This window comes from Meriones unguiculatus, chromosome 1 (assembly GCF_030254825.1).
Source record: "Meriones unguiculatus strain TT.TT164.6M chromosome 1, Bangor_MerUng_6.1, whole genome shotgun sequence".
In the NCBI taxonomy this organism is placed as follows: Eukaryota; Metazoa; Chordata; class Mammalia; order Rodentia; family Muridae; genus Meriones; species Meriones unguiculatus.
This window is the reverse complement of record NC_083349.1, coordinates 45,450,147-45,522,235: the sequence shown is the minus strand read 5'-3', so window position 1 is coordinate 45,522,235 and position 72,089 is coordinate 45,450,147. Positions and strand designations below refer to the sequence as shown.

Sequence of the window (72,089 nt, the reverse complement as noted above, 5' to 3'; positions counted from 1 at the left end):
TGGTGCAAGCCTTTAACCCCAGCACTCGGGAGGCAGAGCCAGGCAGATCTTTGAGTTCAAGGCCAACCTGGTCTACAGAATGTGTTCCAGAATAGCCATGGCTACACAGAATTCTGCCTCAGAAAACAAGCAAAAAAACAAACAAAACAAAACAAAGTAAAGTTGCCTATCATTATACTGGCCACAACCAGTACAAATCTTCAAAGACTTCCTCACATGAGAACTTGAAGGGCAGAACCTGCTCATGAAATGGGAGTTTCCCTCAATATGCTGTTGGCAAATATTTACTGAGTGCCGACCAGGTGCCCAAGAACCGTCTCTATTCTCACAAAGTTTAAAGACCATATTTGCATCTTAAATGTCACTTGGAAGCAAATACGTGGGTTAGAAGGAAATGGAGTTGGAGCTAGAACTCAGCCGCAAGCAGCTACAGACACATGAGAAGGGACTCAGTCCTCACCTGCCGGGCGATTCTGAGTAGAAGGCCATCAGCAAAACTCTAGTCTATTACACTTGTCAACAGAAAAAAATGCTGATTGGTGGGATAACGGGCAGTCTTCGCCTGTGGGATTATAACAGAAAACTGGTGGTTTTGATATTCTATACCAGTGTCTGCCAGTCTGTGGTTGAGGGTAACTCTCTCAGTCAGGATGGCTAGTGAACGTCCCTAAGCAGAATACTCAGGCACCGGGCCCTGGTGGATAACCTCTGTGCTGATGCAATAAAGCAAGAAGATATGGCAAGATTTACATCCTATCTGTGATCGCCACTGACTTCCGTATCCCCCTAGAGAACAGGAAGACGGTGCAAGTAAGGGCACTTAATTGTCTCCAGCCTGCCCAGCAGATCTCCCTGCAAGCCATTTCTGACAACTTACATAAATATCCCCCGTAGCTCTGCTAAGTGTTCCGTGGGGCTCTGGTGATCTACGTTCTGAGAAACAGCGCTACACAGGGCATCCCACGGAGGCTAGCAAAAACCCCATGCTGGCTGGAGGGGAGGCACAGTTTGTGGAGTAAGCATGTGGTAATGTTTTCTGTTGTGTCTTTCTTTGTTCCACAGTTTTAATTTTTTCCTCCTCTGAGAAGTCATGCTTCTGGTGGGAGGGCTCTACTATCTTCCAGCATGTTGTCACTCTAGGCTCTACGCTCACTCTTCAACGTGTTGAGAATTGGCTCAATTTGGCAAGTATTTCCTGAGCGCCTTCTGTAGGTAAAGCCCCCTGAGTGTTGTGGGGCCCAAGCAGATAACTAACTTGGACCCTTCCTTCAAAAAGCATTCCTATAGACCCTTTCTGCATCGCAGCAATTTCCTAAATGATTCCTTCTCTCTACTGCCCCATTTAGAACCTCCTGCATCTGAGACACAAACTTCCTAGTTATGTGGATTGTTACATCAGCGGAGGCTCCAAATGAACCCTAAGGTCGCACTACATCCAAACTTAGCCATGTAGCTTGCTTTGCCAGTCGACGCTGCCAACCTGATACAAGGCAGCCGAGGCTAGATACCCATCACACGCTGTAGCTTTCTCTTATGGAGTGCCACACTGCCATGACAGGCTGCTCTAGAAACCAGAAAGATGCAAACTCATGGACAGAGATATCTCACTGTCGGTCTGGGACACACCCCATGTTAGGTGATCCTGCCTGCTGAATGTGACTGTGATAGGGAGTCAAACCAAAAGAATAATCCATCTGGGTTACAGAATCACCCAATACCTAAGGTCAGTGTTTGACTGTCTTTCTGCACAGAGACAATGAAACATGCATTCGTTTTAAGGTTCTCCGTGGGTCCATTCTGCAAGTGGGGCGCACCTGGGCCCTTTAGTCCACCTTTTGACATTACAGACTTTTTGGCTGTGGAGCTGTGGCACTTCCTTCAGATTCTCTTTGTTTGGAATATTACTTGAAACTTTTCACTTTCAGTCTCTGTGTGTCGTTCAGAATGGTGAGTTTCCTGCAGACAGGAAATAGACCATTGTCTTAGTTAGAGTTTCTTTTGCTGTGAAAAGACACCATGACCACAGCAACTCTTACAAAGAAAAACATTTCCTGGGGCTGGCTTATAGTTCAGAAGTTTATTCTATTATAGCCATAAGGGAAACAGGATGGCACACAGGCAGGCATGGTGCTAGAGAAGTACCTGAAAGTTCTGCATCTGGACCCTCAGGCAGCAGGAAGAGACAGGGAGACACAGGGCCTGGTTTGAGCATCTGAAACCTTAAAGCCGAACCCCACTAGCACACCTCTTCCAATGGCACACATATTCCAAAGAGGCCATACCTCCTAACAGTGACACTCCCTATGAGCCTATGGGGGCCTTTTTTTTTTTTTTTCCAAACCACTACAATCATTTTTTTTAATATAATTTGCCAGTTCGCATCTTTAAACAGAAAATTAAAACCATTTACATTTAGGGTTATTTTTGAAAGATATTTCTAACTTTACCCTACTTCATCCTAGAAATTTGCTGGCTTTCTAGGTTAATAATGTTTCAATCTGTCCCACTTCTCATTTTTAAACCTTTTTTTCTAACTAAAATTTATTCTTTCTCAAGCTCTAACGTACAGATGTATTTATCCTTCTCTCCGTAGTATTATTTGAAGGACCTTCTCCAGCACTGGTTTAGGGGTCATGGGTTGCTTTAGTTTATGCTTATCATGGAATTTCTTTTTCCTTCAATTTTATTTTACTATTGTTTAAGAGAGGGTTTTTATTATGTATCCCCAGCTGACATGGAACTCAACATGTAGACTGGCCTCAAACTCAGAGGATCCATCGGCCTCTACCTCCTGAGGGCTGGGATTAAAGCCCTGTGCTATAACACTCAGTTCCCTTTGACTTTAAAGGACAGTTTTGTGGGGTGTAGTTGTCCTTGTTAGCAGTTATTTGCTCTAGGGCTTGAGATACATCAGGTCAGGCCCAGTTCTCCTGGACGTCAGTGTTTATACTGAAAAGTCTGCTGTTACTCTAACAGATTTGCTTTTGTATATAAATTGGAATTTCTTGCTATCCAATTTCCATATTTGTTCTTTGCCTTGTAGTCTTGGCATTTTGACAATAAGACATAGAGAGGTTCTTTTCTGGTCATGCCTACTTGAGGTCCAAATGCCTCCAGTATTTGAATATATGCTCTTTCCTTTTATTTGGGAAAATTTCTGCCTTAATTTAATCAAAACTTCCCCACACTTTTTATCAGTCTTCTCTCCAAAATCACAAATTCATAGGATTGGTTCCTAGGTTTTGTCTCAGAGCTCTTAGATGTTGTGGCCATGATTACTTACTTTTATTCTTAATTGCTACTTTGTTTTCAGTCTATGATATTCTTTCTTTAACCTGGTCTATCTATTGTTGGAATTTTCCATTGAATTTTAATTTTATTTATTGGCCTTTCTATTTATAAGATTTATATTTGTTTCTTTCCTTTTTTCTTTTTCTGTTTTTTTTTTTTAAATTCACTTTTAGCTGAATTTTTCATTGGAACTGTTAAATTTCTCCCTCCAAATGGCTGAATTACTCACCAAAATCTTGCACTAAATATTTTATTATATTTACCTTTTTATTTGAATTCTCTTTGAGGTCACTGACTATTTTTAAAACCCGACTTTTCAATTATTTGGCATTTCAACCATTTTAGATTTGGTTATTAAAAAGGAAACCTGGGAGGAGTTAGGCTTCCTTTTTCACATTTCCTGGGTGTCTATGTTGCTACTTTCACATCTGTTCTGATAGCTAGTTCTTTTTATTTTATATGGGAGCCTTCTTAGGGATCATTCTTCTCCTGTGGGATCTTCACATCTTCGAATATTAAGGGATGCAAAGAAGAAAAAGAACAACACATTTAAAAAAAATCAAACTACAAAATATAAAGAAAAATATGCAAACCAGATAATAGTAAAAGTAGTTAAAAGATAATAATACTAAAACATATATTTCTAAAAATTCAGGGGCTGGAGAGATAGCCTAGTGGTTAAGACCAAGTGTTGCTCTTATAGGGAACCCAGATTTCATTCTCAGCACCACACGGTGGTTCACAACTACCTGTAACTTCAGTTCTAGGTCCCAATGCCCCCTTCTGGCCCCTGTTGGCCCCTGTCTTCACATGCTACACATAAACTCACGAAGGCATATACATACACATAAAAAATAAATACCTTAAAGTTTTTCTTTTCTTAAGACTTAGAGAAGCATCTTTCTGGGTCCTCTAACGTTCTAATCTACCATATCTGGTATGTAATCAGTCATGGCTAGAGTGTACTGTAGTTCTCTGTATTTCCACTGTACTAGCATGGTCCTTTACATAGGCTAAGGACCGGGTCTATGTCCTCATTTTAGAAGATTGTCTTCCTTACAAACTGGGAGCCACTGCGGACCTTAAGAAGTTTTAGCGCCTGTAGGCCAGGAGGGTGTCTGTTCACTGAGGAGTCCTCCCCACCCCCATCTATGCACTCAGGAGTGGCAAACATCCAAGCCAAAGACTATCTCCTGAGTAGACCAGAACAGGAAAACCAACAGAGCACTGAGTGCTGCAGTGGAAGGAATGACCACAGGAGCTCTGCCTCTGCTCTCCTGCTTTCAGACCCTGGCCAGCAGGACTACTTGCAGGAGGTACAAAACTATGCAAATGGAGTGATCCGTGGATCTGGGTTCCAAGCTCTCAACATCCAACCCACCCAACAGCAAGTCATATTTGACAGGGAGATACCTCCAGAGGCCATGCAATCTGCTTGCCTCAGACTCAGAACTTCCAGTATCAATCCAGGAGCTTCATCCTCCCCATAGCAGGTAAGTCCACAAACTCATTTTCCCTCTGTAGCTGGAATTCTCTGCTGCTAACGTTCTCCGTGGGCCTGCCTCTTAACGCCAACCCCCCGCCCCACCCTCTCTCTACTACTTCCTCTCAGCTGCTTACCACATAGACACTATGGCAGGGAGCCACTAGGCTCCTTGACTCACGACTTACTTTTGCTTTGGGGCCCCACAGTATCTAAGTCTCAAACGATAGTCTCTCTCTCAAGATGGCATCTGGTTAAAGCACTCTGAGCTGGCCTGCCACACAGGGCGTCACTGCCACCCCAAATCCTCCCATTGGATCTAAGATTTACAAGAGCTGTGAACTTCCTGGAGCTAGCCTGGAAGCCTTTTGTCACAACATCTCACCTGGGAAGCCTTCAGCTTTCCTTCCCTAACAGGAGATCCGAGTTGGAGCTGAGGCCTGTCAATGTTAATGCTCTCTTCCTCTCATCAGAATATAGTGTGCATTTGTTAGCCTGGCTCTTCTCATTCATGGAATCATACAGAGGAGGTTTCTAATCTGCCATCTTACCCTAGAAGTTAGAGTTCAGCCTTTGAACCATGCTGCAACTACTAAGACTGGAACCTTAAAAATAGACTAACTGCATTTTGCATAATACGGTGGCCATGAGGCTGGGGGTGGTGACATGTGCCTGTCGTTTCAATGCTTAGATGGAGGAGATCAGGAGTTCAAGGCCATCCTCAACTACATGGCAAGTTTAGAGGCCAGCCTAGGCTGCACAAGACCCTGTCACAAAAACAAAAGAAATGACCACAGGCCTTTGGGGGCCAGGAGTAGAATTTGTGAAATATCTTCCATAGGCTTATGCACTGGATACTGGGTGCCCAGCTGACACTATAGTAAAAGGTTCTAGGTCAAGTGAGTAATAACTATACAGAGTAGGTTACTGGAAGGGAAGGAGGTACCTCTGAAGGTTCTATCGGTCATCGCTGAGTGGAGGAACCCACCCACCTCTTCACTTCCTGTTCACCATGAGATGAAGAGCCTCCTCTGTCACACTCCTGCCACTGTTGTGTCCTGTACAAGCAACCGTGGCCTGAGCTCCAAAATTAGAAACCCAAATCAGTACTTTCTCCTTGAAGCTGTCCTTTTAGGAATTTTGGTCACAGCTATGCAAGTTTAAAAAAACAAAAACAAAAAAAACCACACCAATTTCTAAAAATAACTTTTGTCTCAGAATCTTTTGTCCTCATCTCTTAGGATTTTTAATTATTTTCATTCTTTTTTAATTTTTTAATATTAATCACAGGTTATTTACTTTGTATCCCAGCTGTAGCCCCCTCTCTCATTCCCTCCCAATTTATCCTCCCTCCCTCATCTTTTTCCTGCCCCTTTCCAAGTCCACTGCTAGGGGAGGTCCTTCTCCCCTTCCATCTGACCCTAGCTTATCAGGTATCTTCAGGACTGGCTGCCAGGTCCTCTTCTGTGGCTTATCAACCACTTTTCTTTTGAAGATAAAAGCTCTTTTTCTTATTGCTTTCTAATGATTCATTCCTTTTGATTTTCCAAGGAGATGTAATGCCAAGGACTGACACCAAGCGCAAAGGGTCATGGTAAACACAGTCTTGGCTGCTGCTTTTATTGTAACCCAGCTACCATAACACAAACTTTCATACTTAATAATCTGAAGAGGAAGAACAGATGGACCATGAAAAGGCAAGACAGCACATTGCCTGCTCTGGTTTGCGGGACCAGGAGGGTTTCCTAGAGCAATTCACAGCTGAGAAACATGTTGAAAAGGGGGTAGGGATCAAGTAGGCATGGCGTGGGTAAGGAGGTGGAAGGACCACTCCAGGCAGACAGAGCGTCAGAAGCAAGACTATGAAGAAATATTCTAGGTTTAGTGTGTTTCATACATGCATATGTGCACATAACTATATTTTTTTCTTTTCTCTATAGATTAGACACAATAATTAACCCTAATTATTGGGGTACGGGACCTGGAATGAATACCCTGAGGCTTGACATCTGGTTCTAGTTAAAACCCTGTCTGGTTTTTTTCTTTTGAATTATTTTGAGATTATAATGTAACTACACCATTTTTCCTTCTTTTCTCCCCTTGCAACCCTTCCATACACTTCTCCTTGTTCTCTTTCAATTTCATGGCCATTTTCATTAACTGGTGTTATGTACATACATTCACATGCATGTGAACGAGCACGTGCACACAGACACATACACACATATATGTATTCCTAAATACACAAATACAACATGCTCAGACTGGATGGTGTTATGTGTCTGTATATATTTTCAGGGCTATTTGGTATTAGATAACCAATTGGTATGTTCTTCCCAGCAGTAGACCGTTTCTTTGGCTCGGTATTCCTTACTTGGCTGTAGCTCTTTGTGGAGGGCTGAGACCACACATATTCCGGTAAGACCACACCTCCCAGTGCTACTTCCTAAGCATTCAAATGCTTGAGTCTATGGAGGCCATTCTTATTCAAATCATCACATTGGTTGACACTCAGAGGAACTACTTAGGAAGGGTTAGGAGGTGTAGCCCTGAAGGAAGTGTGTCACTGGGAGCATGCTTTGGAGTTTCAAACACTCATGCCATTCCTAGGGTCATTCTCTCTGCCTTGTGCCTGTGAACGTAAGTGTCCAGATACTTCTTCAGTGCCATGCCTGCTCCCTACCATGATGGTCATGAACTCTAACCCTTTAAAATGGTAAGCCCAATAAACTCTTTCTTCTTTAGGTTGCCTTCTTGGTCATGGTGTCTTATCACAGCAATAGAAAATTAACTTAAGACTCCCCAAAATTTCAGATTTGTTTTTACCTGATAGAATCCACTACTATAGATGCAATAAGAATAGTTCCATAGTATTTTATTTGTGGGTTGTTGCTTATTTATTTGCTGGCTTATTTATGTATTTGTTTGTGTTTGAGACAGTTTTACTATTGTAATAAAGGTTCCTGCAATACCATCCCTTCTACCTGAGGGTATCTGCCTTGTGCTCTTTTCTTTCTTCTCAGGTAGAAAAGGCAGGACACCCAGTGCTTCAGTTTTTTCTAGCCCAGGTTGGTTGTACAAGGGCTGATTGAATCCTATGTGCACAATAGACAAAACTCAGGATTGAAAATAGCACTCACTTAGGGAAATGAGGGTATAGCTCAGTTGGTAGAGTGCTTGCCTATCATGCACAAGGCCCTGGGTTCCATCCCCCGACACCACAGAAATCTAGTGCAGTACATGCCTAAAATCCTAACACTCAAGAGGTGAAGGCAGGAAAATCAGGAACTGGTGTCACAAATTCAAGGTCAGCATGGCCTACATGAGGCCCTGTCTCAAAACAAACCAAAACAACAAGCAACAGTCAAAACCAAAACCCAAACCAACCAACCAAACAAAAGCACTCACTTAGTCAGGAAAGCACTCCAAGAGTGTTCACACCTACAGGATCAACAGCTTTGGGAACCCCCCCCCCCCCCATTGGACTCTCCATTTTAGAGAAGACAGAGTAGCCAGCCAGGCTCTTTTCTGAAGAGCCCATCCAGAGAACAGGCTAGCAGCATTCATGACAAGAGCTAGCTATTACGTACAAGAGCATCTTTCCAGAAACATACTCACAAGGGCTGAGCCCTCTTCCTATTCCCAGAAACCAGGTTCTCTGCCCCTGAAAAGCCGTTTCTTTGCCAGGCGTGGTACAGACCAAGCTATGTGAGATACTGAGGCAGGTTCAGAGCCTTCCTGGGTTACAAAGACAGCATGGGCAGCATAAGAAACCCTTTCTCAAAATCTAAAAAGGAAAAAGAGGCCTGTGATGTAGTTCAGTGGTAGTGTTGTTGCCCAGCAGGCCCATGTTCCTAGGTTTCAATGCCCAGTACCACTTAGAACCAGGCACAGCTTTGTATTTTGCTGGCCACTGCTAATACTGAGCACCAGAGTCAGATTTCTCTAAAATGGGCACTTGAAGACTCAGACTTGACCTCAGTCAACCACTAAAGTTGCCATTTCTGGAGGGTTTCCCTCTCAAATTATTTCTTGTCAAGTTCTTTTGACCTCATCTTGTCACAGACTCAGAGTGGGCTACCGAGGCACACTGAACTATCTGGACGAGAAGAACAGTCCATGCAACTCTCAGAAGGCTGGAGGCTTTCCAATGACCACAAAAGTGAAAAAAAGAAAGTCCCACCCTACCCACACACCTGAATTCTCTAATTTCTGGCAGTCCAGACAAGAGGATATGGCTTGGGGCCTGATGAGGTGGGCAGCCTTTGGTTTGAAAGTTTGATGTGCAGACTATTGATATGACAGGAAGGTTGGGGGTAAAACCTGGATTTTCCACCTCAAGCCCTCACATTCCTCAGATCCTCAAAAATATTTCAGTCAAGAATGTGAGAGTTAAAGGTCAGTGTGGCGATACATACCTGTAATCCTAGCACTAGGGAGTCTGAAGCATGAAGATTATGAGTTTAAGGTCAGCCTGGGCTGCATAATAAGAACCTGTCTCAAAAACAAAACAAAACAAAACAATAGAATGTAAGATTATGTATTTTTCCTAAAAACTACTACTGTGCTAGGAACCTTCACAATAAAACACTGATATTTTTCCTCGTTGTGGTTTCTAATACTGTGATGAAGCATCATGACCAAAAGGGTTTATTTAGCTTACACTTCCACATTGTAGTCCCTCACTGGTGGAAGTGGGACAGGAACTCAAACTGGGCTGGAACCTGGAGGCAGGAGCTGATATAGAGACCATGGAGAGGTGCTGCTTACTGGCTTGCTCAGCCTGCTTTCTTATAGCACCCAGGACCAACAGCCCAGGGATGGTATCACCCACAATGGATTGGGCCCTTCCCCATCAATCACTAATTTTAAAAATGCCCTACTGCCTGTGGCCCTATCTTACGGAGGTATTTTCTCAAACTGAGGCTCTCTCAAATGACTCTAGTTTGTGTCAGGCTGACAAGACCAGCCAGCACAAACATTAATACTGTTTTCTTTTCAGAAGGGGACAGGTTCCTGGTTCAAGTAGTTTGAAGTGGCATGTTACACAGAGCATTTCAATTGCATAACTGGTAAACTCTCATGCTGTTAATGTGTGGTGTGACTCATTTCCACAGTGGGGGCTGCAAAGAAAGTGTTCCAGGCCACTGTCTAGAAGCCCTTTCCAGGGAAAGCCCAGCATGTGTCCATAGGATACCCTCTTGGAAGTGCTAAGCTGGCTAGAGGCCCAGTCTTCTAGCCTAGAATGCTGCCACCAGCAAAAAAGCAAACCAGCAGTGCCAATCCTTGGCCACCATCATCGCATCAGCCTCCGTGGAGCCTCCCTGCCAGGCTATAGCTCCTTCCCAAGGTGCTCATGCTGTTTTTTGTTTTGTTTCTTTGAGGGTGGGGCAAAGGGAAACTTTAATTCTTAACTGCTGGCTAGTTTTTCTTTCTCTCAACTTGACAGAAGAGTCATCTGAGCAGAGGGAACCTCACTCGAGGAAGTTCCTCCATAATTATGGATTTGGCTTAGGTTAGTCTGTAGGGTGTTTTCTTAATTAGCGATCGATGGGTGAGGGTCCAGCCCATTGTGGGTGGTGCCATCCCTGGGCTGGTGATCCTGGGTGCTGTAAGAAGTCATGCTGAACAAGTCAGTAGGCAGCATCCCTCCCTGGCCCCCCGAATCAGCTCCTGCCACGATTGAGTTCCTATGCACTGCCTTTGGTGATGGCCTGTAATAGAGGAATGTAAGCAAAGTAAATATTTTCCTCCTCAAGTTCCTTTTGGTCATGGTGTTTCATCACAGCAATAGCAAACCTAAGACACTTGTCAAAGAAAAAAAAAATCACAAAAGTTGTACTTTAGATTCTTAATATAAATTAACATGTGTAATATAATTAACTACAAAGCAAAATGGAGCCAATTATTTGGAAATAAGAGCAAGACTTCTCATAGTCCCATCCCAGTGCCCCATTTGATGTCTTCATTGCTTTTCTGTGAGTAGTTCATGGTCATCATTAAAATCCAGGAAATCTTCTGCCCGCCCCCCAGCAGCTTTCCTGAGGTGGAGAAAGGCAGAGCCACCCTGGGGCCCAGCAGCCGACATCTGTGTGGATATGTTCTCTTTCCTCCAGCCAGGTCCTACCTCCTCCTGGTCCACAAACCACATGTTGCTCCCACATCTTGAATTGGTCATGGCCACTTCTCCATGTAGGGCATCATCGTGCTGCAGCTCTGGCTAAAATGGTCACATTTATTCAGTATATGTCTGGGCATTACCTTCTGGCTATCCTCTTTTTGTTCATTATAAACTGTTAAAATGATTTGATTTTGTTCAACCAGTTCCTTACGACAGTGCTGGAAGATGCTGGATGGAGAGCAGGAAGTGTTGTAGAGCAGCTTTCTGAGAATGCTGAGGGAATTTGGTGATACAGCTAACAGCAGCCAGCTTGCTTCTGCCCCCCTGGGATCCACTATCTTTTTGTAAGAAGCACTCCAGTCTTCTCTTGGGAATCATCTCTTCCTTTTTCAATGGTCCACAAAAAGTGGGTGTTTTACTTTTTAAAAAACTCCTTTATTTACATTTCTTATATCTCTTTCTCCATACTTCCACTCCATCCCCTTCCAGCACCCCAACACCAGGTAAGAGAGAAAGGGTTAGGAGAGAGGGCACAGTTTTCTTAGCTGCTTCCTGTTGGTGAGAGTCATCAGATTCCTTGGAGCCAGTCCAATCCTCCTTTCAGGAGATCGCCAACTTCTTGTCTCACTGCATCAACAGTAACAGGAGTCGCAGCGGGGAAGCACAGCAGCCTTCTTCTTTCTCAGAGCTCCTCGACACTCTCTGGGCTCTGGCATTTATTCTCTCTCCAGAATCCTCAGATTTAAACTAAGGTCTTTGCATCAGGCAAAGACCTTCTTAGAGGAAGCATGAGGCAAATAGCATGAGGCTGTGGATTATCCAAATCAGTCCCACATCCCACACCTGAGATCAAACAAAAACATGTTTATATCCACAACATTTTCCCCCTTTCTGTTTAAAAAATCAGCTTTTCTTTTTATATAAATGGAACCTGCTGTTGCTTTCTTAAAAGGAGATAATTAAAAATAAAAAAAAAGTAGACAATCAGGGAACCAAACCCCTTTGGATCAGTAACTTCTTGTATACCCTGATGACTTTCGGCTGCTCTGGTCTGGATCGACTCATGCTTTTGCTGTTGAGCCTCGAGCTAGGTTCCTAAAGGCCAGAAGTTACCCAAATGTTCTTGCAGAGAACCTAGTACTGCCAAAAAATGGCTCATTCACTTCTCTGGCAGAACCTACCGTATTTCTCACAGTTAACGCACTAGCATTTTAATCTCTGAGGCTGCATTGAACATTTCAATATCTAAAAATTTTGGCAGCTACTGGGAAAGCTAATAATAGTGTTACTCTCTTAGCCTGACGCTGCTCCTCTGGCAGCTCAGTTTGCTTAAGATTAACCTTTTTTCTTGAAATAGGGTTTTTGCCTTTAACCTTTTTGGCCTGTACAGCCTTCTGTTCCTCCGGGCTCCTCAGCCTGTCCAGAGGCTGCGGGAACTTGACAACAGAAGCGCTCAGAGCAGGGCCTGGTGGAATTGTGGAGAATTCCAGCTTAGTTACCAGGTGTTCTCCCTTTACCAATGGCACTTTTGCTTTCCAAACATTTCAACCCCTACCCGAAAATTTTCTAGTTGCAATGCCAACTCTGCAATCCTTTCTAATTGTTCAAGCATTCTCCTAACCTTCTTTAAAATGGAATGCAGGAAGGCAATGAGGCAAAACCAGAGAATCCTCTCTGGGAGCAAAGAGGGACTGAAACCAGCAGTAGCAGCCGCAGTAAACCTTATGCTTGTACCCTGAAACGGTATATTCATCTCTCTATACCCAACTGCCTCCTGCATGACATTACCCATTACTTTAAGCCCAACATCTGAATGCCATTTGTTGGCTTAGACTTTTTAACAAACCTACGTTATTAGGGTTCTTAAATGATTTTAGCTCTCTACCAATCCCCCAACACTAGGTAGGACAGAAAGCAGCTTAGTGGAGGCAGGCGGCAGAGTTCTTTTTGCTAATTGCTACTGGGTATGGTTGTAGGATTCTTTTGGGGGCAATACCAATATCAGCCGTCAGGATATCCAGGAGTCCAGGCAGCCAGCAAATGAACAAACAGCAAAAGCAGAAGCAGGACGAACCAGTAGCAAGTGGTCCTCCGAGTGGCCACACCTTCTTCCTCTAGGCCATCAGTACCTCAAAGTCCTCAGAATTCAACTTCCAGTTGGCAAAGACCACACCCCACCCAAGATACTTAACAGGTGTGGACAAACTAAAATTCCCAACTTGGAATTACAACAAAAACATGTTTACATATCATAAACCAAACCATCCACAACAATTGGGTAAGAATAACTTTACCATCCAGGGAGGACAGGCCTCAGAAATAGTCACAAGAATGCTCTAGTTGGCAGTGTAAGATGCAATTGTAAGAGAATTAAAACCAAACAAACCTCAGCTAGAGAACAGAATACAAAGACGATGTCCCCAGAGGAGGGAGACAACCGTGAAGAAAGCAGAGAGAGCTGAGAATGGAGAGAGTGAATTCTGAAGACATCTGACTACTCCTGAAGCCAAACATCCAGGTGAAGTTCTCAGGTAGAATTTGTAAGTCTGTGTTAGTTTGATTTCTCACTTGCAACTGCATTCTATCATACTTCAAAGCTTGACAGTTCAAACTAATTTCCATATTCCTGTCAAGGCATTTCTGCATTGAAGACACTGAATCTTCTACCACTCAGGAAGAAGGTGGCTCAACTTGTCATGACAAGCTGTGTGGCAGGGCTCAAGAAATATGCATGCTTGAACTTCCTTACCTCTTGCAGTAGGCTTATTCATATCCTAATGAGCAAACTGAGGATCAAAAGAACTTGTGACTTGGTCAAATGTAGGCCGCAGCTATTAGAGCCAATCTGACTCTTGGGCTTGACTCTTTTTGTATTGAGTGATGTTCTGCAAGGCACGATTGACACATGGACACTGTTCTTTTTCCCTTGATGGGAATATCTCTTCCTCACAGCTCTAGCTGGTTGAGTGAATAAACAGCTTTAGACCTGGCGGTGCTGAGTCAGCCTGGGCTTTCATTCTGCCCTCACTGGCTGGAACACAGAGAACTTCACTGGGATGGCTGTAGGCCTCCTTTTGAACTGTCACCTTGTTCATGGGGCAGTTTGACCCCAAGCTGCGTGCAGGTGCCATAGCTTGTATCCAGTCTGTTAGCTGAGCACATCCAGGGACTAGATGTAAAGATATGCCCTGTGACTCTTGTTGACATTAACCTGTTAGATGAAAAACTACTTTGAATCTGCACCAAGCATTGAACAGCCAAAAACTATCCCAATCTCAGGATGTTTAAGAAATGCTCTTAAAACTGGCTTGGGGTAAGGGAAATGCTTCATAATTTGAAAAGAAACTAAGGGTCCCAAGGATGGAGAGCCAGCCCAATCCCAAGAATTGGATTTGGTAATAGGCCTAACTCTGAACCCTATTGTTTTCACAAAGATTCTACTGAAATTCAGGAACCAGAGGCTCCCCTCAAGATGACCATTAAACACCCCCACACACAGAAAATATTACAGGACATACCCAGTGCTTGATCCTGTGAGCTAAACAAGGAAAGACAACTAATAGCATGATGAATGTTAAGGGTTGAACTGAAAACAGAGAGCAGAGGGAGGACCTGGAGTCAGGACCTTCCTCCAGGAACTGCTAAAACTGAGGAGGCTCAAAGAGAAAAAGGAGGGTTTGGTTTGAATTTCTAGGCCTTCTAAGTATTATCAAACCACACAGTAAACTCTAAGACTTCCTAATTTTCCCTTTTAAATGGCTTGGTGGCCAGAAATTTAATTCCTTGACAGTTAGTGTCCTTACGAATCTGTGAGCACTCTCAACAATCGCTCTTGAGGTTTTTAACAATTAAGCTGGAAAGCATTTATTTTGCTTTTTGGGTAGCTGAATATTTTTGATCTTTGCAGTTTACAACCACTAAGTCCCCCCACCCCTTTTACTGCAAACATTCTCATAGCTTATAAATCTTAAACACAATGCCTTTAACTGCCTCGTGGGTGGAACACCAGTGACCCACAGAGTACAAGACACAGGGAACCATGTGTCTGGAGAGGAAATTCCAGGAATAGCCTAAAGTTGCTTGTCATAACTTAAGTTGGATCCCTTCACACAGCAAGACAGGCAGCTACTGCAAAACATGGCCTCTTTTAACCTTCTTCCATGAAAACTGGCAAGAGCTTCAGCATGGCCGGGCAGACCTAGACCCAGCAGCAAGAAACAGCGCCGTCCTTACTCCAAGACAGAGACTAGCAGCCACCCTGCCACTCTGTCCAAGCCTTGGTGACCCGGACACACAAGGCAGAGAACACACATGTAAGATCACCTGTGTCATCATTAGGTTGGGTACCTTCATATTTAGCATGGCGTCTACCTTCATCAGTCTTGAGTACATCATTTCCCCAAATCATAGTAGAGAAAACCTAACAAGTCAACCAATCAATACTTTTTGGGTGCAAGATTCTTTAAAGGGCTGGGAATTGTGGGAATCAAGAGAAAGCCAATGTCAGAAATCACCTAGAATGTTTTCAAACAAGTATGATCAGGATCTGTTGGGTCAGGCTGTCTTGACAGATATGACAAGGACCTGGAACAGTCTGACAAAACCAACTTCTGTTTGAGTAAAGGAATTGTGTGCCTTGACATGTTAGAGGTCAAACCCTGATAAATCATTCTTCTCAAATGACTTCTCGGGTGTGGTCAACAAAAGTACACAGAGGCCTGACCTGCTGCTGACACTCCCACTGTTGGTCACTTCTGAAGGACAGGCTAGGGCTGCCTGAATGTGGGGCTCTAAGTCCTGGTTACTTATTACTTGGATGGGTAAAAAGCAATGAAGACAGGGTGGGCATATAGACCACAGAGCTGTACCCTTTCCTTAGACCAGCTATAATGACCTGCTAAATCCGCAAGTCTCCAACACAGGCAATTCCACATCTTCTCACACCCCTGACTAAAGCCCAGTAAATCCATTTATTCGAGCTACTCTGCCTTCCCCTTTACAGCTGAGTGAACCCATTCCTACTGAATACCCTGGCAGAGCTGCAGAGTGCCCTGGTGCTTCTGCTTTTCCACCTACCTTCTGCACTTAAGGATGTTCTGTAATCTGAAGAGAGCAGCATGGATAGTTTTGTGTCAACATGTCATGGGTCTTCTGAGAAGAGGAAACTTCAATTGGGGAAAAAAATCTATCAGATTGATCTGTAGGACCGTCTGTGAAGCATTTCCTAGACTGACTGATATAGGAGGGCCCAGCTCACTAGGAGCGGTGCCATCCCTGGTCAGGTGGTTCCGGGTCCTGTAAGCAAGCAGCTGAGCAAGCCAGCAAGCTGTACCTCCCCCACGGGCTGCCCTTCAGTTTGTCTCCAGGTCCTTGCTTGAATTCCTGCCCTGCTTCCCTACATGATGTACTGTGACTGGGACAAGTAAGTCAAAACAAACAAAAACAACCCTTTCCTCTCCAAGCTGCTTTTGGTCATGGTGTTTTATCACAGTAATAGAACCCAGATCAGAACAGGCCAAGACAGCAAGCCAAATTCCCAAATCGGACCTGCCCAAACAGAACTCAAATGCAGAACTAAGCACTCTTTAAACGACCCCGGGTGAGTAGCTAGGACCAAGGAGCAAACCCGAGAACAGAACAGACTGCAGGAGCTGAATGCTCCCCAGACAGCGGCTGGCAGATGACTCCTGCCTAGTGGATTGCCTCTTTCGGCAAACTGAAAAGGGATCAAGAACAGCTTGTTTAAACGAATATCCCATTTGTAGGATGCATTTCTGTGATAGTAGTACTCAAGAAGCCGAGGCATCGCAAGTGGACTATTTACTAAGATCTTATCCAAATGGAAAAACATAATTCATCCCCTTTTTATTTTTTGAGATAGGGTTTCTCTGTGTAGCCTTGGTTATCCTGGACTTGCTTTATAAACCAGGCTGGACTTGAACTCAGAGAGCCACCTGTCTCTAGCCCCAGAGTACTGGGATAACAGGGGGGTACTACTGTGTCCCAATGTTCCAACTCCAGAAGCAGCTGTAGCAGAGGGCTGGAACCTAACAGACACTTCTGTGTCTACAAATACAGTCTTCTCTGCTGCTTTTGACAACCTACTCAGACTTCTACCTGCTCCCTGATACTAACCAACAGTAGTATTTCCAAAGCTTATATGAAAGGAATGGTGGTCTCTATCAGAGAAATCTGCCAGGTCCAAGGCAACGTGGCCACTTAGGTCTGTCTGGGCAGGTTTGATTTAAAACAGCAGTGGCCTCAAATACATGGTAGAAAGAATTCTACGATGACCAATCAAACACCAATTCAGGCAGTGCTGCGACTGGCTAACCTTAGGACAGGAGTATCCAGGTGGGTCTGCTGTACCACAAATTATTTCAAGGCAACCATCCTTAGCGGGCACCCCCAAAATATGCCAGATTCAGTTTAAATGTCAAGGATCTGATATAGCCTTGTTGGCTTGAAGATAGAGGAGTCAAGCAAAAGGGAAGGCTGGAAGAGTCTGTAGGTGAAAGTTGTTGAAAGTAGCCAGAAAAAAAAAAGGCTTCAGTCCCACACTGATACCTGCACCCAGTTTTTCCCAGAGCCCACAAATGAGAGTCTCAGGGTCTAAGACCCTGACCACAACCTTGGGAGATGTCAGGTAGAGACTCTACACCTGCCACAACTTGGGACGGACTGACTCTGGGATGGTGAGTGACCATCTGTTATGCACCACCATAACGAACATGGAAAGCTCTGGGCTCAGGTGTTCCTTGAAGGCAGCTCTTGGAGTCTCCACCTTCCTGATTGCTAAAGTCCACCCCACTAGCCCTTGTCCTGTACTCACATCAAACATAGATCTACTGATCAGCAGCAAATCTTGCACATTCATGCTGGTCTCTGTCCTTCTCAGAGCCGTGTTTGCAGTAAGTAGTTGTGAGTGGTGAAGCAGTATTTCCAGTGGAACGAAGAACAGACTTACTATGAAAACGTGTCCTCAGCTTACCTGAGATGAGGATTCCCTGTACACACACCAACCTGAGCCCCTCCCTTCCACAGCAGGCCTTGGCGGTAGGAGACATCAATTTATGTTTATGCTGCTTGCCATGCTACTAAGTGCCATGTCTCTGACACGGGACTTTCAGAAGTCTTCTGCTAGCATCCATGAAACTGGACTATTAGCTTACCAGTAGGTAAAATCCCAGATGCTGGCTGTTAGATCTTAAAATCAGGAGATGTAATGTTTTTTGCATCAGAAATAAACGAACAAAACACCCTTTTGCATTTTCTCTGGAAGGAATAATTTAGACTACAGTGCTATCAGAAGACTAAAACCAGAAATTTATGGCATACCTGGAATAAAGGAAACACTTGGCACATTCCATAGCTACCCCCCCATCCCGACCACCAGACCCTCACAATCTACCAGATCAAGTTCAGCATGTGCCCATGGCAAGCAAGTTCTTCACAAGACAAGAGACACAACGGGCAGATGCCCAGCCTCTGGCAGTCTCATGGTCTGCCGTGATGAGCACTGTCACATTAATCCCTACACCAAACCACAGGCCAGAGAAACAGAAGTGCTGCCAGCATGACCACTATTGAGGGCCCCTCCTCCAGGTGAGCCCGGAAGCCCACATAGCCTGGGCCTCCAAGCAATGTTGCTGTCACTGGAGAACAGTTGGAAGCCACACGATAGTCACCTTTTATTTGCATATCAGTATTTTCAGTGGAAAAAGAACAAAGTCTTTAACGTTGAGAGGCTGTCCTGTCCTGGATGGATGCATCTGGACTTGGTCCCTTTGGTCCTTGGCAGCTGCTGCTTCATCCATACCCAACGGAGCCAGACGTTGGGATAGGATCACTTGAGGGTCTTGCTGAGGTTAGAGAAGCCAATACCAACACAGGTCATCAGCACTTTGTCCCCACCCTTGAGTTCTTCACCACATGGCTTGGTTTCAATTTTGAACATAACCTGGAAAAAGCTCTTCAAATGCCGCAAAAATTCTATCCTAAAAGAAAATAATGAAAACATTCATAAAAAAATCAAAACCAAAACAACTCTGACCTCTTAAGACCCAAGATTTTAATTTCTGAGACTAAGAAGATTGAAATTAAAAATGTCTAATCAAAACTGCTTAAATAATATTTATTTACAGCCTGTCCAGTTTCCCAGGAGGACTGGAGCAGCCTGCACAAACACAACCCAGGTAAATGTGACTGGAAACAGGCTAGAGGTTAGTGTAAGACACAGCCATTTAGTTCCACACACCTGTTAGAGAGAGGACATAATACGTTCCACACAACACTGACCTCCCTGAGTCACAACACACGAGGTAAAAAGGAGAAACAAAGACTAGTTCTGATACTGAATTCCAGCACCTGCCTTCCACTTCCTCAACAATATTTTCCGAATGTCTCTATTAGATACAGGCATTGTTACTGGCACCAGGAACACTGTAGGGCAATGAAGAGAAAAAAGGGCTGCTCCCCTCCCCACAAGACTTCCATCTACTGGTACAAACCAGAGAAGTTCAGTATTCTTAATAACAGTTATAAACTTTTAAATAAAGCAACAGAGAAGGGAAGCTGGGGTGTGGCTTGGTGGTGGAGCCATTGCCTAGCAGAGGGGAAAGAACTTCATTTGTGCATATTTGTAGGAGACGACTGTTAAATAAAGCACCAGGGAAGAGCTCACAGTGAACACTGTGGAAGATTCATAAGGCTGTTTCTTAGCATTTCCTGTAGCAGAAAGGATGGCGTTACCCTTCCTGAGATAGCAATTCTTTAGGTGGGCTGTGAGGTGGCTGCTGGGACTTCAAACTGCCTCAGTACACTCAGTATGGCCCTGGTCTAACCAGACGCTCATTTGGAGCTGTCATCAAACACATAGGGTCCCAAGGGTTGGAGGAAGGATCCTCACAGAAAGCTTAGAATCACAGAGCACACGTAAATACATTTCTCCTCTTGCCTATACTCTGTGCTGTCGGAGCACAGGGACTAGGAATCTACTACTTGCAAGCATCCCTGGTGGTTCTTATCAAGCCAGTGAAGAACCCTGTTCTGTTCATCTGCAATGAAGTATCACGCAGACACCTGCGGCACACTGCTTCCTGATCCAGCCAGCCTCCATACCAGAGCCACACAGGTCTCAGCCTAAAGTACACAGGAATTGGCAGAAGAACGTTAAACATACTGAGTCAAGACGTGCACATCAGTGTAATAGAACTGGGGGTCAAGAAGCAAACCCACTTATTTAAGGACAGGTTAGCAGTTTGATCAGGAAAGAACTACAGAAACGATGCAAGAACAACTGACTATCCACAAGCAAAGAATGGAGGAATCTGACTCCTTCCCATCAAAATTAACTCAAGCAAGACCTCTGTAAGTGTTGGAACTATGGGGTGAACCTCATTACTTTTGGATAATGAACAGTTTCTTAACAGCTGGTAAAATAAAAACACCAAAATCAAGGCAGTAAGAGAGAACAAAGAATTCTTACAGTAACTCAGGAAAACAACTAATAAGACAGGCAGGAGATCCAAGTAGAATCACCTCACAGATACACAAATAATCAGCAGGCACTGGAGAAGAGACTCAGCATCACTTGCCATTAGGGAAATGAAAATGCAAAACTGTCAGAAGGAACTACTTTGTGCTTCAGCTGGGGCACTAAGTAAGACACACAGGAACAAGTGGGGTGGGGGTGGGGGCGGTGAGTGAGGTACTTTTCACAGCGGTGATGGCCATGTACAGCACTACAGCTTGGAAAATAATCAGCCCCTCAAATTCAAGCAAGGGGTTAGGGTATGACACATCACTCTTAGAGAAGTGCCCAAGAGAAGTGGAAGCACATGGCCTGAAGAGACAAAATCTGCACATACATTTGTAGCTGCACTGTTCCTCGGATTCAAACAGTAGGACAACCCAAATGTCCACCAACCACTGAAAAACTAAATGTGTCATATTCAATGGGATTATTACCCAGCTCTCCAAAGTACTTATACATGCTACAACTTGGAGAAGCTTTGTAAACTGTGCTAAGTGGTCACTAAGGACCATATATTATTAAATGACTTGTTTTCCATGAAATGGTCACAATAGGAACAGAGAGCAGGGGAGGGTGGGAAGAATGGGCAGCGACCACAAATGGGCACAGAGTTTCTTTCCGGGGTGATAAAACATTCTAAAATTAGGCTGTGGCTCCTCAACTCTGTGAGTATACTAAAAACTATTAAACTGTACATTGTCAATGGGTATACTGTTTGGCCACGTAAACTATATTCCTATATTGTTGTTTAAAATAAATACCCACTTAGGAGTTTAAAAATGTGCTGATCCTGGGTCCTTGAAGCCTCCTCAGCAGCAACACCAGTCCACGTGACTCTTCCCTACCTCACGGGTTCCTACAGCAGTCTCTGCGTGGTGGCTACTTCAGTTATTGCCACCCTCTGCTGGGCCCCTGGTAAGTCATGAGCATCTCAACAGTGACAGCCTTCTGCACACAAACCCTCTACCGGGGTAACTGAGAAATGACTTCAATGTTCTCGGTAATTAAGAGAAGTCAGTTCTCCCCCTGCTGGCTTTCTGGTCTTACTAACCATGGGAACTTTTTTGTCCTCCTTTTCTTTTTCCATCCATCCCATCACCTTCCTCACCTTGTCTTAGGAAAAAGAGAAAACAAAGACAGGAATGCCATGGATAAACAAGCCACATGTGTGAGCCAAGCTTCCAGCTGGCAGCAGTAGAGAAAAACACCAGGACCACCCCCATTCATCTGCATGCTGAGGGGGACACAGCTTATTCTCCCTAAGGGCTACGGTAAACTAACCAACACAGGCCTGAGGCCAGCTTCCCTCTGGGCCTCACCCACCTCCTTCACTCTTCATTCAACTGTGCTCAAAAAGCCAGATGCCCTCCCCAGCCAGCAGGACTCCTGGGGACTTGAGCTCACCTGGTGCCTTGGAGGAGGGTGGGAGAGATGCAGAACTGAGTGTGCAGGCCTATGTATGTGCAGCTTGGAGGAATTTGTAGCTTTTGGAACAGTTAAGAAAACGACTTTGTACCCGGTATTCTGCCAACCTCTCAGGCTATCTGAAGAAGGCTGCAGAAGACAGGACTGAGGTGTATTTCAGAACATTCTTCTTCCACCTCCCACCTCATTCTCCCTACACCTTCTGTAGCTGGTATATTAAAAAGCAAAAATGAAGTTGAAAAATGACTGGGATGAGGTTAAAACCAAACAAACAGCTTCCTTAAGAAAGAGAAACACGCATTTAATCCCAGCACTTGGGAGGCAAAGGCAGGTGGATATCTGAGTTCCAGGCTTGGCTGGTCTACACAGTTCCAGGACAGCCAGGGCTATAGAGAGAAACCTTGTGTGTGTGTGTGTGTGTGTGTGTGTGTGTGTGTGTGTGTGTGTGTGGCAGGGGGGTAGAGGAAGGCAGGCAGGCAGGCAGGAGGGAGAAGGGTAGGGGAAAAGGGAGGGAGGAGGAGAAGAGGAGAAGGGGAAAGGGGGAGAGAGGGAAAGCCACTTGCAGCAACTGGAGTTTTATGCAGCTTCTGAGTAAATGATCTTAATCCCTCACTTGATAACTGAGTCTGCAATGATTATATATATATATGTCATATATATATATAAAATATATACTCATAATAGTTATACACACACACACAATTACTTTTCAGGAAAAGTGATTCTATAAAAACAAGTTAAGACTTTCCTATGAAAGCCTCCAGTTTATCTGACAAGCAGGTTTCAGAGAATTCTGGAAGCAGATAATCATCTGTGTATTTCCAAAGGTTAGTATAAGGAGTTTGTCCCTGGAGGCTGAGGGACAAGCTCTGACAGCAGGGAAAGACTGCTTCACATGGTCCCCTGAAGAAGTCATCATTAGTTTAAAGGGAGAAAAGCACCCTGTGCTACGGTGTGGCAGAAGCTCAAAGCTGTGGCACGGCACTCCACATCAGCAAGGCCCTGAGAAGCCAGCGACAAGGGACAGGTCCCAGCTCTTGGTTAAGCTCACAGTTGTAAGGGGAGCTTAACTCCAGTGAATCTGTCCCTGGGTAACCTTGGCAAGGGGCATGTCTTATCACTAAGATGACCCACACAAGCATTGACTTTTTCACTTACACGGGGTTACATTGGAAGCCAGTGTTAGAAGATTTGAAATAACTTATCTTTCTGTTCACATGAGGGAAATCATGCCTGGTAGTGAAAACCCAGGCAACTGCCAGGACTACTGAGATCGTGGATCTTGGAGAAGAACCTACTATACTGAGTTTTGGTGTCTTTACAAACTCAGATATGTTATGTAAACATGTTTTCGTTTTATTCCCAGGTATGGGATGTGGGGCTGCTTCAGATTGTCCACAGCAGCAGACTATTTGCCTCATATGTGCTCTGGTAGAGCCAACTGCAGAAAGTTTAATTCTCGGCACTCTAGAGAGAGTATAAAGACCAGAGCCCCCAGGTGAGGAGGCGTGGCTGTTCCTCCTACTGGTTCCTGCTCTTGCTGGTTTGTCAAGTAGTCATGAGAGAAAAAGAGATGATAAGAAGAAACTGGAGATATGCCAATGAGATGAAGATTGGACTTGCCCAAGGAACTCAACACCCCTAACCAGCAGGAAGTCTAAAAAGATCTCAATGACTTATCTCCCCACTAACCTTCTGTCTCTCCTACCTGGTGTTGGGGTTATGGAAGAATATGGGGTGGAAGGGAGACAGAGGTACAAGAATCCCAATAAAATAGATTTAAAAAGTATGCCAACAACCACAACCAAATATTTGTCGTTATACCCACAGATAAGTGTGGTCCTCACACATCAAGGAAACTTCTCTTTGCAGCAGATGGAGATCATTACAGAAAACCACAGTCAATTAAAATGCTGAGTTGTGGAGCCCCGTCCCAATGGATGGAGATGCCTACAACTCCCGTACAACTTAAGGCTCAGGGAACATTTTGGAAGCAGATTTGAGTGTGGGTGTGTGTGTTTGTATGTGGAATGATTTTAAGAGCTAAAGGATCAGAGAGTTTGCTGAGAGATTGTGTCTCGAATGTCAGAAGCTACACTGGGAAAGGGATGGGGAAGCGCACAAGGCCTCAACCCTATACAAAGTACTAGAGGCAACTAAGGAATGCTGAGAGCAAGGGAAAAAGATTCTTCCAGGGAAGGGCACATTGTCTGGCTATCCAATGGTCAGCCCTGAAAACACACACACAAGTAATATCATAACAACTGAGCAAGCTACATTAATGTATTTAGGAGTATGCATGTTTGTATGCATGTTTGTATGCATGTTTGTATGCATGCATATATATGTAACAACAATTAATGGGAAAAGAGGCCATGAATTTGAAAGAGAGCAAGGAAGGAGACATGGGAGGGATTGGAAGAAGGAAAGGGAAGGGGGAAATGATGCAATTCTATTGTAATTTTGAAAAATAAGATATTAAAAAAAAAAGAGGATTGGGGCTGGAGAGACAGCTCAGTGGTTACGAGTTCAACTCGTAACCTGAGTTCAGCTCCCAGCACCCACATGGCAGCTCATAACTGCCTATATAACTGCAAAAAAGGAGGATTCTCTGAGAACTGAGGCTGCTTAGCTCAGTGGTAGAGCTCTTGCTTGGTAAAATATCAAGGCCCTAAGTTTGATCACTAGTACCACAGACAGAAAAACAAAAACAAAAACCAATCACACAACTGTCCTGCTCACAGTAAACGCCGTATCTGTTAAACAAACATTACCTACTCAATTCTGGGGAAGAATAAACCGGAATGTACAGTTTGTTCCGGAGTGTCTACAATTTTACAAGGAATAGATACAGATTTATAGACAGCTCAAGAGCCCGTGAACAGCTGACTTGTAAGTTCAGCTCCTGGCACCCAGGGACACGGTGAGAAGAGGGGTATCCAGGGAGGACCTGAGTTCCTCGGATATGGTGCCATGAACACTGCTAAGCATCTGACCGTCATACCCCCCGTCCCTCTTCACAGCTGAGGATTTCAGAATCATCACGTTGACAGGGCTCAGAGATGCTCAGCATCAGCCTCCCCTGGTGGCTCTGTGGCATAAACAGAACTTCAGTCTAGACAGGTTGGATTCCAAGGCCTATGCACAGGAAGAAAGCTGAAGTCTGCTAGCTTTGACCTCCTCCCGCAATTTCTGAGCACTTTAAGTTGCCTGATGATTGATGTGTGTGTCGACACATATACTGATATACATATATATTTGATTTTTTTGATGTTACTTCAACTTGTCAATAAAGTACAGTTTCTCAGTTAAGGGTAAAATTAAGCTTCTGGGCCACAGGGTAGAAATACTGTCCTCACCTATAAGCCAACAATATTCAAGTTGAAAAGAAAGAGAGGCTCTCTTCACACATCTACAGCATCCAACAATTTATTCAACTGAGAAAAATTGGCCTCACAAAGCTCACACGTGTAGAGTCATTTTCTCTAATAGTGCAGAGGAACCAAACAGCAACCTCCTATAAGTAACGGGGAGAGCAAGGCAGGAGGAACACAGCAACCGTCACTTCCCAGCAAGGGCCTGAACACGGAGAGAAAACTTTCTTAGTCCTGATGCTTCCTAGATGGCACTTAAGACGCTATGCGCATCAAACACATGTAAGCTCCAGGAAAAATATGCATGCTTCTCTCAAACTAAAAATTTCTCCTGAGGTCCAAAAAACTGTCTCCATGATGTCAACGGCACAAGAAGATGCACATGGTACTCCCTGCAACCCCGTGAAGAGTCATGGAGCCTGCCTCACTCACAGGAGATGCCAACTGTGCCCATAAGGTCCCATGTTCATCCCACTTTCCACAGTAAGAACGCTAGTGGAAAGATGGGAGTGAAAAAACTTCAAGTCATCTTACTGAGATGCTGGGGCCTTCCATAAGACTAAGGACAAAAAGGCCCCAACCATAGAGACGCTTTTGCTGAAAAATCCGGCCCCCCACCCTGAGTCTGTGCTTGCTTACACCAAAAAGTGCTTGGGGCAGATGGGACACGTGTATGGCAGAGGTGATGGGGTGCTTGGGGCAGGTGGGACATGTGTATGGCAGAGGTGATGGGGTGCGCTTCTCGACCCCATGAAGAGCCCTCTGCACAAAGCCCCAGAGGAAGGAGCAGGCCTCATACCCACATCTTAAAGCACCCAACACTCCCATCTGGTCTACTCTTCTAAAGCTCCTCTCGGAGCAGATCACTGTTTTCTCAGGAGCTGCAGTAGTTTTAGGTTTCTGGGAGAAGAAAGGAAACCTAAATAGATTATGTGATGAGGGACATGCTGAGGAAGGAACAGTCACGTCCAGCCATCTCCAGAAACGCTGCAGACATTAAAAGTTTATATAAGGCCCCAGAGCAGAACTGAAAAACTCTCCAAAAACAACTTAAAAAAAAATCAAAGAAAAAAAACCAAAAAAACCCCACAAATATTCCATGTTAACACGATGTTCTGCCAAGACCCAAGCACTGGACCACACACATTTGAAGACAGTGGTTCTCACTGTCTCCAGAGAGCCACGGGGTCTCTGCTGCCCTGGAGCAGAAGCTGGATGCAGCACTGACCCACTCTGAAGCCAACAGTCCCAGGATGCTCTCACAGCCACCAGTTGCTGCCAGCAGCTCTGATGGAATCCTGCACCTTGGGTGCTGTGCTCGCCGCCCACCTCCTCTCTGAGTGTTCTGTGCTCTTTCTTCTGTTTGAGCAATGTGGACTTCTGAAGTTAGCAGGCTATTTGGATTACTCAACACTAGGCTTCCTGTCCTGTCACACACGTTATACCCATTATCAAGAGATCATCTGTGGCTCTTCATGCCCTGCTTATCAGTGTGACCTGCTGATAACAGAGTGTATTCACTTTCATGTTCTGTTCCAAACAACTCCCACTGCCAACTCCAAAAGTAAAAGGATCTCTTTCAAGCCTCTGGTTCCCAAAGGCCCCCTCTCAATGTGATGGCACCACCATTCTTCAGTTATCACAGTACTGTACCTTTCAGATACACAGCATCGGTACCATGATAACCGAAAAAGGACAGTTCAGTCTCCGATCTACCAGCCCGCACCCAATTTACCACCGCTAGCTGACTATACAGCTATCTTAAGCCTGTAAGCATGTAAGTACATGTACATTACATGTGTGGACGCGCACAGACACACAGGGTTTCCCTGACCAGAAATGCTTTTGTGCTTTGCACTCTGTAACTACTTACTGTTCTTGGAGTGTGTATGTTTTTATACCCTGGCAGGTAGTTTCTGCTTATATGCAACTGCCCAAACTCACCTCTGTAACTCCCAACAGGTCTGGTAACATTCCTATGAATTTTGCCTCTCTTTATCTCTTCCAGCCAACCAATACACAGTAAATACCCTTGGAAGAACAACCCACTTTCCACAGTAAGAACGCTAGTGGAAAGATGGGAGTGAAAAAACTTCAAGCTATATAAAAGTTTATTTCCATAATAGAAATAAAACATAAAGTACAAACACAGAACTGTCCAGTGTATATGATATAGCTCATATAACATGAGGACAACAGCTGTAAAGGAAAGAAGGAAAGGCCCAAACCCACGTGTGAATAAATAAACACCAGCCTAACGGTTGCAAATGCAGGCTGGTTAAAAATCAATACAAACAGCTACCCACAGCACATCCTTGTCATTCTGGACAACCAGAAAACAAAACTGAGCAGAGTAATGAGGTCAAACAGAAACAGCTTACGTGTAGGGGGAGAGTGGTCCCAGCAGGACTTTGGAAACGTCCTGCTGTCCAAGGGTCATGAGCAGCAGAACTAGACTTTGGTTGGTCGAGTCCACACATCCACCCTGTAAACACAAACACTTTAATGATTAATCATAGTACAAACCAGAAAAGGGGAAGCAACAAGCAGGGAGAGAGAGAGGCAGAAACACTCAGAATATCAACTCCAGAACAGTGGACTAAAGTTCAAACACTAACAAATGGAACGCGGGCCTCCTGAGACTGTTCTACCAACCAACATGAGGTTAAGCTAACAGCTAACCCAAGTAACAGCTCACAAGATGACAGTGCACAAGACATGCACATTCCCAGGCAAAAACCTAGTGGGAAAAAATGAACGTCCTCTTCATAAATGGGCAACAGAGGCATCATCTTAGTTCTAGGAGAGGTACAGTTGCTCCAAGGTTAAACAGAGGACCTATGCTTATTTGCATGTCAAAGAGCATCACACACGAAAGGGAGTGTCCTTTAGAGGGCTCACTGCACTCATCCCATCTTGCTCTGAAATAACTCGAGATGCTCTTAACCACTCTTTACCTCTTCCCATGAGACCTGACACTGCCAACTGCCAACAGTCAGATGGCCTGCTATTACTTATCTCTCCCCAAGTTTTCCTTCCTTTTTTTCTTCCAAGCATAGGCAAAACAGAATTTTCGTCAAATTTTTCCTCCTGAAGTGCAACTGTTTTGGTTGCTTCTTCTTTCTTTATTTCTAACCATGTCAGCTGAGTTGCTGTTTAAATATGTGTGTTTTAAAAAGTCTTTATTCCTCATTATTCTTCCTAGGGTAACTGTGACAATGTCAACTTACACACAACTTTACAGAATACAAGCAGGATGTCATGAAATAGCTACCCATTTTACAAATCTAAAAAAAATTCAGTCTGTGGCTCGCTGCTGCCAAGGCTAAACTGAGTACACAGTGGGCAGCCAGAGCTGCTTAGAGGGTGCACGCCTGTTCTCTTTGAATGCATGCAGGTTGGGGAGTAAACCTTCACGGGCTGCCGCTCTCAGGTTGGTAGGCCTTTATAAAAATATATTCCTCTCCAGAAGTTAATAAAGAACAAGAAACTTTTTTCATTTTATTCAGCAAACTTTAAGACAAAAGCTGCTTTTCCAAACAAAACAGGAAATCTTACCAACAAAACAACTGTTTCACAGCTCTTGCTCATTTTCTAAGACTGCCTAAAATTAACTGTTCTCTATGCTCTGCTTGCTACACCAAGCTGCTATTGCACCATTCTCAGCTGACTTGTATTAGGCACCGGAGTGAGATCTTAATGCAATAAGTATGTCAGGGTCCATGTACAGGACATTATGGACGGAGTGGGGCTACAAAATGTCATGGCACAGAGGGTGTTACTTGCCCAACAACAGAGGCAGGCTTTGGGGAGCAGACACTTGAAATGGCCTGGAGGGATAGGCAGGCCTTGGAAAGAGAAGAGCAAATGGTGGAATGGGCTCACAGCCAATGGGAAAGAGACTGAGGCCAGGCTCTGTGGAGACATGAGTAATCATCTCAGGGTAAGGGATGGGGGATGGTGGTGACTGGGGTGGGGCTTCTCTAACTGGTCACAAATACTGACTATTCTGGAGGTTAAAAGGCCAGTGTAGGGCTCTACACACGGGCATAAAGAGATCAAGTCTAGGTTTAGAGGGAGAAGTAGACTGAGGGAGGTTGGAGAGAATAAGAAAAGAATTTCTCCTCTGAAGATAAGAATGTGAGGTGAGGTGAGGTGAGGTGAGGTGAGGTGAGGTGAGGTGAGGTGAGGTGAGGTGAAGTAGAAAGACAGCAGGGCAGTGATGGAACAGTAGGGCAGAACAGCAGGGTGAAACCAATAGGGCATGGTAACCCATGAGCAGAAGGAAATGGGTCAGAGACTCACAATTTTTATTAAAAAAAAAAAAAGAAAGAAAGGAAAAAAAGCACCTTCAGAAGGGTTTTTATCACATGTCACATCACAGATCTATAGAGAATTAATCAAAACAGCACCAAGTATTTTCATCCTTTTACTAATTAAAGACTGGAGACACAGGAAGTTTTCTCAAAAACTAAAACATAGCAAATTTGGATGAGGAACAATAATAGTTTTTAAAAGGTCTCAATTAAAGGTAAGAATCCAATACCTAATCCAGGCTGCATGTTTTCTTCCTGTAACTGGCTACGCTTTTACCCTGAGGCTTCAAGACTGCTGTTTATGAGAACATGAAACCCACACTCCAGCTGTGCCCAGGGGCTCCCACTGACCTCCTCCAGAACACTAAGTTTCCATTCTCCCACGATCTACTAGAAAGGGACAGAAGTGTCCCCATAGTTGGGAGTGAGGACACAGCAGCCCCTACAGCCAGGAGGAGACCTACACAAGCAACAAGGATCTTAAATACAGACAGCTACCACAATACCCTTTACCCAACACAACACAGGACATGGAAAACAATAAAACTTCATGAATTAAGTGCCTGGCAAATCAATGGCTTCATCATTTACCCACAAACATCTAATAACCACCTATCTTTCAAAACCAACATAAAAATCTGTCATCAAAAAATGAACTGACTTGGCACCAAAAAACCTGCACCAGAACCAGACTACATAAGATTCCTGACAGGATGTGTCTTGAGGAGGACCTCACTCCTGTCTCCACTGCTCCCAGCAGCAAGCACCATGGCTATACCACAGTTTTCAGGTGCATCAGGAGGTGTACCTGTCTTTAATTAGGTAAGCACAGCCACTTGGGACCGGGGTTTACTTCATTCTCAAACAGTTCAGTCTCCCTGGTCCCACAGTAAGAATGCTGATATTTTTGTCATATGACACTAAGCTGGTTTCAAGGACAGCCGGGCTTAGACCAGGGGAGCAGGCTTCAACTGTGCGGGCATTCTGGGGATCATATCCCTAATGTCTTCTCTTAGTAACATATTCTCCTCTGGCAAGCATCGTATCTTCCCTCACAATCTCCTCAGCGGTGGGAAAGTGAAGTGTGTGTGCTCACTTGTGTGCCTGCTGCGCGTGTGACCAACAGTTTGTGGCCATGAAGAAGGCCATAACCTGAGCTACATTCTACCCACAGAACTGAAGACGCAAAATAGTAACTGGCTGAAGTCTATCTTCAACAATGCTTAGTTCTCACGCTTCCCGGAGTCTCCCCCAAGCTGTGACAGCCTGGCCTTCCCTAAATGGTCCTCAATACTCTAGAATATGCTGCAAAAATCTAGCCACATGAAAATCCAGACTTGTGCCTGGATGAGTGTGAAGGTAGGTCCCGATCTCCATATACCAACAACTGGGGCAGCTCAGAGAGTGGTCCCAGCACTAAGCGGAGGGCCCGGTAGTAAAGAATGCTTGCTGCTCCTGCAGAGGACCCAGATTCACCCCAGCACACACAGTGGCTCACAGCCACGTGCAGGCAGCAGGCAGCATGCGGTACACATACGTACACGCAGGCAGACCCTTATACACATAAACTAAAAACAGACGGGGAGGGGAGAAGAACAAGGGAGAGAGCAAGAGGAAGAGCCAGAGCAAGAGAGAGAGCAAGACTGAGACCTCCTTTTGGTCAGGTCAGTGTGCCAGCCACCAACCATCTTAACCTTACCTGCTTCTGTGTTTTACTTTAAACCTTCACTCCCTTTTCTAAATGTACCATTTCTCTCCTCTGTCCCCATTAAAGCCTGTCTGTTGTCTCAACAGAGCCAGGTCTCTGCTCATGGACTAGTTCAATGAACCCATTAGGCTAGCTAATTCTAAACTGCTTGATACACAAATGTAAGTTAGCTCTTTAGCTTAAGTGCTTAGAAAGGAAAAATTGCCTTTTTCCTGATTGTTCCTCTCCCTGCGTCTACAGAGGCAGGGGACGTACCCTATAGATTTCTTCAAGTAGCAGCTTTGCACAATTCCTGCCGAGGTCCTCAGGAAGCACTGCTGCCCCTTGGCCCTGAGGATTGGAGGCCAGTTCAGCACTCAGGAAGGTACCATTTGTAGTCTCTGCAACCAGCGACAGCCCAAATCCTGGAGACCTAATGATGCAAGGGCAGACACTGAATAAGTAAAGGCACACACAGCAGCATACAAAGAGGCAGGTGTGGGCTGGAGAGATGGCTCAGAGGTTAAGAGCACTGACTGCTCGTCCCGAAGTCCTGAATTCAATCCCCAGAAACATGGTGGCTCACAACCATCTATAATGTCATCTGATGCCCTCTTCTGGCAAGCAGGTACACATACAGATAGAGCACTCACATATATAAAATAAATAAATAAACCTTGGGGGGGAAAAAACACATAACAAAACAAAGAGGCAGACGTGTTGTTCATCATAGAAATACAGACTACCAAGGCACACAAAGCAGAAGCAAGACAAGAGGGAGTTTGGATTTTCTATTAGGCCTCCATTCCCTTAGCTCCTCCCTCCCTGCTCTCTGCAAAGACTCTCACTGTGTTTGTAACAATCACAATATGACATCAACAGGCTTCTAGGTACCGAGCATGCAAATAACAGTGCCACTCCAGGCTTGTACAGAAGCTGGCACTGCCTCCTTTCACTGGTGAGAATATGCTGGGAGAAAGCAGCCTGAACCACGTGCACTCGGCCAGAAAGTGATAAAGGTTAAGTGGAGTACAGGCCTCAGAGATTCCAGAGTCAATCCAAGTTGTCCAGTTCCCATTACTACAACCCTGTGGATCATGACTGCAACTCTGAGAAATACCAGCTGTTTCCCATAATGAAAAGGATGAAACCAGAAAGGGCCAGAGGAAGTACATGTTTGCACTTTTGTGTAGAGACAGCACTGAACTCAGAATCCACTTAGCTACAGTCAATGGGCCAGCACTGTGGCCTTTGCCACGTTTCTACCATCCAACAGCTAGAACCTAACAGTCTGGTCCAGGATCACTGCTGACTCATGCATCCGCAAGCACCTGTGGGAGGCTTCCACAGCCAGGCAGTATGCTGAGCAAACACCTGAGATTCGGTCCTCACAAAACACAAACCACCAACTTAGAAAACAAAACAAAACAAAACAAAACAACGGTACATAAACAAGAAAAAAAGCACCTCTCCACAAATTTGCCAGACTTGATGCTCAAATGTACTTTGCCCGGGCAAAGTAAATACATTACTGGAAAAGCCTCCCAGTGGCATGGTCCATTCACAATTGCAACACACACCTGCCTCCTCTAACACTGCTCAACACTGTTCAGATGCCAAAGTAGTTCCAGAAAAACTTCAGGGATAGTTATATTCATTTACTTTTAGAGACAGTGTTTCGATGGTAGCCCCAGCTGGCCTCACACTCACAATCCTCATCTTAGCCGCCAAGGAAGGCTGGGATTAGACATGCACTACCAAATCTGGCTTCTGATGTTTTCATGCACTATATGGATTCCTCACGTGGAAGAATTCTATTGCTCAGTTTTTAACATCTTTAAAACAATTATGATACCTGCCAAAGCAAAGGCTCCAGAGCACCTGACTCATGCTTAACAATCTATCATCACTCACCATTAGCAACACCTGCTGTCTGGTGCAAAACGCAAGACCCCTTTGAGTCACTTCATGTCCAGCATGGTGCACATGCCACCACTGAGGATCTGCACTGGGAGTTTGCGAAGCGTCGTCTCCACAGCTTTCTAACCTATAAAGCACTACCTTATTTTTTTCTCTTTTAAATTGCCTGCTCCCAGGGCTTCACGTCACAAATACTACATTTCAACAACCCTTACTCGTATGGATCCATCACTGGGTCAGAGGGGGGCATAATCCACACAGAAGTCCACAATGATTTATTGCTTGTAGCTTGAGATTAAAAAACCAAACAGAAATGTAAGTCACATATTGGTTTTATTCGTAATTTTTAAATGGAGCTCATCATGTCAATATCTTGATCTGTATGGAAGGCTGCTTCTCTGACCCTATACCAGGGCAGCTGAGTGCACAGCACTGTAAGAAGCTATACTACAGCTGGGGGTAGGCAGCATTGCCTCCAGGCCTGCACTGTTTCTTTCCTGCCCATTTTGGTAAAGCAAGAGATCAGAGAACAGACTACCCTGGAACATTTGGACAGCTTCTGCTGCTACCTACCCTTCCCCAGCCCTCAGCAAACCTCCAGAAAAGAGCTGACCCACTAATTCCATACCAACAGCCAACACAGAAGGTGCAAAGAAAAGGCCAACTTTAGGAATTACCATTTCTGTAGCACCTACTGAATGCTAGATACACCAATAGGCTACACAGACACTTTTTAAATTTAACGTTTACAATTACCCTGGGATACATTATTACTCTCAGTGTGTAAATGAAGAATGCTCTGGGTTTGATTAATAAAAGGCATGGAGGCGTCAATGGCTTTCCCATTCGCTGAGGGAAGGGCCAATTCTACACACATACTTTCCAGCCCTGACCTCCATCACTTTCCCCTGGGCAGTGTGAAGGCCGACCTTCTCACTTACATTCAACCACACCCTTTCCTCACTTTGACTCTCTGCTCAAATCAAGAGAGACCCTGTGCAACAGCTGTGCGGTCCCTTAGAGAAAAGGTGATTTCTTAACACAGTAGACAATGGCAGAATCCAATGTCTTTACTTGGGGCAAACAAAACCTGGAGAATTTGATTCAAACCAATGAGATGAGAGAGGAGTGGTGTGGTGTCTCAGTGAGCTCAGCTGCTAAGGTTCTAAGATGCACTCACTTCCCAGAATTGACGCCTTTCATGTGGTCTGTGTAAATATAGATGTCGGGTATGAACTTGTTGAGGATGCTCCTAGCAGAGTCCACAATCCGGTTTGCCATCTGAGGTGATACACGCACAGAGTACCTGCAGCCCTGGTTAAGGAGGTCATGATGCTTGGGTACCAGAGCGGAGAAAAGCAAGTTAGAAAGCTAGCATAATTGTGCCAGGCTGGGACTTACAATCCCACTGTCTCCCAACTGTTATTATTTAACTTAATAGTTCTAGAACTTAATTTTTTCAAAGCACTCATGATGAAAAGGAATTTAGATTCCTAGAATGGAAGGTATAGTCAGGTCCCACAGCTCAACCCTGACTTCCTAAATACTGTTTTTGTGTTAACTGTCCACTCTATACAAAGATGGCTGCTTCTTCACAGCCACAACCGGGCTCCCTGTGCCTAGGCCAGATACCCCACTGGGTAACCCTGGGCCAATCTTAGCCCATCTCCTAGGATGACAATAGAGGAACAGGAAGCAGAAAATGATTTTTCAAAGGTCAGGGTGACTGCTGTTTTAAAGACCACAGGTTTTCCAAACAAATTTAAGAATCAGTTAGTGGATTTGTAATGACAACGGGGCTTCTATTTGCTACTCTCTGGTGGACACCATACCCAGCACTTTACAACAAGGATCCCCAGAAAAGGAGGAAAAAATTAACAAAAGGTATCGGTGCCTGAGGATGTGGAACCCATAACCCCAAACTCAAATTTTGTAACAAAGGCGTCTTCCCAGGGCTATGGTCCCCTGGTATGACATCATGTATACAAGGTGGCAGGCGGTACCTAGCTCACCCACAAACCTCCGAGAATACTCAGGGTTGCTGGAGTAAGTCAAGAAATCAAGCGGGGCTTTCCCTCCTGCTAGGGATCTGCTGCATCCGAGCCTGCAGGAGAGTGCTGTGTGGCTGGCAAAGCTCCAGAGCAAGTAGCCCTTGGCCCCTTAAAGCTGTACTGATCAAGTGAGTTGAGAGTCTTTTTCCCCTCTCCCAAACAGTATATCCTCAAGAGCTGGAGAGATACATGCAGGACTTAGCAATGGGAAAAACACCATGTTTTCCCACTACCGTGATATCAATCCAGTGGACTCCAACATAGTGTGACCTGCCCATTCCCACAAAGCTATTCAATAATTACTAACAGCAACTTGACTTTAATTAGAACTCAAAAGCAAAATGCTATGCATGGAGCCTGACCTGTCGGCCAGCTTCTCTCCCTGACCTGAACACTGCTCAAGAGCACTCCTCCATCCTCCTGCCAAGACCCCCAGCCTGCTCAGCGAGCTCACCTACCTCCACTGCTGCCTACCTCCACCAGGTCAGTCTTCAACCTCAACTGCCTTCCATTACTCTTTAGTCCACAGACACCTCCTGCCTGAAGCCTTCCAGCCAGCACCTGACTTGCACTTACCGCATCTCCCTTCAGACACATCTTGTCCTTGCTCTCTAAGGCCAGGACACAACTGGATCCCTCAGGACTCTGCAAAGCACTTTTGTACTCAGAAACACTCGATAAATATTTGGTTTGACTCAAAGGACAAATCCGAAATGGCGAAAGAGCAAAAAGGGATTTTTCAATATGCAAAGACCCCAGTTTCATCACCTCTTCTGTTCAGAATGTACTTTGAGCACAGTTTAGATAAACAGCCCCAGATCTCATAGCCTTTGGACTGAATGGTTGCCATCTTTCTGAAGCCTGCGCCTACCCACTCTCCCTCAGCTCAGAAGATGCCACAATCCCACTGCACTCATGGTTCCCAAAGTTCTTTCACACACTTATCACCTTATTTTATGCTCACAGCAATCCTGAGACGAGGCCTTAAGTTCTGGCTCTTGAGCTTACTACGGAGTAAGCCCTTGGGATGCAGAACTGAGACACCTGCTCAAACTAAAGAGCCCTCACTACAAAAAACAAAAACAAACAACTTCTGGCATGCACAGTGGCACAGGCCTGTAATCTCAGCATTCTAGGAGGCAGAAGCAGGGGGATCTCTGTGAGTTAGAGGCCAGCCTGGTCTATAAAGTGAGTCTAGGACAGCCAAGGCTACACAGAGAAATCCTGTCTCGAAAAGAAAAAACAAACAAAAACCCCAGCTTATTTTTACCCTCCTGAGACAGGGCAAACAGAGGGCAAGAGGAGGCTGAGTTTGGGTGTGCACTGCATGTACACACACACACACACACACACACACACACACACACACACACACACACACAATGGGGAGTCATGGTATGTGAAAGACAAACAGACCAAAAGACTCACACTAGCCTCTCTCTACTGACAGGGAAACAAAGGCGGATCGTCCCACACTCACCCACCTCTCCTGTCTGGCCCCCAGCTTCTGCACTCAACTCTTCCTTCCTAAACCATGAGCTCTGGATCAGCACCATGACACTGCGAGCACACTCCTCCTCTCCCGCTATAAATGGGGACTGCTCTCTAGCTGGAGCTGCTGGTCAGACCACCACCAGCTCCCTCCCAGGACCTGTCTGCTTGGTCAATGATCTGCAAGCAGGAAAAGCGGCACTGGGGGTGGGAGTGGAGGTGTCTGTCATTTAAAACCACAGTTCTCCCAACTCAAAAACAAGGATGAGCTCAGGCCAGCCAGAACCAGCCCTACAAGTAAGAACCACAGAGTCAACTACAGCTTTTCCAGAGTCAGCTTTTATTCTCCGGTTCTGAAACTCACAAAGGTAGGGACACAGGCCATATTCCTTTGAGGGGCTCATTAAATGAGGGTTCTGCTGACTGAGGGCTAGCAGGAGTGGCCTTCAGACAGGAATGTGAGCAGGGGTGCTGTGAGTACTTCCATTGGCAGATCTGTGCCAGCGAACTGTGTTCTGTCCCTGTTGCACTCAAGAGGAAGGGAAATATCACCTCACAAGTGTCTTGTGCCTCGGACTCCACAGAGGGAAGGTTCAAAGAACCTTCTCATTCCTGTGGAGATTCTGAAAGGAACAGCTCTAACACAACTACTTCCCTATCCTTCACCCCACAATCCAGAATTGGTCACGTGTTCCATCTCCATCACTTCTACAAAAGCTCTGTGCAAGCCTTCAGCTTTTCCCTGCCAAGACTGACTCCTCAGTGCCTTAGCAGGTACTGTGCTCTTCCAGGAGGTCCTGTCTTCTTTGTATTCCTCTTCACTTAATCTTTCCTTTCCAGGTCTGGTGGCCTCTCAGGGTTCCAGTCTCCTGACTTTGCACTGTTCCCTGCTGCTGACTTCAAAGCCTTCATTTCTAGCCTTTCTCTTACCTCCGAGGTACAGATCCTCAATCCCAACGTCCTTCCTAACCCTATTTCAGTCAAGCCATCTGGTCCAGCGTGTGTAACACTAAACTCTCACTATTCCACCCTACCTACCCCAGGCTTTTGTCCCTACTGTCAGCAAATAGCCCCAACAACAAGCCTGTACCCCCAATGACTCCCAATCCTCTCCCTGTGTGCCATACACTCTCCCCTGCAGCTCTCACTTATCCTCTCCCTGCCATCCTCCCTGCCTCAATACAGAGCAGAATAATTCTGGAACCACTGTCCCTAAGAGGCTGCCATTACATGATTTTCTTCCACAGCCATACTTTCCAAAATTCATGACCACCGAATTTGTCCTCCTAATATGCAAATTTGCTCTCCAGATGAACATCACCTCCTTTTAAAATAAAAGTCAACTGTTCAGCAGTTCTTCACTGGCTCCTGCTCAGTTCATAACCCACTGTGTTCACCAGCTGTCACTGACCATCTGAGTCCTCCCCACCCGCATTGTCAGGCACTCCCCAGAACTTTGGTGTGCCACTTCCTCTGCAAAGGCCCACTTTTCTCACGAAAGCATCCCCCTTATCCCCCTTTTCTTGCCCTACTTCATAAGCTTCCATCTTTAAGACTCATACAAATGTCTCTGCTTTTCTACGCGGGGGTCGGGGAAGTAAGGGTTAAAAGCCTGGGCACCAGATTACTGACAAGGTTTATCCCATTTATACCAATTATCTATGTGACATTATTAGCAAATAGAACCTTTATACCTCAGTTTCCCTGTCTGCAAAATAAGATGTGAGTTAATTTGAAATGTCTGCAGCTTAGCGCTGAGATGCATAAAGTGCTCTTCCCCAAAGGACACAGCAGCACTTCATGACAGTGCTACATCTCCAGCCTCGCGCCAGCTCCCCCAGCCACCACTCCCACCCCACCCCGCTTCACACGTTATGCCAGAGCTATGGTTTACAGAGTCATTTCCTTCCCCCAACAGTGGAGCATTACGTGAAGAAAAATTAATCAACCCTGTCACTGTGAGGCAAGTAATAAAACATATCTCAACTAGTACAGTTTTACCACTAAAACTTTGATGAGACTGCTGTAATGGAAATGGTGCAAAGAAGTGGAGCTGTTATCTTCATGAGGCAAGAGAAGAATAAGGATTCTAGTGCAAAGGATACGCCATTCCTCTGATCCGCTTGATTTTCCCTGGGTCTGTGAGCTGCACGGGTTTTAGGACCTTCCTCACGGGGCACGAGAAAAGCACTTCGCCTCCTCCTCCAGGAGGCATTCCCCGTCGCAAGATCTGCACAAAGTGGTAAGGGGCAGACAGGAGAAAGCAGACACAGAAAACATGGGTTCTTCTTATACCCCAATTCAGGAAGGTTAAATCATTCTCACTGGGCTTAAGACACTGTGGAGTCTCAGGAGCCTCTGGACATAAATTATACCAGGATGATTCAGACAAGAGAGACAATCGGCCAAAATTCATGTGGGTCTATCCTCGGCTAACCAACAGTTGTGATGAGACGTGAAGGTCTCAGTACATTTATAACAGCACCTTCCCCAAAGGAGGACAAGACTGTTGGCTACTATTGCCATTATGAAAGGGTCTCTTTCAGGTCAAGATTTGAAGTATCAGCTAATAAGCCCTGGACATGAAATTTCAAATAATCATCTATCACATTTTTTCCAATGAGTTAAACAAAAAATGTCTTAGATATACACAGCCAGCAGTTCACACATTCCTACCTTTAGCTCAAATGATTCTCCATCAATCCCAAACTGTTTTAACAGAGGGAGTGCTGTTGCCTTAAGAACATCAACCTGTAAGTTATTTCAAAAAAGAATTTTTAATTAAACTTTGAACATGTAGCTAGAATCCAAGCAGCAAACAAAACTCAAGAGACTGCTAGACATACACAAACCAGGACCCCTGCTCATTCTCATAGGTATCACACCTATGACATTACTCTATTAATTTATTAATAATTATTATAACATTATTTTTGAAGCTTTTCCAATATACATAACAAGTATTCCCTTTTTAACACTTAAGAGCTGGCGTCAGAGCAAGCAAAATGAACCCCTCAATGTTTACCTAAGAATCCTGATATAGGTACTGATCCTATGGGGGTGGGGAGGACCTTAGGGGGAATGATGACTTCAATACATGAAGCACTGACACCCTCAGATGGTAATTACAGCAGTACTGACAGATCATGGCAGGATTTTGCCAATTACTGTCATCTCGTCCGTACCCATAGCTCCCAAAAGGCTCTGGGGAGGCAGCCCTATGACAGGAAGCAAGGGTAGCAGTTACATGAGCAGAAGAGACCAGAAGCCCAGTCCTGGTCCCAAGCTCAGCCTCTGATGAGCTCCTGTGAAGAAAATCACAGCAATTAGAATCTCCTTCCTAAGAACAGGCTTCAAGCCTTGCTGTCTCCATGGTGCCACAAGTCTAACAGGCTAATGAATACAAACACCCTCCAAGAAGGCTCTAAGAGCAGAAGACAGGTAGGTCGGAAATAGAAATGATGCACAAGGCCTAGGAACACTTTCACAATCGACTGGATGTGACAGGATCTGGCAAAACGATTAAAGGCTAGCTAATTTAATTAAATATTAAAGCTAAACATATCCAAAAACATGGATAACAACTTCACAACACTTAGCAAGTTAAACACTTAACAATGGGAGAAGTTCAGAAAAATGTATTGTTGGGTGGTTTTGTCCTTGTGGGAACTATAAAGTACCCTTACACAAACCTAAAGGGTAGCCTACTGCAGGATTTCCCTAAAATCCAGAGAGTGGCCTTAACTTCCAGTAGCTTTCCCTAATTTCTCTCTCTCTTGATAGTCTTCTCATGTTGAAATTTGTCACTGTAACATCGATAGGAAATAGGTCCTTTTAGGGTTGATTTAGTAATGCCAATATAGCCTTCATCAATAGATTATGGACAGTGTCAGGAATGTGGCTTAGTTAGTGTTGAAACAAGCTTCTGATATAAGATTTGGTCTGTCTCAATTTCTCTGTCCCGCCAGGACATTGCCTCCACCATCTTTCAACATGCACCATCTCTTGAGCTTTCAGAAGAGAAAGTTTTACTTCATCACCTACGCAGTCTCGGGTACTTTGTTATAGCAATGCTCATCAGACTAGGATACAGACTCCACAACTGCACATCTCATAGTGCCAGCTCATGCCTTCCAGTTGCCAGCTACCCATCCTAGGAAAAGGAAAGCTCTTTGAAGGAAGAATTAATTCATGAAACTTATGAAATCCATTCTTTTTGTAGAGAGCAGAACCATAGGGAACAGAGAAAAGAAGATGCCTGAAGTGAAGAGCCCATAGACTGAAAAAGTTACTCTTTACCTTTCTTTTAACGTAGGCTAGTCAGGTTAGAACAAGATCACTTTAGTCATAAGTGGCGACATGTCCAGAAGAGAAAAGTACTGGTAGGCATGGCATTCTCTAACTATGAAAACAAATTTGCTTTAAGTACTTTGCATAAATGGTTAAAGCACTATTTCTGGGAATTGATCAACTATCTTTGTTACTAATAGATAATGTTTCTAAAAACTTGTTTAAGACAGTGTTTATGACCATCAGCAACTATAAAATGAGAATGAAACAGGGGCACAGTGCTAAATCCCCAAACCTGTGCTTACCATTAGTCCAGATGCATCACTACCTATAACCTAGAAGTGCAGATGCCTCCTCTATTTTAACTAAAGGAACCACTTCCTAGAATCTCTAGACAATGTGGGGGAGAGGCAGCCAGAAGCTCTAATGTAGTACTTTAAACAGTTTTCAGAGCATTCTTTCACCTACAGCTGAGAACTGCCAATTGTGAGCATCCTCTGAGAAGTCCATGTGGCTAAGATTCTGAGAACGGAGGAACACGCCCTCACTCCCCGAGAACACATTAACCGTGTGGGACCACTGGCAAGCATGGGCAGTCGCCATTAACGTCTCCTTCCCAGTCAGGAAGCTTGCAGCACCTTCTTGCCCTTAGTCAGAAGCTGCTGTGGCGCGTATCTACAGAGAAGATAAGCGACTTCTTCAGTGAGGATGTCATGGCCACCAGCTATACAAAAAAGCCTCTTCTAGACAATAAAGTATCCTCAAGTGTGGACTCCTTCCCTCCCCACAGGATAGGCAGTGACAACTATGGTGAACAACATGAAAATTCTTGTTGGGTATTAAATTATTTTTCTCCTATGTACAGGAAATTAACATGCTTGGTGAAAACCTTGATGTTTCCTACAAACTACCAATGCTTACACATTCCATCACTGCCCTCAGGCCCACTCTGTCTGAAATCTCTTAGGTGAAAAGTCCTTGAATTAATGGCCAAGGCCTGGATAGGACAAGATTATGCTGTGGCAATAGCCATATTTCATTTCCTGCCTAATACTTTGATCTGCTGCCTTCTAGTATAGTGCTCACACAACCTTAAAGAAACTCCGCCCACACTGCAGCCACAGAGCCATACTTCATGTCAAGCATGAGACAGCAAGCATGTCTTTTGAAGGTTCACAGCTACAATAGAGAAAGGCACTTTGATGAATGTTAGCCGTCCTCTCCAACTTGATGACTGTTGATCTTGATTCACCTGTGTCTTGGAGTGAATTAGCTAACCTCTAAGACTCAGCAAAGGAAACACGTATGAAAACAAAACGTGCTTCTAATGAACTTTTCCCTAAGAAACTGGCTATGGCAACAAACAAAAGAAAAATCATATCATGGTTTGACCCCAGTACTCACCGAAGGGTCCACTTGGTCATTGGTCACTCCTCGCAGAATAATTTTTAATGGGTGTTTCATAAATGGGGCCAGGCAAAGCAGAGCCTCCAGGTAATAGCCAATGCTACGGAGGACACTGCAGTCATGTTCCACAGATCCACCATACAGAAGGCCAGGTTGGTAATATAAGGTTGTTCCTTAAACAAAGAGGGAGGAAAAAAAGGATGCAGCAGGAACAAAATTAAGTATCAAAACAAAATGTAGTCGGTTCCAAGCGGAAATCTGGCCAAGGCTTCCAAGAAGCTCAAAATGCCATTCCTGGAGTCCATGCTTCATGTCAAAAGCCTCCGGAATAGTAAGAAACTGTGGGTACAACTTAGCAGAGTAATATACCAACTCCTTGCTGAGCTAGCCACGCCGCCACCGTCTCAGCTGAGCACAGCCGGCTCCAAACAGACCTCAAGCTTCCAGCCCACTCAGGCTGCTGACGAGGGGCCTGTGGACCACGGTCTCACCCCAGCAGTCCACACCCTGAAGCCTCCCTCAAATGGGGCCTCTCACACACCCCACTTACCGATCACAGCACCACACAAACCAGGTCTCTGTGATATCCTATCCTACCAGTGGTAGCTATTTTAATTTGATATTAGTTAGTGAAATATTTCAACTTATTCTATGTCAGCAGATACTTATCATTAACCTGTTTCAGTTTTTCCCATAGTCACACAATCAAAAAAAAAAAAAAAAATCAATGCATTTACATATGGTAGAGAAAACCAAATGAAATATCCGAGGTGGCTTGGGAGCAGTGTCTCTACTGCTCAGGCTTTTACGATGTCTCTGGAATAGAATTGCCAAAAATAGAAACATTAGAGGAAGAAAATATGTTCAGACATATAAATGAAAAATGTCTCTTAGGAATTCCATAAGATAAACAGGTTTTACTATATTAATACTACAGCCAGGATCATTACTAACATTTCTCAGAAGGACAACCTGGATCATTATTCTAAACAGTATTCAGTCACAGCAACAAACTTTCGGTCAAGAAGCTGAGAAGTAGTCTGTCATTCTATTTACGTCTACAGATTATTCAGGCAAGAAGCTGACCTGATCGTCACCCTGGGGAGGACAAGGGATGGCAGACAGAGGGGGTATGAGGTGGTCACTGTCAACCCATCATAGTTACCATTCCCTATGAGACTGGTGAAGACCCCTCGGGTGTGTCTGTGAAGTTTCCAGAGAGATTAGCTTCAGAAGAACCTCTCTGAGGGGAAGCAGCCCCATCCCAAAGGCCATGTGCTCAGGATGAATAAAGGATGAAGAAGAGCATCTTCTTTTCTTCCAAGCCTACTGGTCCAGGAACTGCTGAGCTGCCACACCCTCTCTGCCACCTAAAACCCTACATGAAAACAATCCCTTCCTTCCTTAAACACAACTAGAAAGGACGTGTGAACACCACATTCCGGGCCTGTTCCCACGAGGCGTGGCTGAATACAGACCAGTACATCTACGTGACACTCTGCCCCTGCAAATCCAAATTTGCCTTCTTTCAGAAGACAGTTAGCATGCAGGAGAGGCTAAAGAATCCTGTGTGCCATGTATGTACAGTTCATGTGTCAACCAAAGGATGTCTGCCCTACTTCCTATTCTGTATAGATAGTGGTTCTAATAACCAAAAAAAAAAAAAAAAAGGAGAAAGAGAGAGAAAAGAAAAAGCATGAAGGAACTCAAATGTGTACCAACGCGTTTTATAGTTTAAATAAATGTCTACCCATCTACACACTAAAGTACTAAGCTGTTAACACACAGAAATACACAGAAAGCCCAGCACAGGACAGCAGGAAAGAGACCCGCAAGAGAACAGCAAAAGCACAGTCCATTGAGCTGTGACATGCTACCTCTAGAAAGAGTCTAGAAGAAGGGGCTGAAAGGATTGTCCATTTCTTGTTCTTATTTGTAGAAAATTCAAATAAAATTTTAAAATAGATTTCAGTACCTACAACAATACAGTACATCTGGGGGTCTGCTGTAAGAACTCAACATAATTAAACAGTACAAGTAAACAGACTTCAGAAAGTTTACACGTTACGTATGTGAAAGAAGGAAAGCTCATTTTGGTCTAAAACGGTCACTTGTCTACTTCTCAAAATCAAGTGTATTTTCCTTATTTCTTTTCTTCCAGTGTTGAGGGTTAAACCTAGGGCCTTGACCAAGCTAGGCATGCACTGGACCATTAACCTATAGCCTTAGTTCTGTATGCCTCTTAAAAACTGGGAGGTGTGTGTGTATGCATGTACTTAAGGTATACGTGTGTGTATACAGATGTACATAATCATACCATAAACACATTGGGTTTTTTTCCACTTGAAACTATTATATTAATGATCCAGTATAATGAACTCTGTATTATTACAGTCTCCACTTAGCACTTTCTTGGGTTAATTCCAAAAGCTCTTCTCCAAACATTTATGATGGTGGCTTACATAAACACAAAATGCTTAATGAAGTTTATTTTTTAACACAATATAGTATTCATACCAGCAACAGGAGAAGCAGAAAAATGTCTAAGCAGTACATGTAGGTGTTTTTAGGAACAGAGAGAAGCAGTTTACCTGTCTGGTTGATTTCAATTCGAGAACCATTAGTTATTTTGTCCAACAGCCTTATAAAGCTTGCTTCAAAATCTGTGAGAGAAGATAAGACAAAATCTTCCGTAAGGCACCACTTCTAGAAAGCACGTCTGCTCAGGTCCTGAGAAGAGGGGCCTTTACTTGTGGCAACACATCAGGGGTTTCCTCTGGAACTAGATGACAGACAAGTCACGGGCTGAGGAACCTAAGGTGCAGAAAAGTACTGACGAGAACAATGCAGCTTTCACATCCAACAAATAACACACACACACACACACACACACACACACACACACACACACACACACACAATATGCCCAGCCCTCTCAATCTAATAGGATGTTAATGTCACTCACATAGAGCCTATAAGATTCGGCATGGCAGCACACAACTTTAACCCCTGTGTTTGAGAGGCTAAGACAGGCAGATCACTGAATTCAAGGGCAGCTCCACGTAGCCAAGGCAGCACACTTGAGACCCTGTCTCAAAACAAATTAACAAACCTATCCAACCTATAAAGGCATCAAGGGGGCATGCCAAATGTGGTAGTCTGAAATATGTCCCTCATAGGCCATACTCTCCGACACTGAACACTTGTGGCTCTGTTTGGTGAGGTTTAGGAGGTATGGCCTTGTTGGAGGAAATGGTTGCTGGAGAAGGGCTTTAAGGGCTTTAAGGGCTTAACGACTTGCACCATTTCTAGTTCACAGCTTCCCCTTCCAGCTCGGTTCAGAGTGTGAGCTCTCAGCTCTGCTCCAGCACCGTGCCTGTTGAATGCTGCCAGGCCTCCGCGATGACAGACTCTCATCACTCTAGGACGGTTAAGCCCAAATACTCTAAGTCGCTTTCCTCTTGGTGTTTCATCACAGCAGCAGCAGAGTCATTAGTACACCAAACAAGGGCAAAACAGCAGAAAGTGTGAAGGGTCTTTAAATCGAAGCTGTCCCCTGTCTAGAATGTCTAGGAGGATAATGAGCAGAGTCCCCCTTCAGTTTTACAGATGATGCGCTCTTTTTTCCCCCTTTCTCCCTTTCTGATCTACAACTGTCTGAATAGTTCAGTCTGGGTCTTTTGTTGTTGGTTTTCTGTTTTGCTTGTTTTTTTATTTTAAGAGTATTTGAGGGTCTGGGGAGGTGGCTCCGCAGGTAAAGGGCTTACTGTAGCAAGCTCCAGAGTTGTGTATGCTGACACCACCTGTAATCCCAGAGTGTGAAGGGGGAGACCGGTCACCAGACAAGCCAGCCAGAACAGCCAAGGCAGTGAGCTCTGCATTCACGCCAGAGACTCTGCCTTTAGCCATATATAGAGAATGACCCAGGAAGACCCCTAATGCTAACCTCTGGCCTTCACATGCACACAAACGTACACCCACACTGCAAGCTAAATAATACTTTAAGTTGTGCTTGAATATAAAATATTACCAGCATCTTTTTAAATGTATGAAAAGAATGTTAATAAATGGACTTTTGTTGATAGGAGTAGACAGAATTTAATTTTATATAAAATGTTTACATTTTATGCTCAAAAACACTTTAATTCCTTTCTAAAGATTTATTTTTATTTTATGTGTATGTGTGGCTTTGCCTGCACATATGTACATGAACCAAGTTTGTGCTACATACAGACGAAGACGCCAGATTACCCAGAACTAAAGTTAAAGACAGTTGTAAGCTGTGGCGTGTGTGCTCAGACCCAATTCCCGATGCTCAAAAAGAACAGCAAGTGCCCCAAACTGCTGATCCATCAGTCTTGCCTCTCAAATTTGCTAATAACTTGTCAAAAGCCAGGCATGCTGGGCTCACACCCAGCACTTGGTAGGCTGAGGCAGGAGGGTTGTTCTGAGGTTGGAATCAGCTAGACAGTGCGTTCCAGGCAAGCCAACACTTCAGAGTGAGACCAGATAAAAACACCATCAATTATTTAAGGGAGAGGGAAGAAGAGAAGAACAGACGACAGAAAAACCTCAAGTCTGAAAGGAGAGTGTGTCCTCTAGCCTTTCTCCCTACCTCTCCTCTACCTTTAACCTCCTACTCTTGGAGAGCAACAGGAAGACCAGGTCTCCTGCCTAGACAGATCCCATGCTGTAATGAACCAGCATGCTGGGAGTCACATAACTGATCCCAAAGGAGAGCAAACCACCGCAGCAGCTCCCATTCACCTGCTCTGAACTTAACGTGGCCCCACACCTCCTCTCATAGCAGAATCTGTGCTCTGTTCAAAGAACATGGGGCCAAAGTCAGGAAGGCACCATTAAATCTTAAAACAGACAAAAATGCTGAATATAGCTCAGCGTTATTCCCAGAGGTTTACTTTCAGCTATACATGGCCACTTTATCTTCATAATCACAAGGCAGTGGCACCATTCCCACTGCACAGAAAAAAGCCTGAGACCCAAGACTGCCAACTCGCCTAACCTGTTCAAATGACAGCCACTGCAGAGCCAAAGTCCATGTCCTTAGCCACAGCATGACAATTTGGCTCTCCTCCACTGAACACCTCAAAACCAAGTCCTTCCCCTAGGAAATCCCAATTTCTCTACAGGAAGAAGGATTCTGTAAACAGGTGAATGGTCCCTCAATAAACTCTCATTTTTAATAAAAACAGAATGGACTACAGTACACCCTAATCAGTCAGTGACTTAATCTTTCAGTTTTTGTTTGTTTGATTGTTTTGTAGCCCTAGCTATCCTGAAACTCACTCTGTAGGCCAGGTTAACCTTGAACTCAAACTCAAGAGGTATGCCTGCCTCTGCCTCTCAACTGCTAGGATTAAAGGAGTGTGCCACCACACCAGCTTAACTTTCCAGTTTTAATTACTACCAGTAAGGCCTGTGAGATCTCAGAAGACAAAGGCATCTGTCACCAAAGCTGACGACCTGAGTTTGACGACTTGAGTTTGACCTCTGGACCCCACATGATGGAGGAAGGGCTGACAAGTGGACTTCTGACGTCTACATGCACATATACAAAATAAATAAGTAAAATGTTTTTTAAAATTACTGCCAGTTGGGGCTTGGGAGATGGCTCAGAGGTTAGGAACACTCCCTGTTCTTCCGCAGGTCCTGAGTTCAATTCCCAGTCAACCACATGGTGGCTCAGAACCATCTATAGTAAGATCTGGTGTGCAGGCAGAATGTTGTATAAACAATAAATAAATCTTTAAAAAAAAATTACTGCCAGTCAATGACAGTCTGAAAATATGAAATGCAAGGTTCTAGAAATTAACAATTCTCATCTGTTCTACCAGAATATGAATCTTACCCTCATCCAACATACTGAAGTCATATATTCTACCTACCCGTCGGCAATTTAAGTCATCTCAGCTATCATCGAATCCACAGCATTTTGTACAAGGCTTCTTTATCTTACCTAGCGATGATCCTAAATCAATGCAATGTAGTCAAGCTTAGGAGAAGCATATGCATACCATATGCATTCATGAATAGAGAAAAAAAATGTTTAGCAAAGAATGGTGCATGCTGGCAATCCTAGCACTAGAGATTGAGGCAGGACAAGCAAGAGTTCAAGTTCAATGTGGAATACACAGCAAACACCAGGCCGCCCTGAGCTACATAGTGAAACCCTGTCTAAAATAAAAACAAAGAATTTGTAAAACTGGAGTTCAATACTATGTGCGGTTCAAACATCAACTGGGATGGGGTAAGGGGAAAAGTGTGGTGGGTGGGAGGTGTCTTAGAACAAATGCCTCAGGAGAGGCACACATCAGAGTAGTTCCGAGTAGTTAAACTATACATAGCAAGGCTATTCATGAATCTTTAGCTTGAGTTTTACATATATACATAATAGGTTCTTCTATAGGAAGCATCACAAAAAAAGTTGAAAATAGCTGAAGGATGGAATTAGTTATTTCTATAGATCTATTTCTAACAACCGGCACAATTTGTATTACAATGCCACTTTCTAGTTAGGTTTACAGTAAAATCAAAGCACTCTGAGAAGAAGCAAGCTTTTGATTTGCTCAGGCTTTCTCGTTACTTAAAGGAGTGAAGAGGCATTTACGAATAAAGCCTAAAATTAAAGCCCCATAGATCGGATAGATTAAGAAAAGGAAGGAAGAGAAGGAAGAAGGAGAGAAAGAGGAAGAGAAGGAGAGAGAGAGGGAGAGAGAGAGAGAGGGAGGATGGGAGGACTTTAAAATCACTTTGTTTTGCAATCCTCGGGGCTCTTAACCATGACCCTAGTCAGAAGTGATGGCTTGGCAGGAACATGAGTAGGAAGAGAATGGCACCTCAAAAGACCTCTAGGCAGGATCACCCTGGGTCATGCAAGCGTGCTCACAAAGCCACTCTCTGAGCTACCTCCACAGTCCTCGAAGCAGTGAAGGCACAGCTCCATCACCTGGTACAAAAGATCATCTCAATGTGCCTAACAATAGAGTCAATTCCCTAGCCTTACACATAAGATGCACAAGACTCCTGCCCATTTGCTTCCCACACCTGGACTTCCCTTCAGGATTACTTCTTGGTGTCTAAATTTTCAGGACTCAAAAACTTAGGGGTAACATTTCAAAGCCAAGCACAGTGCTACTACACTGTTTGGGAATACACAGTGTAACTGAGGGCGAGCTGTAGCTGCCACCAGGCACACAGCAGAGCCGTGAATGGTTAGAAGTGCACAGACACTACCTCCTACCCTGGGGGTCACACAGGTTCACGGTATAATCTCTTAAGCACTGTTTCAGGTCTTAAAGTAGTTCTTAGTATTTTCAAAATTTAAAGTGTGTGTGTGTGTGTCAAGGAAGAGAGAGAGAGAGAGAGAGAGAGAGAGAGAGACAGAGGTGGGGTGGGGGTAGATAGAGATCAGAGGACAACTCTGTTGAGTCAGATCTCTCCATCTACATTTATGAGTATTCCAGGGATAGAACTTGGAGACAAGCTTGCATCGCAAGTACCTTTGCCCACTGAGTCATCTTGAAAGCCCAGATTTATGCTTTAAAAACAAGCGTCACATGCATTCCCACTGCAGCAGGAGGACTGGGACTTCAAAGCCCATCTGGGCTGCATGGACAATCCTTGTCTCAAAAAGTAAAATAAATAAAAAATAGGAGGTGCTAATTCCTGGTTGGTCCCTTTTTGTTTCTCTTCAGACAAGGTCTCTCTCCCTCTTTCTCTCTCTCTCTCTCTCTCTCTCTCTCTCTCTCTGCATATCAATCCCTAGCTGGAACTTGCTATGTAGACCAGGCTGGATCCACCTAACAGGAGCAAATTTCAAGGAATCATACTTAACAGATGCAATTTAAAGGTATTCTAACTCAAATGTCTACAAACGGCAGGCTGACTGGCTCACAACAGTGTCTTCAACTAGTAGGAGTCACCTCTAAGGTACAAAAAGAAAAACTGCAGAAGTATTAAGATGCAGATGACTATGTTTAAAGTGTGTTGTGTGCGTGTGCATGTGCGCGTGTGTGTGACAAAGAAAAAAAAAAGAACAGAGCCTGAAAAGACACAAATTAGCAACACTGGCTATTTCACAGAGTTGAGACTAGAAAACAAACTAAATTCCTTTCTTCTCTTTAACTTTTGACTCCAAATGGAATCTGCTGTCCTTTAACAAGCCATGTGCATGTACTTCTAAGTGCATAAAATTTCACATAACAATTACTTTTTCATACAATTTAAAAGTTAAACAATGATTTCATCAAATTTTATAATACTATTCAGTCATTAAGAACGCCCTAAAGCCTGATCTGCAGGATGTGACTTTAATCTCAAAACTCAAGAAACTGAGGCATGAAGAAATGAGTTTCAAACCAGCATGCCTCAAAAAATGGAAGAAAAAAAAAGTTTAAAGGAATTATTCAATTGCACAAAAAAATGCTCATACTATATTAAGAGAAGGGTTAAAAGGAACATACTCAATGTGGTTTCAAGTTCTTAAAAAAACTGGAAAGTAAGACAATAAACAGTTATTAAAGCTAGAGTCATCATTTTCCCCATTAAGTCCCAAAGACAGAAATTATGAACATTCCCAGTTGTCAGTTGATATCCTATCGCTAAGAAAAAAAAATGTTTTCTTTATGAGATTATATAACACTATATTTTCTTGACCTGCATAATTTTTAAAGAAACATGACATTTTTTCCTAGACTGTGGACAAAGAATACAGAATGTAATAAAATATCTTAAACAGAAACACAAATCATGAAAGTATATGGAGAGTCCACTAAAGCAAAAGTTACCACTCTAAAATCTTAGTAATTAGAGGAAGGAAAGACAAGAAACAGGATGAACTGAGAGCTTAGAAATGGTAAAGAAAATATAGCACTATGGAAAAGTCTGGAAGACTGCTTCCTGGAAAATGGGAAATGTCCTATGGTCTAGGATTTAAGATATGCAATCTACACCAATTCTTTTAAATTTTGAACCATAAGAAGTTTCCCCCAAACGTATTACTTTTATAACATAAATATAAAACTACAACTTTTGTCTCACACATGCAAATTTTCTGTGTATTTTTGTTTCCTAACTGTGAAGGAAATAAAGCCAACAACACTGATGCAAACTCATGTTCTCAAGCTTGCAATCACTGCACCAGCTACGCTAGCTCCACACCCCTCTAGGGTTAAAAGCTTTCTAACAAACCAGTCTCTATTACTACATTTAAGCCGGCACCCAAAACATAAAACAAAAGGCCCAAATCAAAGAGAGTAAGAAAATGTATCAATGCTAAAGAGCAGTGGTGAAGTCCTTGGAAACATTTCCAACAATCAAAGACAAATGAAAATGTTGCTACCTTCTAGAGAATTAAAAAAGAAGGCTTCTACAAAGCAATAATGAACCCTTACTTAAAAAAAAGAAAAGAAAAAGCTAATGTACAAGCTAATCTAATTTAGTGAAAACAGATCAAAACCCCAAACAACACATAAGAAAACAGACACACACACACATCATGTATTTATTAATTTTACCCCCTAATACCTTAGTCAGTTCGGGTAGAAGTGTCTCTCTTTTCTAACTAAAACAAAAACAAAACAAAGAAAAAACCTGTAAACAAGCCCAAGAGTATCTATCTATGCCACTACTAACTACAGCACTAAACACATAAATAGGGGGATCACACTACTAGTGAAAAGACGTATGATAAGATTCAGATCTATACGTTGTTTTAGAGAAAGGTATGGTGCACTTACTAAATCTAACAAAGAGTTTGTTTTTAAAGTAGAAGCTTTAGTGCAAGAATGGAAGAATCTTCCTGAGTCATGGGGAAATTCATGCTAAAACACCTAGGTGGTACTGAGATCCAAATACAATAGATTTTCCCCTTTATTTAAGAATGTATCTATGTTTACTTTGAAAATTAAGAGACTAACAATAACTCCTCTTAAAAGAGAAGGATTTCAAGAAAACATGACAGTTACAGGGAAGTGCTCCGCCTCTCCCAATGTCTCACTGTGGCCCCTCACACTGCCTGAGCCTTTCTCACAGGGCAGTGCTTCTGTGGTGTGATGAAGGTAACAGCATTGCGGAGGGGAGGGTCCGCGCTCAAGGTCCTAAGTACTGGGATCTTTGGTACTGACCTCGGGAGCGAAGGCACATTTATGCCCCAAGTCAAGTCCAGCAACCCACCCTCAGACTTTTGTTTCGAGACATGGTTTCTTTCTGTAATCCTGGCTATCCTGGAACTCCCTCTGTAGACCAGGCTGGCCTTGAACTGGAAGTGCTGGGATTAAAGGTATGGGCCACAACCACCCAACTGAAGCAACCCATCCTCAATAAGCCATTAAAATAGCCAAATTAAGAGTGGAAAGCAGAAAAAGGAGAGTTATTCAAGTGGCCACATGGGGAAGGGGGGTAGAGGGATTCAAGCAAACCCAAGTCTTCAGGATTCTGAATAAGATCAAAGTTTAAGAAGGAGGCCAAGGACATCACAGCTAAGCATTCCTGCTCAAGCGCCCCAACTGACACAGAAAGTCTCCACCAACAACAGTAGAAAAGAATATAGTTCTTCTAAGTGACCACAGATAGAATTAAAAATTCAAACAAATTTAAGAGTTAAATCATAGTGATGTCCTCACACCATAGTAAAGTTAAAATCAGCACCACAGAGAAAGCAAGAAAGAATCCAGATTCTTGACAGCTTCTTTAAAAGTATGGCTTGGTTTGGGCAGCCAAAAATCATCACCAGGGAGCACATACTAACAACCAGTAGAAGCCCAAGGGTGCTCCTAACTAACAGGTCACTATGCAACCTATGCAAGTCATTATCAGTGATCTGGCTCCCTCCAATCAGGTGCCCACTAACATTCCAATTACCAGATTAGAGTGGGAAAACAATTAGAGGAACATCTTCCTTTTAGAGGATCTAATTTATGAGCAGCCAGATTTATCCCCTCAGTGCATCAGCTAACCAAAAGCTGTTTCCTTTTCAAGGAACCTCAGGTAGCATTTCTTAGCACATACAGGGTTCCTTTGCTTAAAACTGTTTAACCTTCCCATTTCAGAACCTTATCTACTCAAGCAATGTAGAGCATTCCCAAGTAACTCTTCTAATTTTGCACTAGAAGACTCTGAAGCTGAACATATATCCAACCAAGTAAAAATAATCTTACCATCAGGCTCCTAAATTTAATGGTTTTAGCCAAACCAAGTACCTCATTTAGGTGAGTCAAACAATTATCTTTGGTGTGGAATTCTTCTCCATTTAGCCCTCACATTACAGAAAAATCATCAGACCAAGTGGACTTGTCAAATCCAGAGGTAAAGGTAGCCAGGGCAAACCAGGCTTGGTGGAACACACCTTTAATCCCTGTGCTGGAGGCAGAGGCCGGCGGATCTCCTGATCTCTGAGTTTGAGGCCAGCCAGATCTACAGAGTGGGCTCCAGAATAGCCAGGGCTACAGAGACAACCCCCACAGATGGGGGATGTGCTACCCTGGGACAGGTGCTTTATCATCCCATCAGAGAACACCCAACTCTGTAACAGGAAAACAAGCCCCTCAGGCTGGAGCTGGCTGAACCCTACAGCCCTCGTGAAATAGACATTTACACCTATCAACTCAATTTTCTATCTAGGCCATTTTACTTTCAGTAAGATGGCAGAAACAACAGAAGTATCTCCTCCTCTGACATCAAGAACATAATGAGGCAGTATAACTGGCTGTGTTCAAGAGTGAAATATAAGTTGCATGTGATTATATTTTTGTTGCTTTTGTTTTGTTTATAGTGTTTTGAGACAAGTTAAGACTACTTCACATAGCTGACAGAATTCACTAAGTAACCCAGGCTGGTCTCTGAACTAACTTCCTGTTTCCACTTGTGGATGCTGGGGTTGTAGCAAGTATGTGTGCCCCATACCAGGTGTCTCTATAGTTAACTGGAAGCATTCCAGGATCATCTGTCTTTGAAGTTCAATTTCTTCTCAAAACCTCTCTGCACAGAAAGAGGGCAGTTCTGGTTTGTTTTTTTTAAAACATATTAATTTCTTCGCTTAAAGTCCCAGGGCTTGGGCATGACCTGAGTCTCATCCACTTCTGAAACCAAGGGTCCTCCTTTGCAGCCCAGACTGGCTTCAAACTCGGCCTTCTCTACAGTAGTGTAACTTAACTACCGCGTCTAGCTCCTTGGGCAGTTCTAGTAACACCTGCTGCTCCTAACCTGGACAGCCAGGAGAACAGGCCCCTGACGGCATGGGTGTGGGAGAGCTGGTGAGCTGACCAACTCAGCTACCACCCAAGGCCCAGATCCAGGACTTTGACATGGCCCACCCCAACATTCTAACCCATCTATGAGCTGCTAAATGGCATGAAGGGGTGGTCCTGTTGAACCAAAGCTACAGGATCTCCATGACACAGGGCAAAAACAGGAGTCCCAGTGAGGATCCAGTATGGAAGGTGTGGCAGAGGCCAGAGGCCTTCAACCAGACCCATGACTCACTGCAATGAGTATTTGCAAGTAAAGCTGTTTGGACAAAAGGATATACTGTGTGACACACTGCAGCTTCCAATGTACTATGATGAAGGAACAACCATGTGATGTAGAAGCAAGAAAAACAGAGAGGCAGAGTGGTACATGCACACCAGAACTGCAAACAGGACAGCTGTGATGGAAGTGAAAGAAGGCTGTGATTGACAAGAGGAGATCATTACCCAGACCGGTTGGCAAGATTTGATGGGGGGGGCGGGGGTTAATAACGGTAGAGGGTGGATATGGAAGACTGGAAAATGAGGAGATTGGGGTGCATAATGTGAAATTCCCAAAGAATCAATAAAGTTATAATAAAAAGGAAAAGTTTTAAAGTCTACTAGAACAGTTTCTAAGCACCAATACTGACATTTTAATAGAATTATTATTTATATACAGAATAATTCTTGATGGTGAGGTCCATCCTGTCTATTTCTTGGGTTCTCCCTACTTGACAGTTTCCCCAGTGACATCCAAAAATGTCTCTAAATACTGTCAACATCCCAGGATAAAGCTACCAATATGCTAATATGCAGAACTGGTCACTTAAAAGGGAAACTTCAAAGCATAAATCTCTCTAAATATTTAGAAAGTTTCTAATGGCAGCAGGGAAAGACCTGGGATAGCAGACAGCACAACTTTACTGAGTGCTCAGTACAACCATAATGAACAGGCTGTCTAATGTCTGTTTCTCCAGCTCCCTGGGCACTGCTGGTTACATCTAAGTATTAGTCTCCATAGCAATGCCACGAAGCAGGCAGTACTCCTAGACCCCACTGTACGAACAGAAAAACCTGTCTCAGAAATGGGTTTTGTTTTGACATTTCTTTTACACTTGTAAGGGTGGGTGTGTACATCTGACAGCATGCATGTCGAGGGAGCACTGTGGCACCTGGGTTTATACACCGACAATCACAAGATGTTTGGGGAGGGGACTTGAAAGACCTGCTTCTGTCCCCTATGATGATCCTCACAGCCACCAATTCCACTGTCACGACAGAAGGACACCCAGAACATCTTCCTTACAACTGCCAGGCTACTTTCTGCTCTGGGCTCCACTGGGTCCCTCTCCCATACTTGGCTCTTCCCACACTTGACTCTTGCTACTTCATCATGCTATTCCACTCAAGTTCTTTCTGCCTAGAGGACAAGTTCCCCGACGGTGAGGACAACCAAATTCTATCTACACTTCCCTCCACAAAGCCTTGCACATAACGAAGCTCCATAAACTTCTGAATGGTCCCGAGGCAGGCCTCCTCCAATGTGCACCCCCTTTGGGATGTTTAAGCAAGCACCTTTGGGGGATGTAGCTGGTTCTTACATTCCAGCTGGAAACTGCACTGGGTATTCTCTGAGGTTTTTTCCAAGTTCCATAACCTGAGTTAGGAAGAGGCAGACAGAGATGGATGAAGCTACCATGAAAGATGGATTTAACCATGAACCTGAATCACATGGCCAAGGCCACATACATGTACTTATATATGCATATATTATGAATACCTAACTATGTATGTATTCACAGGCATATTAAGTCTCCAAATTAAAGTTGAGATGTGTATCTGGATCCCTCTATAAGTAACCAAACAGTAAACGTTAAGTAAACTTAAAAGCCAGCACAAGATCTCAAGCGGTAGGTGGTCTCTGTTACACTACTACATTGAGGAGGTGTGTTGGTTACGTTCTGCTATCAACTTGACACAAACCAGAGTCATCTGAGGAGAGGGGATCTCAATCAGAAAGAACAACCCTCGGACTAGCCTATCAGCAAGTCTGTAGGGCATTTATTTGATTGATGATAACTGTGGAAGGGTCCAGCCCACTGTGGACGGTGGCTCCCCCGGACACCATCAGGTGGTCCTGCTGTGTATAAGAAAGCAAACTGAGCCAGTCAGGAGGAACAAGCCGGTAGGCAGCATTCTTTCTTGGTCTCTGGTTCAAGCTCCTGCTCTGACTTCACTTCCTGAAGGACTACAACTGTAAGCTGAAATAAACCCTTTCCTCCCCAGTTGGCTTTTGCTCATAGTTTCATCATAGCAATAGAATCCTCATTAAGACACCCCGTAAAATACCAGCTAGCGCTGCCTCCCCGGGTACCAGAATCCCCTTATCTTTCCGAAAAATGTCGAGGGTAGAGTTCTGTTTTTTAAAGAAACAGGAGGTCACCCGAGAGTTCCACCCAAGTTTTTAGAAAAGTGAAATACTATACTGGAAGGCACCTATCAAGAGTCAACTCTGAATTCTATCTTATGGTCATACATTTGTGAAACAATGCCTCGGTCTCCAGGCTAAAGCACTTCTGACCAAAAAATAATAATAATAAACAAGCAAAATCTTTGTGCTTAGTGGTCATAGTAGAAGCACGGTCTCCAAGCCAATCTGGGGTTGAAACACACAACAAAGCAGACCAAGCAATAACTTCCTAAAGACCAGATTTTAAACTGGGGAGCTGGTGGGGTAGAGGGGGAAGAGATCTGAGGGAAAGAGCACAAACTACTCAGTGGTCTCTCCTTAATTTTGAGGTTTTTTGACTGCTTTCAATTTTTGTTTCTGTGAAACAGGGTCTGACTCTGTAGCTCTGGCTAGCCTGGAACTCACTGTGTAGACCTCGAACTCACAGAGACCCACTTGCCTCTGCCTCCCAATTTTTTGTTTTAAGACAAAAATTCACTATGTAGCCCAAGCTGGCCTTGAACTTGTGATCCTCCTGCCTCAGCCTCCTGAGTACTGGGATTACAGGTACATCTCTGCAGTATTGAAGGTGGCACCTTAACCATCACCTTACCAAGCCTTCTAGTTTCTTCTTTTCTAACCTTCTATTTCCATCACCATGAACAAAACTTCAAGAGTGGCAGAAACAAAACGATCAAAAAAAAAAAACAAAAACAAAAACAACATATTCAGACCGATGATGGAACAGTCTATCGATCTAGTACAAGAGGCTCTACAAAGATAATCAGCCTGAAACAGAAAGTCTCCGGACCCAACCACAGCCCCTCTCCACGTTCGGGCTACAGACAGGTTTTCTCCTCTCGGTTTTAATAAACCCAACTGCCTTAATTTGGAGAGACCAGAGAGACACTTTTGAACACGCACCTAAATTCCAGGGGAGCAGCTGAAAACCAAAGCCATTTAATGAGATGTGGGTTCAAACGACGAGTTTGGGTTCATCGACCCTTGTGGGACAGTGAATCAATAAGAGCTTTGAAGCCTACAGTTTATAGTTTGACCTCCCTCTTCCTGAAGTCAAGACAACTAGGTCTACGATGTAAAAATTAGCTGAGCGTTGTGTAGCAAGCCCGTAAGCCCAACACCTGGAAAGTGGAGGTAGAGGAGTTGAAGGTCATCCTCAGCTACATAGCTAGTTTGAGGCCAGCCTGGGAAGCATGAGACCCCCCCCCCCCCCCCGTTTCAAAAACAAAATAAAAACCGATCTCAAAGCTTCTCTACTGCGCACATCGGTGACTAACAAAAACAAACACATCATTTAACAACAAAACATCATATTCCACTCCTGAAGAGATGGGGGGGGGGTGGCTATAAATAATGACGACAATGACTGGAATCCAAGCGAGGCAGCGGTTTCAGAGACCTGCTTTGGTTGAGATCGGGGAACCAACCAACGGTACTTTTCTCTCCCACGTCTGTCCGTCCACTCACTACTACGTGTTGGTCCAATAAACTGTTTTTCTCCTTTGAGAGGTTTATGGCGAAAGCGGGACACTCGGGGGAGGGAAGCGAGCGGGCGATGCCTACGATTCGCAGCAACAAGCTAGCCGGGAAAACGTGTAGCTGTTTACTACCCGCGCCCAGGAGCCGCAGGGCATCATCCACGCGTGGCGCAGCTCAGGGACAGAGCAGCCTCCCGCGCCGCCCGACCACGCTCCCTCCCACGCGCTCCCGTGGCCACCCGGGGCCGCGACCCCGGGTCCCCTCTCCTCGCGCCCCCTCCCAAGTCACCTCGGAGGCCCGGGTTGTCGTCCCTGGCCCGAATCCTGCGGATCTTGACCGGGCGCCCGCTCAGGGTGGACAGGACCAGCCGCTGGCGCAAGAAGTTGCACCCCGCGTAGCTGAGGGAGTGCGTCTGGGTCGCCATGTGCGCGCCGTCGGCGGAGGCCCGGGAGCGGGGAGCGCCACCGGGACCACAGCGGGGCCCCGACGCGTCCACGTGGTTTGGAACAGGAAGACAGAGAGACTAGACACCGGGTCAGAGGGGAGCGGGGCGGAGCCCGCGGCCTACCGCCCGCCTCCTCGCTGGGCTGGGGCGGCCCGGGCGCCGGGGCACGCTGCCATTGGCCCACGGGAGAGCAGGGCGGTGCCCTTCCTGCGTCTCCATTGGTCCTCGCTGTAGCTGGGCGGTGCTCCGGCCGCGTCGCCATTGGCCGGGAGTAAAAGAGGGCGGCGCCCGAGCCCCAGCAACAGCGCGCGGCGGGAGGGCACGCGTAGCGCGGAGGGAAACCTCGGCGCCCGGACGGCGGTGGGTCTGTCTGTGCGCGGCTTCCCCAACCTGTGCGCGGACGGGAGCGGTGGCTCCGCCTGGGTGCCCGCAGCTGCCTGGTATTTAGCTTCGCACCCGCGGCAGCCCCGGAGCGAGGATGCTGGCCAGCCTCTCCCGCGTTTTCCTGAGCCGGGAGAGGAAGGGGTTGGCGCGCTTAGCTGTGGTTCGCGGGGTCGGAGCCGTGGTCCTCTGCGGTGCAGCGTCCGCTCTTCCACTCGCGGGAAACCGCCGAGCTGTCGGGGGCTGCCCCAGCGAGGACCCGGGCCTTTTTGACCAGAGGCCGCTGCCGATTTTGCAATGATGGGGAGTCGCTTTGTCCCCTCCTCGTCTGCCGCTTCGTTTGTATTCTCTGAGTTTGGAGTCAAGACAGAGCTGTCACCTTGCCCGGCTCAAAATGGACAGTTGCGGTAACTTCAAGACAAACGCGCGCATGCATACACGGGGTGGGTGCGGGTGCCTCGCTTCTCCATCTTTCCCGGCATCCAAGCCTACACCCTAAAACCTTCCTAAATGTTGCATTGTCTCACCCCTCTATTCAAAACCTACCTAGTGGCTACCAACTTAGGAGCCCAGAAGCTTAGGGTTGGCTTTGCAGCCCCTCGTGCTGTAACAGCAGACCTTGGGTCCCGGAAAGCACGGGGAAGGATGGAGTGGGGGCTGGGGAGAGATAAGCGTGGCCATCCTAAGCCGGCGAGGGTGAAAACCTCCGGAGGAGCACCTGCAGGGTGGCCACGAGGGCAGAGGCTCGGAGCCTGTGCGTCAGCCCTGAGACTCACTCAGGGCGCTAACCCACTTACCGAACTGCCGTTCTGTCAGAGTGGTCTGACCCGCAGGGTTGGAAAAGCTCCAGGACCCTTCGGGTCTCCTTCACGAGGCTGTTGTGAAGAACACTAAAGCGCCAGCAGTACTCTCAGACCAGGGATGGGTGTTTTCATTTTCTTTCTTTCTTGTTTTTAATGTTATCTCACTTAATTACGCAATGAGCTTGAGAAAAATTATTACTCAATAAAGAATGTTCACATCCGTTCGGATCTCATTGTTTATTGCGAACCTGCTCAGTTTTGTTCCATCGGCGCCTCGTCTCTGCCTCTAGATTTTTCAAGCCCTCCTGGAATTTGCAGGCCGATAGTACTGGGGCATTAATTCCCCAAGTCTTCAAGGAATGACTGACTACAGCTGCCATGGAAATACCCGGGCTCCCTTTACGCTTCCTGGAGGCGACTCTGGTGTCGTTTAAGCTCCAGTTACTAACCGTGGTTATCTTCTTGGTGAACCACCAATTCCTGGCTTCTTTCCCCGTATCTCACTCCAGCATCCTTCTGATGTGCGCTGGAAATAACTCTCAAATAAATTACATCCACTCTAATTCTTGCCTCCTCATCTTCTTCTGGGCAATTGAGAATAAGTCCTGACTTATAAAATTTGAGAACTGAGATTCAGAAAGGAATGGGGGGAGGAGGGGTTGCAAGCAACATAGTAAATGGCAGAATCAAAATAAAAACTCCATTCATCTATCTCTTCTTTTAGACTTTTGATCCTTCTGGAAAAAAAAGGGAGGGGTGGGGGGACAGGCTTCAGTACTGAAATGCAGCACAATCCACACAGAGAAAAGAGTGCTAGCTGCTCCAGCAGCCGGAAGAATCGAGTGCCAGACGGGGTATCAGGGTATCGAGGAAGCCTGCAGATGATGTCACTTGTCACCTACCCTCTGACTGGTCTGTGGAGTCACCCTCCCCAGTACCATCTGGGGCACAGGTGAGCTGCTCCACCGAGCCCTGCCCCAAATGCAATGCCACAAATGGATTACTGCCACTGTTTAAGCTACAGGCTTGGGGTGATTTGTTACACAGTAATAAACTGAAGATCATTTGCTGGGGTGCAGATGTGTTTTCAGTTTAGATAAGCTGTAACTATACCCTGTGCAGTAATGGCTTAGCAGCCCACAACAAATATCTGTATGTTACTGAGGACATGCCCGTAGTCAGTTTCCACACTGAAAACCTTGTGTATGGGACCTTCTTTTGTCTTCACACCAAGCTAGCTCACAAGTTGGACTGTAAGTAGATAGAAGCTTATAGCGCAGCTGTGTGGAATTTTGCCTGTGTTTACATTGTTTGTACAATTTATGAATCTGTTCATAAAGTCTTCTGCTTAGCTAAATAAGTGGCATGCATCTCACTCTGCAATCACTTCTATAACACTTCCATGCTCTAATAAGGACAAAACTCTGCTTGACCCAGCCGTAAGGCATTGGGTTTAGGAGCCAGAATAAAAATAAATTCTTCTCACCACACAGAAAAAGTTGCTCAAAACCACACTTACACACACACCCTGCTATTTCGCTATTTCATCATATTCTTTCTTCAAGTTATCATGGATCCCAGGGCTTTTTTTTTTTTTTTTTCATCCTCTGGAACTATTCTGCTCCAGTTTTAGGGTGACTTAATATGTCCAGTCCTCCCCAAGCCCTTACAATGACTACTCAAAACTATGTTTGGGCATATTCTATATATAGCCTTTTATCACTTATTTGTATATTTACTAATCTCTCTAATAACACTTTTTATTCAATGAAGGCAAGGCTGGAAACTTTCTTATGATGAGACAGCTTACCATGACAATAAGAAGTAAAATATTTTATTGTATTCTCAAAGTTTACCACCTAGTACAAGTATAATGAAAGTATGGACTTGACTAGAACCAGTGAATTGAAAGATACATAGGAAAGGTAAGTAAGAAAAAATCAAAAGCTTCAAAATCACTGACTCATAGACTTTAGCATTCATCAAATTGCCTTGAAGGGACAGCTGGTAAGATGCCTTACCTCTCAGGTAAAAGTGCTTGACAGGGAATTCTGGCAACCTGAGTTTAATGTCTGGAACCCATATAAAGGCAGAAAGAGAAAACTAACTCCACAAGACTGTACTCTGACTTCCACACTCGTGAACTCACTGAGTTTTAGGCCAGCCTTGTCTGCAAAGTGAGTCTAGGACAGCCAGGGCTATACACCCACACAAATAAAATATATGTTTAAAATTTGCTTGAGGAGTTTATTAAAAAAAATGAGGCTGTCACATAGGCAAAGTTTCTTCAGTATGTCTGGGTAGGGCCTGAGAATTTATATTTCTAACTATTTTCCAGGAGCTATTGATATTTCTGGACTATGGACTATGCTTTGCCCACTGCTAAAAGAAAAAGGGGCCAATCAGGTGTCTTAAAATTTTCTAACTGTTTTCAGGGCCAAACTTTGGGCAGAGCACAGGGAGTCTTATGGAGGAAGAGAGGGGTGGGATTAGAGGGATATGGAGGAGACAGGAGTCCCACAAGAAGACCAACAAAACTAAAAGATCTGAGTCCAGGGGGTCCTGCAGAGACTGATGCGGCAATGGAGGACCATCCTTGGAGAGGACCTAGAACCTAGAACCCCTGCTCAGATGTGGCTGATTGGCAGCTCAGTCTCCATGTGGATTTCTGAGTGAGGGGAGCAGGGGCTGCCTCTATCATGAACTTGGTTGACTGCTCTCTGGTCACTTGCCCCTGATGATGCAGCCTTGCTAGGCCAAGGAAGAAGAGGATCCAAGCAGTCCTGATGAGACGTAACAAGCTATGGGCAGATGGCAATAGTGGAGAACTCACCCTTTCTGTGGACTAGGGGAAGGGGATGTGGGGAAGATGCAGGGAGGGGGAAACTGGGGGAGTTGAGGGAGGAGGCTTCAATCAGGATATATAATGAATAAATTGTGAAGAAAAAACATTTTTTAAAACAGAAAAAAATTAGACACAATAAAGCAATTCTAACCTACACATAACTGGAGTTGTGAGAGGAAAGTAAGAGAGGAGGGAATAACAAATATTTGAGGAAATAGTGGACAACAGTTTCCGATTTTTATTAAATACATGAATCTAAGAAGCTCGATCAATTCCAAGCAGAATGTACTCAGAGCTTCATATCCAGATGCAACCTCATCAAACTATGGAAAGACAAAGAACCTTATAAGTGGCAAGACAGGGGATGCTTATGGCTCCCATGCGACCTTCACTAAAATGAACAGCTGATTTCTCACGAGGAACCACCAAGACCAAACACAAATGGAAAACCTTTCAAAGTGACAAGAAGTGAAAACTGTCAATAAAATTTATATTCAGGACAGGAGAAATGGCTCATCAAGCACTTGTCTGGCTCTTCCAGAGGACCCAGGTTTGATCCCCAATACCCACATCCAACAGAGGGCTGATATCTAAAATATGTAAAGAACTCAAGAAACTAGACATCAACAAACCATATAATCTGATTTTAAAAGGGGTACAGATATAAACAGAGAATCCTCAATAGAAGAATCTCAATGGTTGAGAAACACTTAAAGATATGTTCAGTAACCTAAGCCATCAGGGAAATGCAAATCAAAACAACTCTGAGATTCTATCTTACACCTGTCAGAATAGCTGAGATAAAAAACACAAGTGACAGCTCATGCTGGTGAGGATGTGGAGCAAAGGGAACACTCCTCTATTACTGGTGGAAGTGCAAACTTGTACAGCCACTGTGGAAATCAGTATGGCCGTTCCTCAGAAAAATTGGAATCAATCTACCTCAAGACTCAGCTATACCACTCTTGGGCATATACCTAAAAGACACTCTATCCTACCACAAAGATATTTGTTCAACTATGTTCATAGCAACTTTATTCATAAAAGCCAGAAAAGTAACAACCGAGATGTCCCTCAACTGAAGAATGGATTTTTTTTAATGTGGTACATTTATACAATGTAAATCAGCTGCTAAAAAAAAAAAAAAGACAACATGAAATCTTAGGCAAATTGATGGAACTAGAAAAAAAAATCATCCTGAATGAGGTAACCAGCCTAGACCCCAAAAGACAAGCATGATATATACTTATAAGTGGATATTAAATGTTAAGTAAAGGATAATCATACTATAATCCACAGACCTAGAGCGTCTAAGTAACAAGGAAGGCTCTAGAAGGGAAGCCTGGATCTCCCTGGGAAGGGAAATAGAATAGCTTTTGCAGGTGGACTGGGGGCAGGTAGGAATGGGAACAGGAGGTGGGGGAGGAACAAAGCAGGGAGGGTGGAATGAGGGGGGAGTATGGGGAGAGATGACTGGAATAGGGGGCCTTTTACAGGGTGATGTGGAAAATTCCTGGAATCTATGCAGGTGAGCCTAGAGGACGCCTAGTAACGGAGGCTATAGAACATAAACTGACCTTCTGTAACCAGGCAAGGTTTCCAGCGGAGAGACTGGAGCAGCGATCCAGCCACAGCATCTTTCATCTACAATCTGTCCTGCCTGCAAGATGTGCTGGGCAATGGAGGCTCAGAGCTTGTCAGAGTAGCCAGCCAAAGACTGGTCTAAAGTGAGGCCCACACCAGGAGAGGGAGCTCACTCCCGACACTGCCCGGATAGACAGGAACCAGCAGCTGAATGGTCTAGAGACCTAGGGTAGAATCTGAGAGCAAATAAAGGCCGGAGCTTGGAGAGACAGAGACAGAGACAGAAAGACGTGCGTGTGTGTGTGTGTGTGTGTGTGTGTGTTTTGGGGGAGCTCTGAGGAAAAAGAAAGCTGCTGGTGTCCACCCCTGCTGCTCCTGATTGCTGTTGGTGCCATTTGATAAGAAGTTGGAGATATCCCGAAACAAAGATTGGACTTGAAATAATGGGAAACTGGGTTTCCAATGTTGTAGAGGTGACAAGCAGGGAACAGAGACACGAATACACTGTTTCAGGGTCGAGGAAAAGGTTCATTGCAGCTGCTGCTGCTGGCTTCTCTCCTGCTTTACTCCCGGCGGGGATTTTCCGGTTTCACTTCTTTGTCTTCCTGCATTTTAAAAAGGTTGGGAGAATGGTTGAACAACTGGAAAAGTTGTGAGTGAGTATAGAGGCATATGAGAAACAAAAAGCGGATGAAACAAGAAAATCAGTTCTCTCGCTTTTGAAAAGATTGCAGAGCTGGCGATGCAACTAGAGAGTTTGTGGATAGAGATTAAAGCGCCTGGGAAATGAATGGCGCCCTTGGAAAAGGGAGAAGAGGGCTCAGACCTGGGAACTGAGAGCCAGAGATTCCCAAAATTGCCACCCTGCCTGCCACGCCCTGTCCTGCCCTGCCCTGCCCTAACCTCCCTGCACTGCCCTGCCCTACCCTCCCTGCATACTTTTGGTGTCCAGTTCCCACAGCCCCTGCGTGAGGAAAGGGTCCAGGAGGAACAGAGAGAGCTGCCAGAGGAGCAGCTTCCGGTTAAGAGATTCACACCATTAGCTTTCCCAGAAGCCTTAGCGATCGAAATGTTCTGTGCTTCAGTTGCGGTAAATTCGGCCACTCGAAAAGAACTTGTGACCAAGGCCCCTAACAGCCTCGGGTCTCAAAATGGCCGGTGCTTTAAACCTGAGAAATGTGCCAGAGAAGCGATGCAGCGTTTCTGGCAGCACTGGGTTCTCCGCAAGAATGTTGGCGTTTCCTGGAGTTTGTTGGCCGTGGGATAGAAGGGGTCATTTGCCTAGTAAATGCATGTCCAAGAGGGACATATGAGGTAACTGCATGCCATCAGGAAAGAACTTTGGAGTCCTAGCTCAAGGATCAATATCAAAGCGTACCAGCCATTCCATGCAAGAGCAGCCAAGGTTATAAAAGAAACTATTGACCCAAAAAGGGTTTGGTTCCTTGATCATCTCCGTCTAAGAAAGCAACAGCAAGTCACATTCATATTAAAAGAAAAGCCTGTTGTTTTTTTTAAACAGAAAAAAGAAGATGTCCTGGATGTAAACATGGTTTTGTTTGGATCCCAGGTGTAGGATAAGGAACTGATTCAGATTGTCTGCAGAATCAAACTATTTGCCTGGTGCAGGCTCTGAGAGGGGCCCTTTGCCAGCTGCAGATAGTTTAATTCTGAGGATTCTGGGAGGGAATAAATGCCAGGGACCAGAGAGAGAAACAAGAGTCCAAGAAAGAAGGTTGCTGGTGCTTCCCCTTGCTGTTCCTAATTGCTCCTGATTGCTGTTGATGCACTCTGAAGAGAAGTTGGAGATAACCTGAAAAGAAGATTGGACTTGCCCTAAGCAACCCGATGACCCTAACCAGCAGTAAGTAGCCAAAGAGAACTCCTCCCCTTCTCCCCACTAATCTTTCTCTCCTACCCTACGGTAGTGGGGTGGTATTGGGGTGTTGGAAGAGATTAGGGTGGAGAAGGGAGAAAGAGGCATAAAAAACATAAATAAAACATTTTAAATTTTTAACAAATTTTAATTGGCTTAAACGAGAACCAAACACTAGAGAGAAAAAAAAAGTGAACTAAATGATTCCTAATGCTACTCTGCGATAATCATTGACAAGTGCCTAGCCCAATCCTCATCAGAGAGGCTTCTTCCAGAAGCTGATGAGAACAGATGGAAAAACCCACAGCCAAACATTCACCAGAGTTTGGACCCCGCAGAAGAGGAGGAGGAAGGATTTTAGGATCCAATGGGGATCAAGGTCACCAGGAGAACACAGCCCACAGAATCAACTAAATGGGGCTCACAGGAGCTCACAGAGACTAAAGCACCAATCAAGGAGCCTGCATACATGCTGTGGTTGTTTAGCTTGGGGTTTTTGTGGGACTCCTAACAATGGAAGTTGGGGTGTCTCTGACTCTTTTGCCTGCTCTTGGGATCCCTTTCCTCTTACTGGGTTGCCTTGTCCACCTTTGATATGGGGTTTGTGCCTAGTCCTATTGCATATTATTATTCCATGTTTAATTGATATCCCTAGGAGGCCTGCCCTTTTCTGAAGGGAAATGGAGGAGTAGTGGGTCTAGGGGACAGTGGGGATGGAGGGGGGAGCTAGGAGAAGTGGAGGGATGAAAGGCTGCAGTTGAGATGTATAGTGTGAGAGAAGGAAAAAAGGAGGAAAAATTACTTAAAGCTCTACAAACTAAGTCAATGAATTTAGGGAAAATTATAAGACACCCATGACACAAAATACTGAGTAAGATTAATCATTATTTACACATGCATTATTCATAATTCTGGTGTTAGTTAATAAGCTCTTAAGCCACTGGGTGCTACAGATGAACTTTGAGAACAGTTAAAGACTGACATCTTCAGGGTATGGCTTCCCTAATTCTCCTAAACCAAACTTAGCCTCTTTCCAATGCAGGGCCCAGAAGCTGCTCTGGGCCAGAGATGACACACGTCAGCCCTGAGGCCATCCAGTGAAGGTCGTTTTATTTACCAAGGTTTTCTGCCCTATTTCTGTTTTACTCAACGTTTTCTATTTCTATCACACATGTGACCAGAGCTCCCATCTTTTCAGATAACAAATTAGTCAAAAAGAAGTTTGTCCGGTCTTCTTAATAAACACTACAAACAGCAACCCTGAACTCAGACACTGTCTTGTTCTAGTTAAGTTTCAGTAACTATGGTTGTTGTGACTAACTATCATATTCACATTTACGGACATGAAACTGCTTTGCTTGGTTTCCTTAAGAGAGAATTAGGAAGAAGAGGCCCCTGGAGGAGAGGCACGGAGACCCACAGAGGACTGCACCAGGCTCTCTAACAGGGCTTGGGTCCTCTCCCACAGGGGCATTTTCTTGTATATTTTACGAAATCAGGCTATAATAGATATAAAAGATTTCGCTAAATCTTGAGGCTGGAGAAGTGGCTCCTTTTACTCTTGTAGAGGACCTAGGTTCAGTCCCCAGCACCCATATGGTGGTTCAAAACCACCTATGACTCCAGTTCCAGGGGATCCAATAGCAGCTTCCACATCCTTGAGCCCTACACATGCACAGAGCACAGACATTCACCCAGGCAAACGCTTATACACATAAAGTAAATACATCTTCAAAAAGTGTTTGAATTTTAAGAAGATGACGACAACTCTATATCTCAAAGTATATCAGCCTAAATCACTGATGATCTTCCAAGGTGGTGCTCGGAGCAGGTGGCATCCATAGAGTGCAAGGACAAGACACTCAGACCAAAGCAACCACAGCCTTAAATGTAAATCTCCTCCTGCTGCTGTCTTACGTGGTCATGGGGATGTGAAATGCACACCTCTTTCTTTTTCTTATTTGTATCAAATTCCAAGTACATTTTGGTTGAAGTGTATAGTCCAATTTAAAGGAGGAAGTACGAACAAAAGCAGGGTGTTCAATAAAATAGAATAGGAATGTTCATCATTGCGTTGATAAGACACACTGAAAACTCTAAACATAGAAAACATTACATGTCTCCTCGAGCATATGTCCTGGTTTCCCTTTTGTTGTGTGTTACCTAGGAGGACTGGAAAGAACATAACCCTTGCTCCTCTGAAATGTTAAATTAAATCTCAGAGCCACCACAATAACTGCTCTGCCTTCTAGAAAAGTCTTAGATTCTGTGTGTATGTGTTTTTATGTAAATGTATGTACACCCATGCATGCACATGTGAAGGTCAAAAGTAATCACACACACACACACAGAATCTAAGACACATCAGGTGTCTTTAATTGCTTCTCCACACTTTTTGAACCATGGTTTTCCCATCAGCTTCTACCTCCAGATTCCTGCCCTGCCTGAGGTCCTGCTCTGACTTCCTTAAGTGATGGATTATGATGTCAAAATGTAAGCCAAATGAACCCTTTCCTCCCTGTCTTAGGGTTTCTATTGCTGCAGTGAAACACCAGGACCGAAAGACAAGTTGGGGAGAAAAGAGCTTATTTGGCTCATGCTTTCATGTTGTTCATCATTGAAGAAATTCAGAACAGGCACTTTAACCTGGAGGCAGGAGCTGACGCAGAGGCTGCGGAGGGTGCTCCTTACTGGCTTACTCCTCACAGATGCCTCAGACTGCTTTCTTACAGAACCCAGGACCACCAGGCCAGGGATGGAACTACCAACAATGGGATAGGCCATCCCTCACCAATAATTAATTAATAAAATGCCTTACAGCCGGATCTTGTGGAAGCACTTTCTCAATTGAGTTTCTCTCCTTTCAGATAACTCTAGTTTGTGTATCAAGTAGACATAAATCTAGCCAGCACAGTCACCAACTTGTTTCTGGTTGCTACTACAGCAAAACTGCCTGATCAGGGCCTCCACCCTCCCATCTTCCTGTACCTGAATGGTATGAGAAGTCAGTGGACATGGGTCTTTTCTGTGCATCTGAACACAGGCTAGAGAGTCATCTCCTGTCTGGACACAGCTGCACAGTACAGAGCAAAACAGCAAAGGGGTCATAAAAATGGTCAGGAGCTCTCCTCATGAACTAAAACAAATATAAAAGTAAATAAAAATTTAAATAACTTGCCCCAACCATGACACATAAATTCTTGTTAGTTTCCCACCTCTGACATTTGCCTTTTCCTTGCCTTAAATATTGAGTTAAGACTCTACCTTCCCCAGGGACATAACTCTCCATCCACCAACTGAAATAATGTCAAAATTACATGATGGAACAAAGAACAAATTGTTCCAAAGCCCAGTGAGATATTTCAAAAGTTCTAGTCATAAGGTTTTTATTTTTATTTTTTTATGTGTATGAGTGTATGCCTGCATCTCTGTATGAGCATCATCTGCACCCCTGGTGCTCAAGGAGGTCAGAAAAGGGTGTTGGATCCCCTGGAAGCAGAGTTACAAGGAGCTAGTTGTAAGCCACCATGTGAATTCCAGGTCCTCTAGAAGAATAGCAAGTGCTGTTACTGCTGTGCCATTTCTCCAGACTCTGTTCATAAGGTCTTAAAAAAAAAAAGATTGAAAATGAATACTATTGTCATGCTCTTTTTATTTAACTACTAAAGTTAGACATGTTTGTTTTTTTTTTTCCTGTCTACCTGATTGTGTGACTGTAATGATTAATAATCTTGGTTGTCAGCTTGCTACATCTGGAATCAAGGAAACCCAAGCAGCTGGGCAAACCTGTATGGGATTCACTTTGATTGGATTGTTTTAGGTGGAAAGACCCACCCTAAATCTGGGATAGCAAGACTCATCCTAAATCTTTGCCACGCCTTCTGATAGCAACCCACATAACAGGACACGTAAGAAGGAAGCTTTTGCTTTTGTTTGCTTGCCCTCACCATGCTGGCAATTTCATTTATCCTGTTGCTGAGGCATTTCTTTGCTGGTATTAGAATCTGCTTTTTGGGGATTCCAACATATACTAAATGGCCAGCTGAGAATTCACATCCTGGCCTTCCTGTCAAATAATAGACATTGTTGGATTAGCTGGACCATAGCCTATAGGCCACTCTAACAAATCCCTTTTTATTATATATAAATTCATTCCATAAGTTGTATTCTTCTAGAAATCCCTAACTAATACAGTGACCATGCATTGCTTTGACCTATGAAATATGATCAGAAGTTACCTGTATCACTTGCATACTGAAGAACTTTCCTTCTGCTACTGTGACCAGTACTTTTTCTAGTTAGAAGCTGCTCTTTTAGCTTAGATCCTGGAGTAAAAACCACCATGGTGCAGCAAACAAATCACTGTGGACACAGAGCCAGAGTGAGAAATGAATCTTGGCTGTTTCAAGCTGCAGAGATCTGAGGGTTGTCAGGCAGCACAGCCTAGTTCAGTGGTTCTCAACCTGTGGGTCAAGATGACACTTTCATGGGGTCTCCTACGACCATCAGTAAACACAGATATTTACATCACAATTCAAAACAGTAGCAAAATTACAGTGATGAGGTAGCAACAGAATAATTTTATGGTTGTGGAACGACCACAACATGAGGAACTGTTTTAAAGAGTCATGGCGTTAGGAAGGTTGAGAACCACTGGCCTAGCCTGATAGAGTCCTTGATGTACCTCTTTATTATGGAGACCTGAAGCCTGTGTGGTTGAAGATGCTGGAAGGCTGTTAACTCAGAAGTAAGCCAGAAGCACCAGCCAGGTCATCACTCTGTGACTGAAAAACAGCATGTAACCTGGAATCTCAGCACTGAGGAGACTGAGGCATGAAAACCAAGGATTGCAGGTCAACTTGGATTACAATAAATAAGAGAAGGAAACTGAGGAAGGGGGGAATGCTGCATCCCCTGTGGCTTGTGGCCTGGCTAGGAGGGTCAAGGGAATGAAAGAAGGACAGACACACACATAGTGAAGCTGGGATCAGGTGGGGTTCCTTATGGCTACAGCTGACCCTGGAACATTCTGTGCTTATTGGGAACAGCACAGGGGGGAGGGGCTAGCTAGTCTCTGTAGGGAGCAGTCTTAGGCTCAAAATGTCCAGGAGGAGGAAGCCACAGTGGATAGTCTTTGTACACACTGATTAATTGTTCATAAACTCTTCCTTGACCTCCTTTGTCATTCCTAGAACCAGGCCCTTACGGGTTATGGCTTTGCCAATTTTTCATGGGCCAATTGGCGTTAAAAATCAACCATGCCCATCTCAAAACACTCATTCACTCAAGACTTCACCCACTCGGGACTTCTTCCATTCCAAGTTAACTCTGGGTCAAGATCTTATCCACACAGCACCCCATTACATGCACTCCTCCTCCAAGTGTCTGTCTGTCTAATAACTGTGTGACCCAGCACCCTACTCCTGGCCCACTTGAGTCTGGTTTGAGAAACCCACTGCCATGAATTCAGCTACCCTCTTGCCTGATGACATGGGTATTTGTCCGTGACTGTCAGGAGATAAAAGATGAAATCGGGTACATGGGAGCTGCAATAGCTCCTTTAATGG

The 72,089-nt window shown here is 44.5% G+C and overlaps 1 protein-coding gene across 4 annotated transcripts; it reads right to left on the bottom strand.

Moving 5' to 3' along the window:
- Positions 1-18,198: 18,198 nt before the first annotated feature.
- Positions 18,199-59,137, bottom strand: Rcl1 (RNA terminal phosphate cyclase like 1). 4 transcript variants are annotated; one of them, XM_021634241.2, is made up of 9 exons: positions 58,877-59,137; positions 44,983-45,054; positions 42,389-42,564; positions 39,371-39,445; positions 38,800-38,924; positions 34,333-34,458; positions 31,509-31,665; positions 27,611-27,714; positions 18,199-18,892 (listed from the first exon to the last, which is right to left on the bottom strand). In XM_021634241.2, exons 1-9 carry the CDS (start codon positions 59,010-59,012, stop codon positions 18,742-18,744), a joined length of 1,122 nt encoding a protein of 373 aa, XP_021489916.1. In that variant the 5' UTR covers positions 59,013-59,137; the 3' UTR covers positions 18,199-18,741. The 4 variants fall into 4 exon arrangements, with proteins under 4 accessions (XP_021489916.1, XP_021489917.1, XP_060244147.1 ...); XM_021634242.2 differs by lacking the exons at positions 44,983-45,054; positions 58,877-59,137 and adding an exon at positions 41,453-41,659 and having other exon boundaries at positions 42,389-42,518; XM_060388164.1 differs by lacking the exons at positions 38,800-38,924; positions 39,371-39,445; positions 42,389-42,564; positions 44,983-45,054; positions 58,877-59,137 and adding an exon at positions 35,678-35,983 and having other exon boundaries at positions 34,333-34,487.
- Between the last annotated feature and the right edge of the window lie 12,952 nt (positions 59,138-72,089).

Coding starts and splice junctions, on each gene's coding strand:
- Rcl1 (XM_021634241.2), bottom strand. CDS start 59,012: ATGGCGACCCAGACGCACTCCCTCAGCTACGCGGGGTGCAACTTCTTG. Junction 34,459..38,799: donor AAGCGGATCAGAGGAATGGC/GTATCCTTTGCA, acceptor CCAGGGCTGCAG/GTACTCTGTGCGTGTATCAC. Junction 27,715..31,508: donor TACTTGAAGAAATCTATAGG/GTACGTCCCCTG, acceptor TTGTGTTTACAG/GGTGGATGTGTGGACTCGAC.